Below are 54868 nucleotides of genomic sequence, written 5' to 3'. Positions count from 1 at the left end.
TATACACAACTGTCTGCATATACACTGTTTTTAAATGAACGCTGCGGGAGGTATTGTAAATGTATATATATGTGTGTGTGCGTATATATTGCGTGTGTGTCTGGTTAGCACTGGGTTCAGCTGAGATTCACATTAATCTAACTAATATAGTTTACAAGTAGCTCTACGAGAGTTCAGAGTGGTATTTGAATTCTATCTGATATGGTTGGCATTAAACTCTCATAGGAACTATACAAGAATGTCTAAATGCCATAATGTCATATAACTCCAAGACAGTCCCATTGCATGACCTACATTTTGAGCTCTAAATGTGTCCCTGAAGGGTTATTTATAAATGCAGAGCAAATTGCAGATTTCCTGCACGAATGGCATTTTTACCCACAATGCAGTGTTTTCCCAGAATTCCAGCATAAACGCTATTGAGCAGTAAGTTACGTCGGCTGCACTTGCACCAGATGGGTCAAAACCAACACAACTCTGTGGCATTTTGTTCCCACACAATTTGGGTTCAGGTTGCAGATACCAGTAGTTGTGTTTGTGTTCAGTGTTTGGTGTCAAAATGGCATTAGCTATTCTTTGAGTGCAAGTCAGCTGTGCCTGTTGGTAGAAGTCACTGTGGAGAACCTGCAATTACCACCTTTTCCATGCTGGCACTAGTGCTAGGGCTCCCTACTTGTGTGTGACTGTTTATGCTAATAAATATATGATAAATATGGTAATACATTCAGTCATAAAGTCATACAATATTTGTATAGTGAAGGTGGCAGATACTATCAAAATGCAAACAAATTAATTCACCAACACAAAATGATAAGTGTCATCTATAAGGAAGCGCCTCTCCTGGCCTGATGTGCTGGGAAATGCAAGGGGTCATTTGGGTTGTCTAGTTACATATACCATGCAAGGTGGCCAGTTGCTCATCTATGGCAAACATGATGACCACCCAGAGAATGACTGTAGAAAATGCATTGCTGCTTTGCTCAGTTCCAACGAATCCTTATAGCTGAATTTTCTATATATTGTATTAGCATTGCCTGTTCCTTGTTGTACTTTGCATTAACTTTAACATCTTTAACATCATTGCAGTCATGCATTTTAGCACTCCTCCAGAAGTAAATATTGTTGTAGCACCTTCTAGGAAAGTGATAGATCTAGCTAGTAAGAGCAGTATGTGCTCCAACAAGGATTGATAGCAGGGAGTAGCTCTCCCCTAGACTCCCCTAGTTCTTAGGCACAACTGTGCTGCAGCAATTGATGCTGGGCGCTGTGGGAACCATGGAACTACTGCTTGATTCAGAAATGGTGGTATTTCCAGGGAACTGCTGTGTCAATAGGAGAAGCTGGATGCAGCACAATTGCTTCAAAGTCAATGCCCTTTTCAACCAAAATAACAATGGAAATCTAGGGGAAAAAACATGGAGTTTGCATTTGAACTTTCACTTTGCTCACTGCACTTGCAGACCTTAATGAGTCCAATCATGTTCTAGGGACAGACCATGCTAAATAAATGAAATTTGTGACTAACAAGTCAAATATTCATGCATTTTGGAAGAGTACTGACCCAATTCCCCACATTTTTAAATACAGGATCTTTTACTGTGCATTGATTTCATTTTTTCCCCCCTGAAGGTGTTTAATGTGACTGACTGTGGCCCATGTAAAAAGCTAAAGGAGAGGCACCACTCCTGCCTGAAGCTTGTGGTGGTTTTTGTGGCTTTGCTGATGGACAGCATGTCTGCAACAGTTGCAGGTATGTTTCTGTTGTAAGTAGAATAATATAACAGCCTCTGTTGATTTGTATTTGACTTTTGCATTACTTTCTATAGAAAGGTGTATAAAAGTAATTAATGGTACGTAAGGGGTCCCACAGTTTGGGGACTGTTATTGTTTCTGTATTACATTGGCTGCAAATCTCCTGCACCTATTAACACAGCCTGCAGGGGGAACCCTGGAATTACCGCCAGTAGGAAAATGGTAGCTCCATAGTCCCCCTGCATCGATAAGGGCACTTGCTGGCAATTCAAAAGAGATGGGATGGACACACTGGTGGCCAATGCACATTGCAGCAGCAATTGTTACAAGACTACACAAAATGTTCCTCTGGGAACCTGCTTATACCTTTTGGTACTTTTACTTTTAGGTTGTGCCCATAGCAGAGCCTTTTGTGTGGCCCTGAAATAATTAATTTATTCCAATGGCTTTCAGTAATTTTAAAATAATAATGTGATTGTTTGTAAATAATATAATGAATTTTAAACAAGTTCTCCATACCAGTTTCACTTCTTCCGAATCTGCTTCATGAGGCCAAACTTCAAAGTAGATCGATTTCTTCCGTCCAGAAGAACTCTTTTTCCAGCCCACCGCCAGTCTCTGCTCAGCGGCTGAGCCTTGGGGTATCAGAGAACATCACCAGCTTTAATGGAAGCTCATATCAGGAGAAGATCCAGAATCAGACAGAAGGCTGCTACACAGATACAACCAGCTCACAAACAGAGAACCATGGGGGGGATTTACTCCTCTCAGTCAAAGCCCTTGTGCAGCTCTTGGTGAACCCTTTAGTGGGCCTGATGATTGACAAGTAAGGCTTTTTCAATGGATATGCTCCATCTATAGAAAGGGGGGAAATGAATAATGGTTTTTAGAGAAGCGGCAGATTGTTTGTTTTTGTGTTTGTGGGATCTCATGACTCCCTAAACACTCAGCCTGACCCATGTACACAGGCTGGGGGTAGGGGAACCATTCAGAACCCCTACATTTCTCATATTTAGGTGTAACAAGACCCTGCACTTACTGTACATACTGTAGGTGTAAAGCTGATTCATGATTATTACTTTGCTTTGTTACCTCCCAACCACAGAGTTCTGAGGTGCAGAAAGGGAAAAATTTTAAGCCCTCACATATATTACAGATGTAGGAAGCAGATAATTTTCCCACTGCATTGTGTGAGAGTTTGAATCCCCTGCCAAACCTGGATTTGATGAATCCACAAATGCAAGTTATTTTTGTTGCATTTTCTTTGTGTTTATAGCCATTGACCTTTTCTGATACCCTGAACAATACAGCTCTCTATAGAGATACATTGCAGAAAATGGTCCATATGTAAAACTCTGCTTCATCTAAATCAATTTTTATAAAAATATACTTTTCCAGTAGTGTGTGTCACTGGATAATCCAAAATAGAAACACTTTCATTTTATGGCCATTCCCCTGGCTTGTACAATTCACTGGGCTCACACACAAACCAAGGGCACACATACATATTAGGCCACATCAGCCACTAAATGGACAGAGCTGTGCCTTTTGCTCCCACACTACTTCCTGTTACAATTAAAGTTGTATTATTTCCTGTCAGCTGATCTCTGAAGAAGCACACAGCCCATCACTAAATGCTGGCTCAAGGTAATAGATGTAAAACTTACCAATATATATATATATATGGCAATTTGGTAAGATTCTTTAATAAGTTACTTACTGAGTTACTTACTATTACATTATCTGTTGGTATTTATTCCAAATATATAGATTTCTTTAGCTTTATCAATTTAACTTTATCAGTTAAATATATATTATTTATATTAATTTTATAGGTGTGTGTGTGTTGTTGCTAAACAGTGTCCCGTAACTTAATAAAAATGCAGTGTTTCTTTTCCCTAGGACTGGATATAATACCCCGGTGTTTTGTGGAGTTATCCTCTCTTTTCTGTCTACTCTCAGTGAGTGCAAAAGGGTTACTTTTTATTATGAGAGACATATAGTTTAAGAACTACATTTATAATCAATCAAGATTATTAAAGTATGTTCTTTCTAAAGCAAGTTCTTTCTAAAATAAGGACCTTAGTCAGCATGGGCATGGGGTCCTCATTCAAGTTAATTACTATTTACTATACCACATTGTCTTGTTTGACCTTGGGTTGGAAACAAATGTCTGGTAATCAATAGCTTGCCAGACACTGTCCTGCCTTCTGTTATCACCTAACAATAGAATATCTTGGGGGTATGGTTCCAAAGTAAAGGTGGAGTGAAGTGCAGGCAGGCCTATAGCACTAGGAACAAGGTGGCACTGGGGTGTAGAAGCTAGCGCAATGATCCCCAACCAGTGGCTTGCAAGCCACATGTTGCTCGCTAACCCTCTTATCTGTTGATCCCAGGGGCCTCAAAGTGGATGCTTATTTTTGAATTTGACTTGGAGGCATAAAGACCATGGGTACTGCCAAACAGAGGAGCCTCCTGTAGTGTGCCAATACACACTGAGCTACCAAATTAGCAACCAATCAAGCCTTAGGAACCTTTTTGATGCTTGCGTTGCTCCTCAGATTTGTTTATATTTAAAAATTGCTTGTGGGTAATAAAGGCTAGGGACCCCTGAGCTAGAGGCTTCTGCTGACTATATAAAAACCATAGCCCAAACCATTTTTTGCACCAGGGTCCCCAAAAGGCTTTTTCTATTGCTGATTAAAGAAAATGCTATTGCAGAGAACATGCATCTAGGATACAACTTCTTATCCCTCAAGGTTGCTCATACCTTGTACATGACTATGTCTGAAATGTGAAGTTACACAAAATAAATATAAGCACTTGTGTAAGATAAGTCTGTTCTCAGCAAGTAATGTGAAGCAAAACAAAGCCTGGTGCTCATTTTATTCCCTTATATGGCACACTGTGAGATAAACAACAATGGCCATACCACTGCAGAAGAACTGGCATTAACCTGGGATTAGAATGGTGAACAAGAAAACTAACCAAATCTGTCTTAAATGCCACTGCTAAAGCCCCCTCTACTGATTCCAATTATAAAATGATGAACTGTTTGGAGGTATCAAGCAATCATGCAGTGATAAATCATCTCTCTCTTCCTCTCTCTTTCAGCATTTGCTTTCACATGTTCTCAGCCATCCCTTGTTTTTGCCAGAGTAATGCAGGGCATGGGATCATCTTTCTCTTCTGTTGCAGGTACCAGCTACAATGGGAAACCCATGACAAAATGTTTTTGTCTTCAGATTTATATAAAGATATGGTTTGATCACAGGACACCATTATTATGGTATAGCGTGTTTCTAGTAGACATCATCCTTCAGTGTAAGGTTTTGGTACTCTTCTCCCGAGCAGTAATTTCTTTAAAGGAACAGTAACACCAAAAAATTAAAGTGTATAAAAGTAACTAAAATATAATGTGCTGCTGCCCTGCACTGGTAAAAGTTGTGTGTTTACTTCAGAAAGACTACTATAATTTATATAAATAAGCTGCTATGTAGCCATGGGGGCAGCCATTCAAAGGAGAAAAGGCACAGGCACATAGCAGCTAACAGATAAAACACTATTGTATTCTACAGAACTTATCTGTTATCTGCTATGTAACCTGTGCCTTTTCTCCTTTTTTCCAGCTTGAATGGCTGCCCCCGTGGCTACACAGCAGCTTATTATATAAATTATAGTAGTGTTACTGTAGCAAACACACCAGTTTTACCAGTGCAGGGCAACAGTGCATTATATTTTTATTACTTTAAAGCTCTTTCATTTTTTAGTGTTACTGTTCCTTTAACCCATTGATGTACCACTGAAGCCATTCATTTTTCACAATAGAGGGCTTGTGTGTGCCATTTTAGCTTCTCTCAGTATAGCTACATAGCACTGGCTGATATTTGTTTTCTTCTACTACTGAAAGCAGTTCCCTAACTGTTTCTTCTAAAAAGAGAACCCTGGATTTCAATAATATTGCCCTATAATAATTCTGTACTTACCCCCTCTTACTGTACTTTCTGTATGTTATTCAAAAGTATAAATGTCCCTTTCAGGTATGGGCTTAGTGGCAAATGAATATACAGATGACAGTAAAAGAGGACAAGTTATGGGAATAGCAATTGGAGGGGTTGCTATGGGGCAACTTGGTAAGTATAGTGCAATACTCTGTTAAATGTGTGTCTGATTATAGAATAAATTGTTATGTTTGATTATTATATTTGTGTCCTCTGAGAATATATAGTGAATAATGTATCCTCTATTGTAAATAATAAGGATATTATAATTCACTAAAGAGTTCCATAACCCTATAAAGGCTGAAGGCCAAGTCCACGAGATGGAACTCCAAGGTGACTTCTTATACCCTAATATTTTACAACAAATAATAATAAATAATATTTATTACCATGGGCGACAAAAGAATAGCCGCGTGCGACAATTTTTTTGAAAGATTCACAAATTTTTCGGCGAAGTGAAACGGGACAGATTCGCTCATCACTGCTGATGACATCACTAAGCACATAAGGATAGAATTTACCGGATTGGGGTTCAGAATGTGGACACAATGCCCTGATATAAATAACATTACCCAAAACCTGCAACAACACATGACAGATCTGCTGTTTTTGCAGAAGAAAAGGAGGGATAGTCACAAGTAATGGAAAATAAAACTGTGTGCCAAACCCCACCCCCCCCTTTTGAATATAGCGCAGGCCACATTAGATTCTCTCTTCAGTCCCAGAGCCCTGCAGCTATTTGCACAATGTCTTATGCTGTGGGCAAAGTGCAAAAAAATAGCCAATTGTGGCCTTTTTTGCAGTTTGCACACAATGTGGGGCATTGTGAATGTGCCCTAATTTGTTGCTTTTCTCAGACTGTAGCCAGTTGGACAAAATGACCAGCAAATGGCAATGTTGTTTCAAATTCATTATATTAGTAGTAAACTGCTAAAATATTGATTTGTATTAAGGGATAGTTACACTGAAAATTTCATACAAGTTCCACACATACAATTTTCCCTTTGCCTTTGGTCGGTATTTTTATGTGCATGACAACAGAGAGCATCAAAAATAAAATTAGGCGTACATACTCTATAACTAAACAATATTTGCCCCATGCTTGTTGCTAGGTTACAAAGGCATTATTTAAAAAAAATAATACAGTATTATATTTACCTACAATTTCATATTGTATGCAGTCTGTGTTTTACCCCACACATGCAAACACTTGCCAAATCCGGATGCTTTCATCTTTCTATTGTTTCCATTATAAAAGCACTCATTTGAAAGTTGGGTGATTTTCACTGAACCCTCCCCCTACCTTCCTTTACAGACAGGACATTTTTTATTTTCAGAACTGCCTATCTACCATTGAAGATATAAACCCCTCCCTTCTCTAAGCAGCAGACTTTGAGCAGCTCATTATCAAGGGCTTCCCAGTGGACTGATAATTAATTTTATCATCTCCCTAGAAGTTCTTTAAGATCAGTAACTGACAGGAAGTGCTAAAGTGAAACTGGCTTCATATTCTTGTTTAGTACTAGAAATAGTACAGGTATCGGACCCCTTATCCGGAAGAAATAAAACAGAACCTTGTAATTGATCCCAACTAAGATATAAATAATCCTTATTGGATGCAAAACAATCCTATTGGGTTTAATTAATGTTTTATTAATTTTTTAGTAAACTTAAGGTATGGAGATCCAAATTATGGAAAGACCCCTTATCCGGAATACCCTTGGTCCCGAGCATTCTGGATAATGGGTCCTATACCTGTACTAGAAATACTGTGTCTTTAAAAACCTACATTCTGCTGCTGACTTTTGCCTCTCTTCTCATCACTTCATCCCATTACCGACTGCAAGACTTCTCTCAAGCTTCTTCCTGTCTCTGAAACTTCCTGCCATGAGTTATCAGACCCTCCCCTTCTCCAAACCTTGATCACTAATGACCAGTAGTGATGAGCGAATCTGTCCTGTTTCGCTTTGCCATAAAATTCTTAAAACAGCAAGAAAATTTGCGAAACGGCAAAAAAATTGCGAAATACATTTGTCGTGCAATTTTTTTTGTCGCCCACGTCCCTTTTGTCGCCCGTGTCTATTTTTTGTCACCTGCGTCTATATTTTTGTCGCCTGTGGGTTTTTGCCAAGACTGCGCCCAATTTTGAAGCAAACACGCCTCTTTTGATGCGACTGCGCCCTTTTTTACCCATTTTTACACGACCGCGCCGATTTTGCCACGCCCGCAGAAAAAAATTCCGTGCAACAAATTTTTCCACGGTGAATTTTTCCGGAAGTTTTGCGAAACAATTCGCCAATGGCGAAATGCGGAAATTCGCTGCAAATCCATGCCTGCCAAAAGAATTTGCTCATCACTAATGATCAGTTTAGGGAAGCATATTCAATGCATTTTGATCAGATTACCAATAGTTTTCATCTGCCTAATCTTCCTTTCTATAGAGTGCAAGCTTTTGGGAGTAAAACTCTCTGATTCTATGATTTACCCTGTAGTCCTTGGTTGTTAAACTACTGTAAGGCCCCTGTTCATTATAAATAAATGTAAAGAGCTGCGTAACTCACTGGCACTACATAAATAAATGACGAGGAGTAGTTTTGTTATTATTTACTTTGGATGACATGGGATTTGTCTTTTCTTTCTGCAGTTGGACTTCCCCTTGGTTCTGCCATGTATGAGTCTGGGGGAAAAACCTCTCCCTTCCTACTGCTTGCATTTTTTATTGTTCTGGAGGGAGGTAAGAGGATTTGCTTCCTGCTCAATGTATAATTATAATATATGAGCAAACTAGTTGTGTTTTATCTCTGACGTTAAAAATTGTTTCTTGCAAGATTTCCAAATAGACTAAATTCAAAATATAGTTTTCAGAGCCCCACACAACACAGAAACCCCTAATATACTTATCACTGTTATCTGTTAATTCAAAAAGTATGAATAAATACCATTTTTATATGCTGAAATCCAGCTGCAAAACAGTTCTTCTCTTTCTGCATCATTTGAAATCCTGGCAGGGGAGGAGGGACTAAAACATTGATGTTGCAAATTGTAACAACTTCTCCACAGCTTACAGACAGCAGGCAGGAACTACATAACCCACAATGCATTGCACTGTTCCTTTTTTTTATGGAATTCACATGTGCAGGGAATGTTGGGATTGAGAGGATGCAGGCTGAGGACAGGCAACTACTATTATATATTATTTGAGTCTCAAAGCAGTCAGCCAGATCAGCAGGAGAACAGGGGGCTTGGCTTAGGGAACTGTTCCAAACCATAATATTACATTAAAATTCATGAAAAGGCTGCAGATATTTTAACTAATGAATATTGCAAAGTTGCTTGAAATTATGTTTACTTTTTAAAAAAGTTCAAGTTGTGTTTGGGTGGAGTTCCCCTTTAATTGTTTCCTGACTCCAAACAGTCAGACAAAAAGACCAGCAGGTGGTAGTGTTTAAAAACTGCTAATATCGTAAACACCAGAAAAAAAGGAATGTGAATTTCAAAACTGCATAAAAGAGCACTCTGAGCACTCTGAGCACTCTTGCACAGGCTCCATAAGAGGAGAATAAACTGAAATCTGATACCAGGTGATCAATGCCTGCATTGTGATTGGTTTGATATCAATAAGTTACTGATATTATATTTGTGTGTTTCATGTTTATCTGCATTCTGTGATGACATGAATATCCCCTTCTCTCCACTCTCAGCTCTCCAGATATATATTCTAAGGCCAGCACAATTTGCCCCACCGGTAAGTAGACATATGAATGTATAGTGTGCAAGGTGATACTAACAACTAAGTTTCTAATATTCTCTCCAATTTTCTTTTAGACAATCACCTCCACGTCTTATTTTACACTTCTGAAGGACCCTTATATATTAGTAGCGGCTGGTAAGATAAACATTGTCTTCAGGGCCATAGTGGGCTGTGAGATAACCATAGAACAGCCATATTGCAGCTGTAAGATAGAGAGGGAGATTATCCCTACTCTGTGAAAGTAGCAGGGGCTTAAGCAAAAGGTAAGACAGATGTGTCCCCAGTAGCAGCCATTTAGAAAACTGTTAGATATGTAGCCAATGCCATTCACTAGAAGTAACCTCTTATTGGCAAGCTCTCATTAATTTCTAAGGGTAAAGTTATATGAGATACAGACTGAAGCTGATGCATGATTGGTGGACCCAAAATCTCGATTGGAGTGTGTAGGGAAAGAGAAGCCTTGTAACTACTGAACCCATTAGTTACAGGCTGGGCAGCAACAGAGACTGTATGCACCACCAATAACCTTCATTGAATGTACGTTAAGCAGTTGTTTTATGGAGTTACTATCACTCAATGGAAATTAAAAACTGCTCATGGAGAACATGGCAACTGAACAACTGGGTTGCAGCAGTTTAAATCTCTTACTGGGATCAGTAGAGAAAAAACCATGCTAACTGGTGTTTTGCCTAGCCAATGGGTAGTCTATGGACTGGCAGAGCCCCATATGATATATATATGCGATGGGTTGACCACAAAATATTCCTTTAGACTAAACAACAGCAAACTAGCCGTGCAGTATAACCACCCAACAGAAGTGTGTGACTTTGGCCTAGATTTCTCTGCTTGTAACTGTTTCTATAGCCGAAGTTACCAAACAATTTTACTACCTAATACTTTCTCCCGGACTATTACATATTTGGAGATCCTCTTTCCTATCTGGCTTGAATTCAGATGGTTCAGAATTCAGAATGGTTTTCAAATTGGAACTGGGGCCAATAAATAAATAAAATATGTTTGGGGTTCATTCCTCTTTACATTTATCAATATCTATACAATTATATTTAAACAGCATTTGCTTTGCATTTCAGGTACTCTCTGTGTAACTAACTTGGTTATTGGTGTCCTGGAATCTTCTGTTCCCGCCTGGATGAGGAAAACAATGTGTTCTACTAACAGGCAAATTGGTATGTTCCTGCCAGAATAGCCTTATATCACTCAGTAGGAATACACTCCATCCTTATATATACCAGGCAACCTTCTATGCACCCTCAGGAATCCCTGCTGGCGTAACCCACGTTGCAAATGGAAGTTCCATATTATACTTTCAAGTTTGTGTGACATTGTCAACCTGCATCCTCCCAATCCCACAATTCCCTGCACACGTGATGTCATTAAGAAAAGGAACATCACAGTGCAATGCATTGTGGGTTATGTAGTTCCTGCATGCTGTCTGTAAACTGTGGAAAAGTTGTTACAATTTGTAAAATAAATGTTTAGTCCCTCCTCCCCTGCCAGGCTTTTAAATGATGCAGAAATAGAAAAACTGTTTTGCAGCTGGATTTCAGCATATAAAGATGGTATTTATTCATACTTTTTGAAGGAACGGATTACAGTGATAGGTATATTAGGGGTTCTGCATTGTGTGGGGCTCTTTAAATTATTTTGGTTCAGAAGCCGGAGTTCCCCGTTAAATCATTTCCTTTGTTTCAGGTTTGGCTTTCTTGCCGCAGAGTGTTGCTTACCTCCTATGCTCAATCCTCTGTGGATTCCTGGGACAAAAATTGGGGAGGTACTGTATGTAGTTATTCCATGGGGGCTTCTTGATACAAAGGGTTAATGGACTGGTTATTGTAAGTTGTTCACTTTTACACCAGTCTGCGTGTGACTCCAGTTGACTTTCTCTGCTCCAGGTGTCGCTGCAGCCTTCTAGGAATGGTCCTACTGGGAATCAGCCTGATGTGTGTGAGTATAAAGCAATACATACTCTGTCACTATCATTTAGAACGGGCTTGTCCCTGAGGCGCAGTTATAAAATACACAAGATTTTTTTCCCCCTGTACAGGTATGGGATCAATTATCCGGAAACCTGTTATCCAGAAAGCTCTGAATTATGAGAAAGATGGATAGACTCCATTTTAATCAAATAATTCAAGTTTTTAAAAATGATTCCCCTTTTCTCTGTAATAATAAAACAGTACCTGTACTTGATCCCAACTAAGATATAATTACCCCTTATTGGGGGCAGAACAGCCCTATTGGGTTTATTTAATGGTTAAATGATTCCCTTTTCTCTGTAATAATAAAACAGTACCTGTACTTGATCCCAACTAAGATATAATTACCCCTTATTGGGGGCAGAACAGCCCTATTGGGTTTATTTAATGGTTAAATGATTCCCTTTTCTCTGTAATAATAAAACAGTACCTGTACTTGATCCCAACTAAGATATAATTACCCCTTATTGGGGGCAGAACAGCCCTATTGGGTTTATTTAATGGTTAAATGATTCCCTTTTCTCTGTAATAATAAAACAGTACCTGTACTTGATCCCAACTAAGATATAATTACCCCTTATTGGGGGCAGAACAGCCCTATTGGGTTTATCTAATGTTTAAATGATTTTTAGTGGAGTTAAGGCATGGAAATTACAAATTACAAAAAGATCCCTTATCCGGAAAACCCCAGCTCCTGAGAATTCTGGACTATATGTCCTGTTCTAATATTGCAATAGTTTTGAGGAACCATTTTTATTGCTAAATATTAATCAATACCCTTTGAGTGGGATTTGATAGCTTCATTGAATTACCATGGGCAGTAGAACTATAGCCCCTGGCACATTACGGTATGCAGGCCAGATATGTACTTCAGCTCCCCTCCAATCAGATGCTGCTGGTACAGCCTAGACCACAGCTGATCCTCAGGCAAAAGGGCAAACTTGTGGGCAACAGACATATTTTATTCAACAGATGAAGGTGGTTGAAGACAGTCAAGACCTGTTTGCTGAATGTATAAGGGAAATGAATAATGTGTTGTTCCTTCTTTTATCCACTTTATTGTACTAGATGCCACTGGCTACTAACATTTATGGACTTATCGGGCCTGGTATTCTCTTAGGCATATCCCTTGGAATTTTGTTCTCGCCTTTAATGTCTATCATTGGACTCTTGGTTGACTCACGCCACACTCCTGCTTATGGTGCAGTGTATGCTATCTCCAATATGGCTGCCTCCCTGGGATACGCAATGAGTAAGCAAATCAACAGTGTGTCATTTTGTCTTTCAGATTACTACTATATAACTAGCAATTTTGCTAGGGTAGTTTTAATAAACTGTATTTTCCCTCTTGTTTAAAATCTCTTTCCTCAGGTCCCCCTATTGCTGGAGCTCTTGTTCAGAAGATTGGCTTTCGTTGGTTGATGGTCATCTTTGGTGTTCTAAGCCTACTCTTCTCCCCACTCTGCATATTACTGTGCAAGCCACCAACCAAGGAAGAAAAGAGGGTGAGCAACATCAGTTGTTCTAAGCTCAGATCATTAAACACGCCCCCCAGTCTAGCAGCCAGTGAAGAGATGGCATTGCTGGTTCCCATAGAAACTCAGCTCTAACTGTCTGCTTCAGTTGTTTTCTCCTGACCTTCTCTCCTGAGCTCAGCTCAAACAAAGCAGAACTTTTATCAGAGACAGTTGTGCCTGTGTGAGCCGGTATTCTTGATGCAATGTATGCTGAATAAGGGTCTGTGTGTGTATGCTGTTTGCAGATATAAATGTATCTGATTATGTATCAGAGGAAAAATGGCCACCGGGTGAAAGCTGCTATTTGCTTTAGGAAAATGTGATGGTGCTGGCAAACGGAGGGGATATATGCAGTACAAATGATGCCGTTTGGGTGAGGGAGATGAGCCCAACTGATATACATTGTAGGCAAATGTAGGCTTTACATGTCCTTTAACATAGACATAACATATAGCTGCACCCTGGGGTAAATGTTATACATGGCATTTCTACACTGGTGCAAAAATTCCACTACTACCAGTGACTGTGATTATTGCCTAATGCCATTGACTAAAGAGTTCACAAGGAGGGATATCAGCCCAAAAGTTCTGAAAGTGTGACGATAGCCAAATATTCACCAAATGAAGGGTATGCCATGTGTAAAGTCTGTATTAGTGATGCTCGGGTTGGTCTAAAACCCACAGGAACAATTGGTCAGGGGTGTTCACTCCAACCAATTGCCTCTAAAGACAGGTCATAGGAGGGTGGCAGCCTGGGCAGTCTTAAATTGTGTTAGGGTGGGTTAGGGACGGCGCATGTGTGTTCTATCAACTTTAAAGGGGTTGTTTTAATGTGATGTAGAGAGTAAACAATTTGAGACAATTTGCAATTGGTCTTCATGTTTTATTTAATTATTTCACTTGTTGTTCAGCAGCTCTCCAATTTGGAGTTTCAGCAGCTATCTGGTTGCTAGGGTCCAACTTACCTTAGTAACCAGGATGTGGTTTAAATAAGAGACATTTATGAATAGGAGAGGACCCAAATAGAAAAATAAGCTATCCAATAAAATTGTAGCCTCACAGAGCAATAGTTTTTTTGGCTGCCGGGGTCACTGACCCCTATTTGATAGCTGGGAAGAGTCAGAAAAAGAAGGCAAATCATTTCAAAACTATAGAAAATAAGTAATGAAGACCAATTGCAAAGTTGTTCAGAATTGGCTACTATATAGCATGCTAAAAGTTTACATAAAGTTGAACTTATCAAAAAACTTCTATATCTTTCAGGCTATCCTAAAACTAGAGTGCTCAGTACAGACCAGATCTTTCTTCTCTCTGAGCAAATTTGACTCCCAGACAACAGTTACCAGAATATTTTTGTTTCCCGCAAGAAAAAAAGACAAAGCCACTGACTCAGACACTGAGAAAGTCACTTCCAGCGCTCAGTAATCTCATGTCCAGTAACAACAATATCCCTATATGAGAACTGATACTACATCACTAACATACACTGCAAGAACTACCAAGTTACTGTCCCATTTATATGACTATAGTGATCCCCAACCAGTGGCTCAGGGGCAACATGTTGCTCACCACCCCCTTGGATGTTGCTCTCAGTGCCCCCAAACCAGGGAGTTATTTTTGAATTCCTGACTTGGGGCAAGTTTCGGTTGAATAAAAACAAGATTTCCTACCAAATAAAGCCCCCTGTAAGCTGATAGTGTGCATAGAGGCTGCCTAATAGCCAATCTTAGCCCTTATTTGGCACCTCCATGTGGCACCTCCTGTGGCTCACGAGTAAGAAAGGTTGGGGATCCCTGGTATAGATATATAGCAACATATGGTTTGGATGAAGTCATTACCCAAAGATGGACGGTATTAGAATTTGTGGAATCCCCTACAAATGGTAATATAGTGCATTGTAATAAAAATCTGTAAAAAAAGGAACTTCAGAAGATGGGAGGGTCATAGAGAGCATTTAACGTATAGTTTGGGAAATAAAGGGAGAAGGATTTTGTAATTGAACACACAGACCCTGGTTAGAGCTTCCCCTTTAACAACATAGCAGTAGCAATGAGTGAATCTGTCCCATTTCACTTTGCCGTCAAATTTGCAAAACTGTGAAAAAGTGAGTGAAAAAAAAATCGCATAACGGCAAAAAATTTGCGAAACACGAAAAATGACACGTCGTGCGGAGGCACGCAGCAAAATATTCCCACACATCATTTTTGCGCCCATTTTGTCAATGGCGAAACACAGAAATCCAGTATGAATCCATGCCTGGTGAAAAACTTCGCTCATCACTACATACCAGCACAATATGGGGTTTCTAGTTCTGCAAAAAGTATGGCAAAACAATACAACCATGGTGGTCTTTCCTCAAATGCCAAGGCTAATAAGTACCCCCTCTTAACCAAGCACTTTGAGTGGCAGCTAGGAGACAAATTTAACAAATTACTGATTGGCTATGATTAAGATATGGCCCTTACCTCATGCCTTCTGGGTTCCTCCAGTATGGTTTCCCCCCTTTCTTTGCTAGGATAAGAGACCAATGCAGTGCACTATCCCAAGTGAATGACCCACGGTGTCCCTGTGTACAAGCCAATAAATATATATATTTATGCACACTTCCCTGGTTAGACCAGGTCTACAAGCTGAAAGAAGGTGACACCAGGGGGGAGGGAGTCTGACTTAAGATTGCTATGGCTGCTGTCCTTAGGCAGGAGGCACAAAAGCCTTACTGTATGTCTTTATACAAATCAGGTAGCAATAACATGTAATGGGTATTATGTTCAAACACCCTAACTTCAGTAGTGCAGTAGTGACTGCAAATAAAGTAATCGTACAGCAAAGTGAAAATTAAATACGGCTGGTACTATTCATACTTCATGTATTGCAATACTAAAATCTACAATTAGTATAGATATTGGTATATAGTTTATATATGTGAGTGTATAGATAGGTCTGTATAAGTATGTGTATATATGTGCACTGGGGTTCAATTGTAGGGGTTGAACTTGATGAACTTTTGTCTTTTTTCAGCCCAACCTAAAGGGGAACTCCACCCAAACACAAATTAAACTTTAAATATAATTACAAGCAACTTTGCAATATACATAAATTAAAAATATGCAGCTGTTTAATTATTTAAATGTAATAATATGGTTTTGAGCAGTTCCCTAAGCCACGTCCCCTGTTCCCCTGCTGATCTGGCTGGCTACTTTGAGACTCAAATAACATGTAACAGTAGTCCTCAGCCTGCATCCTACCAATCCCACAATTCCCAGAAACTGTTTATACTGAATTCATAAATGACTTCTCATAATAAGCTATTGAAAAACGACATCTAGGGGCATATTTACTAAAACGCCATAACTTCTCTTTTATTTTTAAATCCGACTAAATTTGTTTTCCCAACTGTCTGATATATACTAAAAAAAGTTGCAAGTAAAAGTTGCAAAAATTTGACTTTTTCAAATTGTCGATGTGAAAATTCGTGATTTTTGGACCTAACCCTGCGAAATCTTCAAAGTTTCAAGACAAAAGAGAGAACTTCAAGGAAAGGGAAGGGACCTTTGCCATTGACTTCTACATGAACTCTAGTAAATGAGCCCCAAAGTGTATGGTCTTCATTCTCCTAGTGCCATGTATAAGCAGGTTTTGCCCCTGGTCTAAATTCATATGTTTGTCAGAGTGTATTTGTACAACGAGTGTCAAGTAACAGAAATACCCACAAACACCTCCTGCTGCATGTTTGCATGCCTTAATACCCAATGATCTGTTCTTGGGCAGCAATGTTGCATTTCTCAAGAATAATTGCAGCCATTGGGGATTGTATATTGTAGAATATGTCCAATGTGGCTGAAGAGTAGTAATGAGTAAATTTTTTCGCCGGTCATGATTCGCTGCGAATTTCCACATTTCGTCATTGGCGAATTGATTTGCGAAACTTCCATAAAAATTTGCTGCACAAAAATTAGTTGCACGTTAAACAAAAGTCACAGTCAAATTGGTCGCGGTTGTGTCAAAATAGGAGCAGACAGGGCCGCCCATCAGGGGGCCACAGGGGGTACAGTTGTCCCGGGCCCGGGCGTTTAAAGGGGGCCCGGCCGGACTCTGTTACCGTTATCACTGGTGTCCGCTGTTATGTCCCGAACTCCCCGCTGCATGTGTGCTTTTATAAGGTTGCACGCTGTGCGTACTGACGTCACACGCACGGGGCGCAACCCTATAAAAGCGCATAACATAACAGCGGGACATAACAGCGGACACCAGCGATAACAGTGACACAGCCCGGCCGGGCCCCCTTTAAACACCTGGGCCCGGGACAACTGACAGACTTAACGCAGGGGAAGAGGAGCCGGAGGATGCAGAAAAATTCTGGCGGCGGCGGGGGGAGAGGACTGGAGGATGCTTGGGGGGGCCCTGGGGGATGCTTGGGGGGGGCCTGGGGCGGGCCTGGGGCAAGGTGGAGGATGCTTGGGGGGGGCCCTGGGGCAAGGTGGGGGATGCTTGGGGGGGCCTGGGGCAAGGTGGGGGATGCTTGGGGGGGCCTGGGGCAAGGTGGAGGATGCTTGGGGGGGCCCTGGGGGAAGGTGGGGGATGCTTGTGGGGGGGCCCTGAAGGAAGCAGCAGGATGCTGGGGGGAGTTGAAGAATGCTTGGGGTGCCCTGGAAGAAGCAGCAGGATGCTGGGGGGAGCTGAAGAATGCTTGGGGGGCCCTGGGGGAAGGAGGAGGATGCTTGGGGGGGGCTGAAGGAAGCAGCAGGATGCTGGGGGGAGCCCTGGAAGAAGCAGGAGGATGCTGGGGGGAGCTGAAGAATGCTTGGGGGGCCCTGGAAGAAGCAGGAGGATGCTGGGTGGGGGGAGCGGGAAGAAGCCGTAAGGAATCTGCGGAGAGCGGGCCATTGTATGGGGACACTGGGGGAGGACCACCAATGTTTTAGGGGGCCCTGCGCTGGCTAGCAATGTTTTAGTGGGTCCTTGCCCTGGCACCAATGCAAAACGTAACCCTTGGCCACAAATGTTTTAGGGGGGCCCTGGCTACCAATGTTTTAGGGGGCCCTCGGTACCAATGCCTGTGTGTCCCTTGTATTGATGGGAGGGGCCATTGGGGGTGTGGGAGGGTGGGGCCCAGAAAATTTTGTTGTGAGGGGCCCCGCGATTTCTGATGGCGGCCCTGGGCGCAGACAACAAAATAAAGATGCGGGCACCAAAAAAAAACAGAAAAAAGAACAGATACGACCTATATATTTAGAAGACACTGCCCAGTCCCTGCAGGCATTAATGGCTCTTTTAATTAAATTTCAGGAAACTGAAGTTAAAAAAGCCACACATTTTTTTTTTCAAATGTAAGTTTTTATAATTTCAAGATTTATTAATTAAAAAAATCTAAAAAAAAAATCCAAAGATAAAGGTCAGCCGATGAAACAGGCAAGCTTCTATGGAAGTCAATGGAAGGTATACTGTAAATTCACTATTTTTTTGTGATAATGGCTAAATTGGCCTATTTATTAAAATTCAAGCTCATGAAATTGTCTCATGTTCAAATATTCTGAAATTTCATTTAATTATTAATCCAGAAGTCCAAAAACCAATGGGAGATGTAATTTTAATATACAAGTTATTTTGTTTTTTGAGTTTCTTAAATAGTCGAATTTGTAAAAATAAATTGACCTGTGATTTCCGGTTGCTATGACACTTTTGTTATTTCAGTTTTTTCCTATATGCTGTATGCTAACACTTGAGAAAAAAATTGTGATTGGGAAAAAGTCAATTGAGTTTCATTGCGATTTTTTTTTTTACTACTATTCGAAAACTGATAAATCACCTTCCTATATGGCTGGTTAAGCACTTTGTATTTATTTATTTAGTCATACCCCCATCTCTGGATAATGCAGAGAAGATCCTTACTGCCTATAAGTTGGGGTCCTGGGAAGCCCTGTGTTTCTTGGTGGCCCCCAGACCCTTCTTATACTTCAAAAAAATGCGGTCTCCAATGTATAAGACTGTTCTTTAGTTCCAAATGTATATTTTATTTGATTTTTTGGGTGGTTTTAATGTTGGAATTGCCGTTATCAATATAAAATTGGTCAAAATAGAAACTAGAAATAGAAAGTAGTAAAAATATTTGTTTACCCCCTTTTATGGTAAACTATTTCTTCTCCTTTGTGTCTCAGTGAACTCCCTGACTTTTACTCACTGAGTACGCCCTCCTTTTCATTTGAGTTTGACATGACTATTTTACAGGTACCTTCATCTAAGGCACACTATAAATACCCAAATAAGAATGTCACAATAGATATTCAACTATTGGATTGGACTGTATGGTTGTATCAAAAGGGACAACCTTCACAGATCGTGTAAGGATACTTACTGTTCCTGGTGTGCCCTTGCTCCAAGGGGGTGGCATGTTTGCGTCTCACCAGCCTCTCTCCATTTTTCTGGCCTCCTGTTCTCAACTTTGGGGGTGCTTTGTGTTAGTGTGAGGTGTTTGTGGGTCTCCTTCAACCGGATCACTTCCTGTGTCTGGGCTGATTGTACACTAAGCATACACAATACATTCCAGTGATAGAATGGGATAACTAGGATGACATGACGTACTCATACCTACCTGCAGTGACTAGTGCGAATGATGTAGTAGATATTATTAATTATATACATAATCTCTCATATGAGAAGAAGCTACCCTGCAAAAATTCTCTGTGGGCCCTGGAGTAAGAATAGTTCTACCAATGAATCTGTTAGTCAACCCTTCATAATCCTGTATTCTTTGGGTCAATGTGCTGGTATTCTCTTGCCTTGCCAGCTTTTCCACTTCTTCTCAGCTAATGCTCAAATAGTTTGTATTGTTGAAATTGTTATACAGGTATCGGACCCCTTATCCAGAAACCCATTATTCACAAAGTTCCGAATTATGGAAAGCCCGTCTTCCATAGACACTATTTAATCAAATAATTCACATGTTTTAAAATGATTTCCTTTTTCTCTGTAGTAATAAAACCATACTTTGTACTTGTTTCCAACTAAGATATAATTACCCCTTATTGGGGGCAGAACAGCCCTATTGGGTTTATTTCATGGTTAAATGATTTCCTTTTCTCTGTAATAATAAAACAGTACCTGTACTTGATCCCAACTAAGATATAATAAATCCTTATTGGGGGCAGAACAGCCCTATTGGGTTTATTTAATGTTTAAATGATTCCCTTTTCTCTGTAATAATAAAACAGTACCTGTACTTGATCCCAACTAAGATATAATTACCCCTTATTGGGGGCAGAACAGCCCTATTGGGTTTATTTAATGTTTAAATGATTCCCTTTTCTCTGTAATAATAAAACAGTACCTGTACTTGTTTCCAACTAAGATATAATTACCCCTTATTGGGGCAGAACAGCCCTATTGGGTTTATTTAATGTTTAAATGATTCCCTTTTCTCTGTAATAATAAAACAGTACCTGTACTTGATCCCAACTAAGATATAATTACCCCTTATTGGGGGCAGAACAGCCCTATTGGGTTTATTTAATGTTTAAATGATTCCCTTTTCTCTGTAATAATAAAACAGTACCTTGTACTTGATCCCAACTAAGATATAATTACCCCTTATTGGGGGCAAAACAATCCTATTGGGTTTATTTAATGTTTAAATGATTTTTTTAGTAGACTTAAGGCAGGAGATCTGAATTACGGAAAGATCCCTTATCTGAAAAACCCCAGGTCCCGAGAATTCTGGATAATGGGTCCCATATCTGTAAATAAATCCATAAAACAAAAGATAGTAGGGCCTGACCAGCCATGGCGCTCCCAACCTCTTGGCCTGTTGAACACACCTTGCAAAGTGTAAACCAAAAAAAACAGCCTTATAAATATACAGGTATAGGACCCATTATCCAGAATGCTCGGGACCAAGGGTTTTCTGCATAAGGGGTCTTTCCATAATTTAGATCTCTATACCTTAATTCTACTAAAAAATCAATAAAACATTAATTAAACCCAATAGGACTGTTTTGCCACCAATAAGGATTAATTATATCTTATTTGGGATCAAGTACAGGTACTGTTTTATTATTACAGAGAAAAGGGAATCATTTAACCATTAAATAAACCCAATAGGGCTGTTCTGCCCCCAATAAGGGGTAATTATATCTTAGTTGGGATCAAGTACAGGTACTGTTTTATTATTACAGAGAAAAGGGAATCATTTAACCATTAAATAAACCCAATAGGGCTGTTCTGCCCCCAATAAGGGGTAATTATATCTTAGTTGGGAATCAAGTACAGGTACTGTTTTATTATTACAGAGAAAAGGGAATCATTTAACCATGAAATAAACCCAATAAGGCTGTTCTGCCCCCAATAAGGGGTAATTATATCTTAGTTGGGATCAAGTACAGGTACTGTTTTATTATTACAGAGAAAAGGGAATCATTTAACCATTAAATAAACCCAATAGGGCTGTTCTGTCCCCAATAGGGTTAATTATATCTTAGTTGGGATCAAGTACAGGTACTGTTTTATTAGTACAGAGAAAAGGGAATCATTTAACCATGAAATAAACCCAATAGGGCTGTTCTGCCCCCAATAAGGGGTAATTATATCTTAGTTGGGATCAAGTACAAGGTACTGTTTTATTATTACAGAGAAAAGGGGAATCATTTAACCATTAAATAAACCCAATAGGGCTGTTCTGCCCCAATAAGGGGTAATTATATCTTAGTTGGGATCAAGTACAGGTACTGTTTTATTATTACAGAGAAAAGGGAATCATTTAACCATTAAATAAACCCAATAGGGCTGTTCTGTCCCCAATAAGGGTTAATTATATCTTAGTTGGGATCAAGTACAGGTACTGTTTTATTAGTACAGAGAAAAGGGAATCATTTAACCATGAAATAAACCCAATAGGGCTGTTCTGCCCCAATAAGGGGTAATTATATCTTAGTTGGGATCAAGTGCAAGGTACTGTTTTATTATTACAGAGAAAAGGGGAATCATTTAACCATTAAATAAACCCAATAGGGCTGTTCTGCCCCAATAAGGGGTAATTATATCTTAGTTGGGATCAAGTACAGGTACTGTTTTATTATTACAGAGAAAAGGAAATCATTTAACCATTAAATAAACCCAATAGGGCTGTTCTGTCCCCAATAAGGGTTAATTATATCTTAGTTGGGATCAAGTACAGGTACTGTTTTATTAGTACAGAGAAAAGGAAATCATTTAACCATTAAATAAACCCAATAGGACTGTTCTGCCCCCAATAAGGGGTAATTATATCTTAGTTGGGATCAAGTACAAGGTACTGTTTTATTATTACAGAGAAAAGGGAATCATTTAACCATGAAATAAACCCAATAGGGCTGTTCTGCCCCCAATAAGGGGTAATTATATCTTAGTTGGGATCAAGTACAGGTACTGTTTTATTATTACAGAGAAAAGGGGAATCATTTAACCATTAAATAAACCCAATAGGGCTGTTCTGCCCCACTGTTTTATTATTACAGAGAAATCATTTTTAAAAATTAGAATTATTTGCTTATAATGGAGTCTATGGGAGATGACCTTTCTGTAATTCGGAACTTTCTGGATAACGGGTTTCGGAATAAGGGATCCTTTACCTGTATAAATAAATCTAAAGCATATCTAGTATAAATAAATCTAAAGCAACTGGACTTGTCAAGTAACAAGTCCAGTTGCTTTAGATTTATTTATACTAGATATGTACAGAAAGATAAAGAATAAATTGGGTCCTAGTAATACTTTTCTACTTCCCAATATGGATCGGCACATTTTGGTGACCATTGGTAATGCCAATTAAAGTGTGATATTTAGAAAGAGAGACATTCCTGAAACCATCTTAGCATTCTGTGTGGCATGAATGTGTCTGTACATCTGCAGAGTATTAGGGCGCAGCGAGGGTGGAAACCTTAAATTGAAGGGGACCCAGACAAGGTGGGGAGGAACAGCTCTTCATTTGTGTTGACCAGTAAATACAGTAAATAAGTATTCAGGATTTATAGGAGAAGAGTAGGGGATTAAGAAGGGGCGTCTGAGAAGTTTGTTTTTTTTGTTAAGTGAGAATTTAAAGGCCTGAAGAGTCTTTGAATGTCTTATTGCAAGAGGAGAGGAGGTCCAAAAGTAGTGCAATTTGGGTGGAAAGAATTGACATGAATACAGTGTAGGAGGCTCTGTGCAGACTTGATGCCTCCTGCTGACTGGCCCTGCACATTGCTTTAACTACCGTATATACTCGAGTATAAGCCGATCCGAGTATAAGCCGAGGTACCTAATTTTACCTAAGAAAACTGGAAAAACTTATTGACTCGAGTATAAGCCTAGGGTGGGAAATGCAGCCGCTACTGCTAAGTATCAATAATCAAATAAATAACTGATAAATAAATAATAGATAACTGATCACTGCCATTGTACTGGGGGTCAATGTCTGGGGTTACTGTGTCATATATTGCTGGGCTACTGGATCATATATTGCCATATACCATGTCATATGTCACTGAGGGCCACTGTATAAGTAAATACTTCAGTATCTGTTTGATACCTTGTTTGGGTCACTATCTTGAAAAGCTGGGGAAATTGTGTCATAGTTTGCTGGTGCCATTATATCACATAATTCTGGGGTCAATGTGATGTGTTTCTGGGCCACTGAGTAAAGGAGAGTTACATTGCTGGTCTGTGCAGTGAGTGACAGTGCTTTCCAATGTGGGGCATGCTTAACTAAAAGTTAACTAAAAGGTGGCCTTTATCTTTAAGGGCATGATCATGTAAGATACAATGCCTGTAGGAAATGTATTCATTCCCCTAAAGCACAGTCAATAACACTTTAAATTGTGATTACCTCTGCTGCACTGATATTGTCACACTGTGCAGACCACACTGTGTAGCATGCATCCGTCTGGCAATCTCCAAGCCCGAGGTAATACACGCAAGTGCGTGCGCACGCAAACACGAGCGCATGCGTACAGCTACACATGGACACGGGAGGGGTGCGAGCAAAGAGCAGCCGGTGAGGACAAACAGGTACCGTATTTACTAGAATAGCGCGCGCGCAGTTATACACGGACACGCGTCCGTCCAAGGGTCGGGGGAGGGTGTGCGAGCAAGGAGCAGCGGCTCGGGACAAATACTTAAGTATACTCGAGTATAAGACGAGGGTTACTTTTTGAGCACATTTTTTGTGCTGAAAAACTCGGCTTATACTCGAGTATATACGGTATTTACATTAATAAAATACATTCTTTAGTTCACCTCTTTACACCCTAGCTGGTGATTTACTGGCCGAGCCACTCAAATACCGGCCCGGTGGCTACCCTACCTACTGACCTTCTACCTGGTTGCTCTTTAGAACAAATAGACATTCTCCTCATACCTCCCCCTGATGATTAGAAGCATATGGCACAAATTTGCTTTGGAATGAAGTGACTCCAGTGGCGCCACTGAGCACAATATTACAACGTGTCACACATTTCAGTGGAAGAAAGCTGTGATAGTGATCTACAAATTACATTAACATTTATTTATAAAGCGCCAACATATTCCGCAGCGCTGTACAATAAGTGGGTTACATACAATGGACATACAGAGTAACATATAAAGCAATCAATAGCAGATAGAAGAGGTGAAGAGAGCCCTGCCCAAAAGAGCTTACAATCTACAAATGCAGGACATTATGAGCACTCTAAACCCAAATGCCCCCTTTTAAATTTGCTTTATGTGTAAATAATTACAAGGCTAACCTTTCTTCTCTGCCCCAGCTCCTTTACCTGGAACCATAACTGAACCCATTGGACCTGCCATTTTGCTAGGAATCGGTGCTGCCTTGGTGGAGTCATCAGTAATGCCACTAATGGCGTATCTTATTGATCTCACATCAGTCTATGGTGGGGTATATGCCAACTGATGTAGCTTTGTGCTAATGGTGAAACACGGAAATTTGCTGTGAATCCATGCCTGGCGAATAATTTTGCACATCACTACTACTGCTAACTGATACAGAGGCTGCTACAAAATCTCTTGCAAACTGATATTGAACTGAACCCCTGGATCTTCTGGGGAAACCTGTTTTCACATTCATAAAACATCAACGGCTCATGAACCATATCCTCTCAGCAGCCCGGAGACTCAAGTCTCAAACAGATACCACAAGGGACACCCTCTGAAGCCGAACTATAGGACAAAACTGAGGATATCAAACGAATGGAGTACCTATCGGCCATACACAATAACTCTATTCCTAAATTCAACAATGTCTGGAATAATTGGACACACACCTTTCCCACAACTCCTTAGACCTTTAGAAACTGACTACATGTTGACCATTAAGCTTCTGCCCACTTTTATTATTCTTATTCTTGTTCTTTTCTGGTTTATGTTAAGCAATCTATTTAAAGGAACACACATCGATTGCCTTGCTGGAATCGGAGCTTTAGGGTAAGGACCCATGGAATCATTCAGTTGCATGTGATAGATCTCTGCTATTGCAGGCAACTAACCTCTTTGAAATGGCTTTCCACTGGCAACAATAGGAGTAGTCGGTGGAAAGCCCTTCATATCACTTCGGTTTTCCGAGGTTGCACAAAGTTGCTGCAGGAGGAAACTTTGTGTGACTTAGGAATACTGAACGATGTGAAGGGCTTTCCAGGGGCAACACATATTGTTGTCAGTGGAAAGCCATTTTGGAGCAGTTAGTTACCCACAATAGCAGAGATTACCTTACCTTTACCTGGTAAATACTATGCAGATGGTTATAGCATTTCTAATCTGTTTTGGTGCTTTAGTTGCTGTTTAAAGATAAAATGATGTATTGGGACATATAAATTTATACCAAGGTTTTGCAGTAGCGCCATATTGCAAGCGCAATTGTTTTGTGGAAATGTTCTGTTATTGGACAACTTCATGTCAACACTAAGTGGTTTATCATCTCCGACATCTAATCAGAAGAAACTTATCCAAACCCATCACTTTCACACAATCTTTTGGACTGTCTTCCACTACATGCATTGATTTTCTTTCTAGCCTACAGGAATCATTAGGTCAGTTAACCAAACAGTCTAGAAACTGAGCTTTGGGCCCATGAGGTCTTTTCTCCCCTTACTTGTTCTAACATCAGGCAAGTGGTGGCCATGTTGTATATAGCCCCTACACCCATCTTTATATTTACAGAGAGGTGAGGGAGGTGTCACTTAGCATAGGAACGATCAGTTAAGAATTTAACTAATACCTTAACTTTTTGGCCTCCTTTCACTTTTTCCCTCAGTGCTGGGGAAATGCTGTAAATGAAGCATCAGAGCCAACTGCCTCCCAGACAAATTGTTTAAAAGGTTCCAACTATTTTTTCTTTTGTTGCAGCCTAATACTAGAAGGCTCTTAAACAGTTATTGAACTTGCCTCTGAGCACTTTCAGTTGTAATTCCTGTTTGCGTGCATACTAATGGATGGTAATCAGGTGATTCTTCACTCGGAGCCTTTAGCTGTGTGCAATAGGAAGGTTCCTGTCCCACTCCGTGCCTCAGCAGCCCAGCATAGAGTTCCAGGAGCTTCCGGCAAGGTAACACTATTGATTTTATCTTTATATTCAATAAGCCAGAATACAGGGCTGTTATTATCATACTGCATTTTACTTGTTAATGCTTCTCCTAGTTGAAGTCTATTTTAGCTTTAAGTTGCATGGAACTAGTCTCTCGCAATATGCTCATGTTACACTTTCTGGGTCTGATTATATGCTGGTTTAGTAAGCAACAGCCATTCTCTGTGTATTTTGTAATGATCTGTATTGGTCCTGGGCCTGGGGTATTGACTTGCCTGAGACCAATAGCTAAATCAGTTGGCTCTGAAGAGCAATAAGCTATACGGGCATTATTCCTACTTAAAGAAGCTGCCAAACTGAAAACATGAATTACACACTGCTATGATCCTGGGTCTGGGGTCATTGAGTGTTTCTATGCAATTAATCACTGACCTCCCCCCTGAATGCATCAACAGGATCCAGGTGAATACTATTCAAGTCAATAAAGGAGAAATTAGAGTTTTGCCACTGGTCCACCAAGGTGCATAATTGCGAGCGACAGCAAAACTCTGGGAAATGAGGTTGATATTAATCTGCTTTGGATATTTTTGAGGCCTTATTAAATGCACCATTATGGCTGATGTTTTTATTCCTGGCCGGGCAAAGCAGCACTTATCTCATTTCCTTATATGTGTCTTTGTTCGTCCTTGACTCGTGGTCATTTCCCACCTACAAGGAAGGGTACTAAGTGCAAAAAAATCAGCAGGTTTAGTATTCAGAGATCCTTGAGGTAGAATTGTTGTCAGATATAATCGAGGCAGAGCTTAGCAATGTGACACCAATGTCGGGAAGCTTGGTAGGCTTAAGATATACCTTTCAGTTACCAGCTAATGGTCCAGATTCCCTCCAGTTGAATAGTACAGGGAGTGATATACTAAGCTTGAATCCCTTCAGCACTGTGGTCCCTTCATTTTAGGCCAGTTATGCTTTAGGAGATTTGCCTCCAGCTATTAGTCCTTAGGTGCAGCACATGTCTCTGTGTCTTACCTTCCTAAAATGTACTCTGACAAAGCTTGTCCTACATCTGGCTAAATCTTGTTTTAGGGTCCCTGTTTCACAGACTTTCTCTAGAAGTATCACCCCTCTAGGGCAGGACTCTTTACTGGTCCTTATTGACACCAGACTCCCAAGACACATCCACCTGGGTCAGAAGATGGAGGCCAAAGAGGAAGAACTGGGGACTCCCAATCACAATATTAAAGAGAGACATGAAGTGGTCACTGGCTCAGTAAGCTAATAGCAAAGATATCCCATTTAGGTAACTTAGATATTAACCTATATATCTTCCTAGCAGCTAGGGACATAGCAATATGTAGGGGATTTCCATCCATAGGGACTGTTAACCCACATCATTATTCTATGAAAAAAGTGTCACTTGAGTTACAAGTTGACTCATGATCTGTCCATTATACTGGACTGGAATGCTGTTCTGGTGATCGTATCATGCCTTCTCCAGAGCTTTCTGCACTTAACCCCCTCCCTGCCACTGGCATTCTTACAAACAAACTAACCTGTCCTAACAGAAAATGATCATGAAGTGTGGTGAGATCTGTGGAGGAGAATTAAACCATCCCTACAACCGTAAACCCCCTCCATTGGCCCAAACTGTCAAAAGGGTCCCTATCTTGGAATGTCCTATATAAACGCAGCCATCTTGCACCACTTTGGATACAATTCTGTTAGATTTCCGGACCTGAGCACGCACAGGTGAAGCTGATCCTGCCTGAAGGATTATGGGTTATAGTCGTCCCTTAATAACTTTAGACTTAGTACCATTTTCACGGTCTGGCCAGGTGGCAACTCTAATATGGAACTATGTTTTTCATATGTAGATGCTATTAGGTAGCCTGTTCTGGAACGATAACAACAGTTTAATACTGTTTGTAGATTTGTAAAAAAATACAAGAGTTTTACCTCCAAGTACCGTATATACTCGAGTATAAGCCGATCCGAATATAAGCCGAGGTACCTAATTTTACCTAAGAAAACTGGAAAAATGTACTGACTCGAGTATAAGCCCCTCAATGGTGCAGCATGAAAAGCATCCATATACCGGTATACAAAATCTTTAATCCCATAACTAAATATGGCACATATTAGTGTTAAATAGACTGGTAACAGTGATGTAGATCTGTAGATCGGTAGCATACACAATGAAATAGCAGACATGGATACATACAATACTATAGGGGTAATTTACCAAAAAGTATAAAAAGACAGGCATAAGCCCTTTGCACACTGAGCACATACAAATGCAGGTCTGATACACAGTAGCCATGTTTCCCAAGTGTAGGAGTCAGCTCACATAAATTATAATTTCACAGTATTAATCTTTAGTTTATATTTTTTCTCGCTCCTTTTCATGAATTTACATATGCTGTAAATGTGTTTGGTTCCATTTGGGAAGATTTTGTCACATACCACTCTGCAAACATATTGTTCAGTTGAAGCATTACAGTCCTCATTTCCCAGGGGCTGCCTCCATATGCCATGTAATTCAAGCACATCGTATTGTACAAGACTTCTGTTTATGTACATCGTATTGCACATATACAGAAGTACATGTAACATTCAGCAATTACTCACTGTGTCCCATAATGTCAGCAGGCTGCTGTAGGCTGACGAACGTTGGTGCTCCTAATGGCCGTGCCGCACGCTGTGTCTGTATGTGCAGCCGTGTGCTGCACATTATGTGTATAAGGCCGGCGAACGGCGCGATGCTCATAATGTCTATGAGGACGCCGAGCGACGCAATGCTCATAATTTCCTGCGCACGCCGCGTATACGTGCCGCTTAAGGCGCGCAACAACCGTATTGCCTGTAGTTTAAGTGCAATTACCGTATATACCCGAGTATAAGCCGATGTTTAATTTTTAAGCACATTTTTAGGGTTGAAAATCTCGGCTTATACTCGAGTATATACGGTACTATTGGGACCAGCTGTCTAAGTGAATTTAATAGTTTCATGGATAGATTATGGATTCTTGTTAGGTTCTGTCAAGTCAGCTTTGACTCCAGAAAACCATATGGATAGAATTGTTGTGATCTGTCCATCTTGTTTCTTGTTCTAATTCTTCCTTCTTCAAGAGCTTACCTGAGTTGCTTTTCTTTGTTATTAATAATTGTCTTTGCCATCATTTTTTCAGTCTTCCTTCACTCTTTAACTTGCCTTGTAATGGTCTTTAAGTCTTCTTCATAGGGTATCACCATATTATCAAAGCTTGCTCATGTTACTTCCACCAAATCCTTAATTATTACCTTTGTGTGTGCACCCCAGGCTTCTTTCTTAGGTATTTACCCGGTCCAGTCCGAAATTCCTCATATCTCTGCTAAATGTAATAATTGGGATTATGTTACAGTAAGTGTTAGTACAGGTTAAATGAAGGCTATATGTATGGTACATGCTTTTATGCAGCATCTACCGCATCTAACCAATATGTATAATATAAGAAAAAGCACTAAACCTGCCATGATTCATTATATGAAACCTATGACTAACCTAGCTTAACCTTTACCCACAAACCCAGGTGCATTCCAGGAAGCTCCTCCTCCTCCTCCTCGTGCTTGTATAAATTATCAGTAATCGACGTATAACATTTCTAGTCCCACCTGTCGGTGCGCCCATAGTAAAGGTTAACTGGCACCAGCTGGTAGCCAATCAAAAGCCTATTACTAAAATAATAACTGATCATGAGCGAATCTTTCCCGTTTTGCGTCAACGAAAAATGCACAAAACTACCAAATAAATTTGCACAACGGCGAAAAAATTTGCGAAATGCAGGTGTCACGTGACACTACTTTTCTGACGTGACCGTGCCTATTTTGACGTGACCACGCCCATTTTGACGTGCGACTAATTTTTTCACTGTCAATTTTTGTCAAGTTTTGCAAAACTATTTGCCAATGGTGAAATTCGGAAATTCGCAGCGAATCCATGTCTGGCGAAAAAATGTGCGCATTGCTAATAATAACACATATAAAATATAATTCTTATTGATAGACAGTTTCTCTAAATATGAGACTAAATGAATCTATTCTATATCTAAGTTAACATTTAGTATGTTATAGAATGGCCAATTCTTGTCAACTTTTCATTTCTTCATTTTTTATTGTTTGAATTATTTGCTTTCCTATTCCGACAACCAGATAGCTACTAAAATTCCAAACCGGAGAGCAGCTGAAAAAAAAAATCCTAAATAATTCAAAAACCATAGATAATAAAAAATTAGCGCCCGTTAACATCACAAGTCATGAAATACTCATGTAAAATGATTGCCACGCCATTGGAAAACCCATGCCAACTTGCAGGCAGAAATCCAAAACAAACATATAGCCACACAGTCTCAAAGTCTTTATTTCTGTTGCTCTGCATAGTAATCAGGGCTCTCCAGTCCTTTATCTGGCTTGGAGCCTATTAGTATAGCCCAAGTAAGCATGATAATCCTAGTAGTCATCACCCAATGGGGACCTACTGCCATAACACTGAATCCCAAGGTCCCTGGGACTTGGGTGGCACAAGGAAAGGGGAGTTATTATGTCTACACTTACCCTAAACCCCCAAAGCAAATGGTAGTTCTTGAAGTGAAATAATAAAACCTTCAACTTTCACAGCAGTCTTGGTGATCAGCAGCACTTGGTACATCCAAGCATGGCTGGAGGGGCTCAGTGACATGTCATTTGATGAGGACCCAGTCTGGGTTGAAGGGCATATGTCCCTGGGGTGACTGCTGGATCCGTCACAGAAAAGGACATTTGAGAATGTAGTTCGGCCAGCAGAAATATTCCGAAATGACACACATATAGTATCCATCAATATCCATCTGTCAGTTGTAGACACTTCAACCCAATTGGGCAGCAACAAGGCAGGCCAGTTATTTATGGATAAAGATATCACCACAGATACTTCCATTTCTACATCTGAAAGATAAAGGATCAAGGAAATGTAATTAGGTACGCCAGTTTGCAATACAAAGACAAAACATAAACCACATGCACTTATATAACATATGTTATAAACAAATCCAGCAAAAACATTGTATTTTTTTCAGTTTTGCATAAAAAAGTATAAAACAAACATGCCTTCGGAGCTGCAAACAAGACAGGGTAATAGATCTGCAAATAAAACATAATAAAACTCCTTTCATATGCGAAACACTTGTTTTCTCTGCTTAAACTTATGTCAACATTCATTTTGTCATGACTTCAAAAGTCCCATACAGAAGTTTTCAGGAAAAAACCTGAGAAAAGAAACCCCCGTTGATTCCAATTCTGATCATCTGAACAGGAGAAATATGGGGAGACTTAAGGGCACTATTGAGAGAACTGAAGGTATGCCTGCAGCTTGGGATTAACTCTTTCCTTCTCCTTTAAGTATGAGTACAGTAAAAATGTGTTAATATGGCTAGGATGTAGTACAGGTATACGACCCGTTATCCAGAATGCTCGGGACCAAGGGTATTCCGTAATTTGGATCTCCATACCTTAAGTCTACTAAAAAATCAATAAAATATTAATTAATTAATTAACCCAATAGGATTGTTTTGCATCAAATAAGGGGTAATTTCTTTTTTTTCTAAATATCTTAGTTGGGATCAAGTACAGGTACTGTTTTATTATTACAGAGAAAAGGGAATCATTTAACCATTAAATAAACCCAATAGGGCTGTTCTGCCCCCAATAAGGGGTAATTATATCTTAGTTGGGATCAAGTACAGGTACTGTTTTATTATTACAGAGAAAAGGGAATCATTTAACCATTAAATAAACCCAATAGGGCTGTTCTGCCCCCAATAAGGGGTAATTATATCTTAGTTGGGATCAAGTACAGGTACTGTTTTATTATTACAGAGAAAAGGGGATCATTTAACCATTAAATAAACCCAATAGGGCTGTTCTGCCCCAATAAGGGGTAATTATATCTTAGTTGGGATCAAGTACAGGTACTGTTTTATTATTACAGAGAAAAGGGAATCATTTAACCATTAAATAAACCCAATAGGGCTGTTCTGCCCCAATAAGGGGTAATTATATCTTAGTTGGGATCAAGTACAGGTACTGTTTTATTATTACAGAGAAAAAGGAAATCAGTTTTTAAATTCTGAATTATTTGATTAAAATGGAGTCTATGGGAGATGGCCTTTCCGTAATTCAGAGCTTTCTGGATAACGGGTTTCCGGATAAGGGATCCCATACCTGTACTTCTTTCTTGAATAGTCCTGATTCTAATTTCTGTTTGGGATAAGATACATTTGGAAAAGAATGAGGTGAGAAATGAATGATAGAAGATCAGAGAATCTTCTAGTTTTATTTTATGAAACCAATGGTTGAGTTGAAGATAAAATAATTTCTCCTTGTTAGAGATTTTCCATTTGGCACTAAATTCTTCTCATTGTAGAATATTTTCTTTTGTAGGAGAAGAAATATTTTGCAAATAGTGAATACCTTTTTTTTTCTTCCAGGAAGTGGACATTGGAGGAAAGGCTAAACATGGGAGGCTCAAGTTTCTTATAGCTGGTAAGGGGTTGTTTAAAAGTTACATTTATAGAGTTTGTGTAGTATTCTCCATACCGCAAAGGTGTCCCTGTCTATTGGGTTTTCTTTAGTTTCAAGGGGGCTGGTTTTTGAATGGTTTATATATTAGTTCCAGAATATTTTCATGAGAGTCTGTAGTTAATTCCAAAGAGTATATTGCTATATTTACTATATTCAGAGATCCACTCTATTATAAAGTGGTTAAGGCTGATAAATTGAATAATCTATAATCTGGAATATAGAGGGGAAAACGGGTATGTAACCGGCCTCCTCAACCGCCACTATATATATATATCCGAATAAAGATGGAGCAACAATACCTGTATAAGGACTGCAGGGCGTTTCCAGTATTTTATTGCAGTGCTTCACACACACACACACACACAGCAGGATCAAACATTTCGGGACAATAATATGCCCTTCCCCAAGTGATAACCCACTATAGAGATCCAGATCCCTTAAATACCCACCCGTGTAGTGACACCTAGGGGCTGATTTACTAACCCACGAATCCGACCCGAATTGGAAAAGTTCCGACTTGAAAACGAACATTTTGCGACTTTTTCGTATGTTTTGCGATTTTTTCGGATTCTTTTACGAATTTTTCGTTACCAATACGATTTTTGCGTAAAAACGCGAGTTTTTCGTATCCATTACGAAAGTTGCGTAAAAAGTTGCGCATTTTTCGTAGCGTTAAAACTTACGCGAAAAGTTGCGCATTTTTCGTAGCATTAAAACTTAAAAGGTGCAAAGTTTCTCGTAAGTTTTAACGATACAAAAAAAGCGCAACTTTTTGCGCAAGTTTTAACGCTACGAAAAATCGCCAGATTTTACACAACTTTCGTAATGGCTACGAAAAACTCGCGTTTTTACGCAAAAATCGTATTGGTAACGAAAAATTCGTAAAGAATCCGAAAAAAATCGCAAAACATACGAAAAAATCGCAAAATACCGATCATTACGAAAAAAACGCAATCGGACTCATTTCGACCCGTTCGTGGGTAAGTAAATCAGCCCCCTAGTGGAACATTTGAAAACAGGAATATTCCTGCCACATATAATATATTATTACATGTATCCAAAACCTTAGTTCACAACCCGTGGAGTAGTCCCAATTTATAGTCCAGTGTGTATTTTGAATGATTTTATGGTTGGGGGTCACCACAACATGAGGAACTGTATTAAAGGGTCGCGGCATTAGGGAGGTTGAGAACCACTGCCCTACATTAAGCAGGAATAGTTTCTGGCAGACTCTTGAAAAGTTTTGTCTTTGTTTGGAAACAAATATCAGGATAATTTTGCAAAATGTTGATTTTATCAGCACAGTCTAGGAATCTCACAAGGACAGTTCTGGGTTTCTGAATATTATTCTCAGGGATGGAACCAACTCTATGAGCTCTTTCAGTTTTTAGTATGGGAATGTCATGTTGTAACCCTAAAGCCTTAGGTAGCCATTGAGGGAGTAGCTGAGAGAGTGAGTGTTGCTGGTATAGTTCAGGAATACCTATAACACGTAAATGATTTCTTCTGGACCTGTTTTCCAAGTCCTCATTTTTTGCTTCCAACTCTTTAACTTTCTTTTCCAGAAGTTGAAGTTTATTGGAAAAGGAAGAAGAATTATCTTCTAAAGAAGAAATCCTCTATTTCTGTAATTTGGTCAGACTGTGAGGTAGGTTGGTCTGTCCGTGTATTAATGTCCATTTGTAGTGTAAGTATGGCAGTTGCAGGGTTAATTAGATTAGCTGCTTCAGTAGCTATTTGCTTGTTATTTGAGACATTTGAGGAAAATATTGTGAGAATGAGGAGTAAATGAGACTTGTGTGAGATCTCCAGAGTAAGTGATGGCCATCTTGGATCTGTTTGGACTTCGGAGAGTTATTATTTTAGTCATGTGTAGTGATAAAATAATAATGATAAAAAATTTGCCGCGGAAAAATCCGCCGTGCGTCCAAAAATTGTCGTGGGCGTCAAAATAATAGCCACGGGCAACAAAATAATAACCGCGCGACAAAATAATAGCTGCGCAATGAAATAATAGCCGCGGGCAACAAAATAATAGCCACGCGACGAAAGAATAGCAACTGCCGATGAAATAATAGCCGCGGGCGACGAAATAATAGCCGCACGACAAAAGAATAGCTGCGGGCGACCATTTTTTTTGACGAGCAACATTTCCACCGTTTCGCAAATTTTTTGCTATTTCGCGAATCTTTTGAAAGATTTGCAAATTTTTCGGGCGAAGCGAAACGGGACAGATTCGCTCATCACTAGTCATGTGTATTTAGTTGAGTAGAGGATTAGCAGTGTAGTGCCCCTTATGTGCCACAGGTTAGTGAATTTTGCAGCCAAGCAAAAAGGCAACAACACACAGAAATCCCCCCTCACCATTTTGCTTTGTTGTGCAAAATTCCACTAAAATTTATATTTTGCTAAAGGCATTGGAGTCAGTGGGTGTTTTTTTCTTGTGCCAAATGCATTGGAGTCAGGGTTTTTTTTTTCTCAAGTGAATTGGCATTTTTCCTGCTATTTTTAATTCCTGGGAAAAAAAACCCTCAATTTTTTTCCCCCTGGAGAAACAAAATACATGGAGAAATTCTAGCACAATTTCGCAAAAATATTCGCCACTTGCAAAACCACCCTACACAGTAGTATTTAATATTAACATTGTCCAAATTCAAACACAATTTGATTCAGTTCTGGCTATGTGTACAAATGGCTACACAAAGGAGCAATGCTTTTGACTACACTTGGCTTTTATTGATGAACAGAAGAGCTCTGCTCCCCAGGGAATGTACAGTTACTGGGAGAGAGCAACTTGGGTGCTAGTGGTTCTTTAATAATAATAATAATAATAATAATAAAACTCTTTTCTGGACAGATGATATACAATTTGGAATGGTGGGTGCTGACTTTGATAGTACAATATCAAATCATTCACAACACCCAGAGGTACTAACTGCCTTGGTGAAACAATCCCCAGTGCTAGGCAAAGCTCACAAAGGTATATTACACCAGGAATCTATCTATTCCTAAATCTGTCAGTCTGGGCCCTTTTCTGGTAGCATTGACACCGCAGGATAGTTACCCTTAATAGCCTCCTTGTTGGAGCCTCTGACTGCTTTACTAACTACCCAGATCTTACATAGTTACATAGTTACATAGGGTTGAAAAAAGACCAGTGTCCATCAAGTTCAACCCATCCAAGTAAACCCAGCACACCTAACCCACACCTACCAATCTATACACTCACATACATAAACTATAAATACAACCACTAGTACTAACTGTAGATATTAGTATCACAATAGCCTTGGATATTCTGATTGATCAAGAACTCATCCAGGCCCCTCTTAAAGGCATTAACAGAATCTGCCATTACCACATCACTAGGAAGGGCATTCCATAACCTCACTGCCCTCACCGTGAAAAACCCCCTACGCTGCTTCAAATGGAAGCTCCTTTCCTCTAATCTAAAGGGGTGACCTCTGGTGTGTTGATTGTTTTTATGGGAAAAAAGAACATCCCCCAACTGCCTATAATCCCCTCTAATGTACTTGTACAGAGTAATCATGTCCCCTCTCAAGCGCCTCTTTTCCAGAGAAAACAACCCCAACCTCGACAGTCTCACCTCATAGCTTAAATCCTCCATCCCCTTAACCAGTTTAGTTGCAGTCTCTGCACTTTCTCCAGCTCATTAATATCCTTCTTAAGGACTGGAGCCCAAAACTGCACTGCATACTCAGGGTGAGGCCTTACCAGGGACCTATAAAGGGGCAAAATTATGTTCTCATCCCTTGAGTCAATGCCCTTTTTTATACAAGACAGCACTTTATTTGCTGTAGTAGCCACAGAATGACACTGCCTGGAATTAGACAACTTGTGATCTACAAAAACCCCTAGATCCTTCTCCATTAAGGATGCCCCCAACACACTACCATTCAGTAGATAGTTTGCGTTTATATTATTCCTACCAAAGTGCATAACTTTGCACTTATCAACATTGAACCTCATTTTCCAGTTTGCTGCCCAGTTATCTAATTTTGTCAAATCGCTCTGCAAAGCGGCAGCATCCTGCATGGAACTTATAGTTTTGCACAATTTAGTGTCATCAGCAAAAATAGACACAGTACTGTCTATGCCCACCTCCAGGTCATTAATAAACAAGTTAAAAAGCAAAGGCCCAAGGACTGACCCCTGCGGTACTCCACTAACCACACTGGTCCAATTCGAAAATGTTCCATTTACAACCACTCTTTGTACTCTATCCTTCAGCCAGTTCTCTATCCAATTACAAATATTATGTTCTAGGCCAATATTCCTTAATTTGATCATTAACCTTCTGTGAGGTACTGTATCAAACGCTTTAGCAAAGTCCAAGTAGATGACAGATCTTGCCTCTCACTCCTCAAGTAAACTAATGCAGATCTTTCCAGGCACTCAAGAAATTAAAAGTTAGCAAAACCTTTACACTCCTATAGAAGGGTTGGGTATATTATGGCTGTTAGAGTCTTTGTGCTAAAATATTACCAATTCATGTTCATTTTCACATTTCATTTGACCTTCTAATGCCTCTCCAGAGCCAGTAGTACATGACGCAACACCATGGCACAATTCTCCTTTCGTCAGTGGCTACAGAAGACGCGTGAATCCCGGATACTGGTTCTTATTGTGGTGACCGTGGCTCTGTTTGTGGACTGCATACTTAACACCGTTATTGGTAGGTCTGCATGTTTTTGGTTGACTTTTTGAATATACATTTTACTGTTTGCTGTTTCTCAAATGTAAGCTTTTGTCCTGCTCCCCCCTTTAGGGGGTAAAAATGTTGATAAAAGTAAACAGAAAACCTTTTATTGTCTGTCAGCTGTTAAATATGTTATTGTAAATAATAGATTTTGCAACCTATGGCCCTCTAGCAACACAATTGCAACCAAACACAGGTCGTTGACTAATGCTTCTTTCTCTGGCAGCCCCAATCCTTCCAACTTTACTTATTGGAAAAAACACATCCAACTCCTCTGTTGTATCGAACTACACCTTCACTTTGCTCCCTGATAACTCAAGTAAAGGGATTTACCAATTACAGAATGCCAATGGGACACAGGATGGTGAATGCTACACTAAGGGGAAAGAAAATTCAGATGGACAGGACTTTCGGATAGGTCTACTCCTTGCATTTAAGGGCATGCTGCAAATTGTGGCAAACCCCATAGTGGGAGTACTGACCAACAGGTAGGTTCATCTAGCCCTAGATTAATAAAAGGCACCAGGATATGAGATGCATTATAACTATCAGACAACACTGCCTTAACTGCTATTCTGGATAGATTGTATGATTTATCTGAATGTATATACCCATGTTTAGAGGGAGTAATACATAAGGAATTCTGTAAATGTTGTTACCTCTGTGTTGTGCCCGTTCAAGGGGTTGTAAATTTACTGCCAATGTATTATGCAGTAAATTTGAAATCACACCAATTCCTGCTCGCAGTTTGGCCCTGTCCTCTCTGATACCTCTCTATCTCTTTGCTGCGCGCGGCAAAAACATTTTTTGCCATGCCCATGGAAAGAATGCAATTTGCCCTGCAGTGTAATCCCATTCCCTGACTCAACACTAGCACTGACCAGCTTTCATGTAGCCATCATATGGAGCAAACTTAGGGGACTGTTCCTGCTCAATTGTGCTTAGTACCGGGGAATCCCTATGCTGTCATAGTTTTATGGTATCTCTCTGTACAGACACACTTGTTAAAGCCCACACTTGTCGCTGCTATACTCACTGCAATAGTGGTGCAAACCTTCCGCAGGACTGGCAGGTCCTTATCCTCAATCGAACTGTTTCTGTAACAGAGCCGCACGCACAAACATATGCAGTCGGGGAACTTACCCCATTCCCCGTCAGGATGAATGGGGTCCTCCAGCTCCCCCAACTCTCCCTCCAACATCCTCCAGCTTTCCCCCAGGTGTCCTCCAGCTCCCCCAACTCTCCCCCCAGCATCCTCCAGCTCTCTCAACTCTCACCCCAGCATCCTCCAGCTCTCCCCCAGGTGTCCTCCAGCTCCCCCAACTCTCCCTCCAGCTCTCTCAAATGTCCCCCCAGCGTCCTCCAGCTCTCCCTCAGGCATCCTCCAGCTCCCCCAACTCCCCCCCCAGCATCCTCCAGCTCTCCCCCAGGCATCCTCCAGCTCCCCCAACTCTCCCCCCAGCATCCTCCAGCTCCTTCAACTCTCCCCCAGGCGTCCTCCAGCTCCCCCAACTCTCCCCCTAGCACCCCCAACTCTCCCCCTAGCATCCTCCAGCTCCCCCAACTCTCCCCCAGGCGTCCTCCAGCTCCCCCAACTCTCCCCCCCCCGCATCCCCTAACTCTCCCCCCCAGCATCCCCCAACTCTCCCCCTAGCATCCTCCAGCTCCCCCAACTCTCCCCCCAGCATCCTCCAGCTCCTTCAACTCTCCCCCAGGCATCCTTCAGCACCCCAACTCTCCCCCCAGCATCCTCCAGCTCCCTCAACTCTCCCCCAAGCGTCCTCCAGCTCCCCTAACTCTCCCCCCCAGCATCCCCCAACTCTCCCCCTAGCATCCTCCAGCTCACCCAACTCTCCCCCAGCATTCTACAGCTCATCCAACTCTCCCCCCAGCATCCTCTAGCTCCCTCAACTCTCCCCCAGGCGTCCTCCAGCTCCCTCAACTCTCCTCCAGGCCTTCTCCAGCTCTCCCCCAGGCATCCTCCAGCTCCCCCCAGAGCATCCTCCCCAGCATCCACCTGCTTCAACCTGCTCCTCCTCCGGCTCCCCACTGTGTCCGCTGCTTGCATCCTCCGGCTCACGTCCTCACTTTTAAAGGTTGCGCCCCGTGCATACTGACGTCACATGTACGCACGGGGCGCGACCAATCAAATTACCCGCTGACCACCAATAAAAGGGCCCGTCATTTTTAAAAACGTTATCACAGCCAGGCCCCCTTTAAAGAGAGAAGTGTATCACGGCGGGGCCCCCATTGGCGCGGGCCCGATTGGGCACAATTGGTCCAATTGGCCTAGGACCGGCCCTGGTAATACTACTCCTGGCCCCTACGAGTTCCCTTAACTTGCTTGCCTCCCAGAAACACAAATTTGCGAGCAGCAAAAGACACAGGCTGCAATGAGGTCCTGTACTTTCTGCCTGCCAGAGGGACTAAAACATTGATGTTACAAATTGTAACAACTTCTCTGCAGCTTACAGACAGCAGGAACCACATAACCCACAATGCATTGCACAGCAATGTTCCTTTGCTTATTGACATCATGTGTGCAGGGAATTGTGGGATTGGGAGGATGCAGGCTGAAGACAGGCGACTACTGTTACCTTTTATTTGAGTCTCAAAGTAGTCAGCCAGATCAGATTAATGTATGTATATTGCAAAGTTGCTTGAAATTATGTTTACTTTTCAAAAAGTCTAAGTTGTGTTTGGGTGGAGTTCCCCTTTAACTCACAGAGGCATTTCCTTATGATTGCTCTATGTAGAATTATTAAATTCTCTAACAGACTTAAATAAGTTATAATAAATATTCTCCAGAGCTTTCTTATGTGGAGATTTGATTGAAAAGTTCCCTATAAGACTGTACTAAACTGAATGGAGTTGGGCTTTAGTTAGCCCAGGAGGAAAGGTGCTGCTATTTATTCCATTTTAAAAATAACTGATCTATTTTCTTTAGGTTTGGATACGATGCGCCATTGCTGGTTGGATTTGCGGTTGTGTTCTTCTCGACTTTGAGTTAGTATAATGTGTCCCTATAACAAATGCACGCAAACCTCTCCTGCGGCCATAACCTCACTCTCTATCTCCTTGCAACTTCTCTTTTGGGCTTCACCTGCCTCAGTATGGCTGAAACATTCTATATTACTAGAACATTAAGACCCCTGCACGTGTAATTCCACAACAGCTGAAGTTCCACAGGTCAAACCCCATAGATTTTACTGTAACCATTTATACAATTGCAGTATTTTCATCCTGTGGTGGAACCAACGTTTTCATCATCCTCCATATTGAGCCTTGAGGCTGGGAGTTCTCTCTCTTCACCTTCACCAATGGCCTCTTTTTCTTGTTCTCGCCCTAATTCTCCAAACAGGTGGTACGGCATACTGTAGGTGAAAGTAGTAACCAGAATTGTGGTGTTGTCAGTCAGGTACTTACAGTACTTGACAGGGAACACTATAGCTTTAAGTGATGGTCAGTCTGTAGCCATAGAGGCAGCTCCTGTTATGAGGCCATACATCTGATGAAGAAGCGTCTTAGTAATTCAGTATTACCCTACCCCAAGTAGCCGTCTATTTGATCAGTGGCATATTTACTAACCCTTTATCTCTGTTTCGCTCTCTCTCTGTATAAAAGCACTTAGCCTTTGGCCTTGCTGTGCCTTGATATGGTCATGAAATTCCCTAGTGACTTATAATATCCTTATATTTTACAATAGGGGGTACGGTATTTACTATATATACTGTATATACTAGGGATGTTATGATTTATTTTGCAGTGTATGCTTTTGGCGAACAGTACGTTTTTCTTTGTGTGGCCAGGGGCTTGCAGGGTATTGGATCATCCTTAACGACTGTACCAGGTAATATATATATTATTTTTTTGTAATATACCTGATACATATTGTACCTGATACAATATATCTGATACAACTTAGCACAAAGAACAAAAAGCAAGGCCATATTGTTACTTTTAGGCCAGTTCAACAGGTGTCGATTTGCATAGTGCTACCCACAATAGTAGCAATTACTCTCATAAACTGCAATACTTCTTTGTAAAATGTATGATTTCTATACAATTAGTTCTGTCATAACTGTAAGTATATTTCTGTCAGGTTTGGCTTTGTTGGCAAATACTTTCCCGGATGATGAAGAAAGAGCAAAAGCCATGGCAATTTCTACCAGTGGATTGGCAGTTGGGGCCCTAGGTAAGTACATTGGACATACAGAGTAACATATAAAGCAATCAATAACCGATACAAGAGGTGAAGAGGGCCCTGCCCAAAATGTCTTTTTCTTATCACTGTTATTGTACAATCAACATTGTTAAAACTCAATAAAAATATAAGGGTTAAGGGTTAAGCTCCCTATGGCTTTACTTCCCTACTTTTCCTTATCTGTACTGTTATAGGGCAGAGCCCTCTATACTCAGGTTACAGTTTCTTAAGCTATCCCTTACAGGTTTAGCTCATTTAACCACTCCCCTTGGCAGACTATATAGTGTCTTGCACAAGGAAGAGTTTTTTTCTTTGGCTGCCGGTCTGCTACCTGAAGCAGAGCTCCATCGAGCCTGGGTACAGATCCGGCCCAGTAAGCCACATTTCCATCCAAATTAAGTCGGGGACAGGGCCCCGTGAATGAGGAGAAGACAGTATAGCAGCAGATTTAATAGCACCCTCTAGTAGTGGTGAGTTCAGACAGAATTATATAGAAAGAGCAGCCATTTGCTCCATCCAGGATAATAGCAAAGGAGTAGTCTTCCTAACAGGCATTACTGGCCTTAGATTAGGGACACAGAAGTGCTAGGGAAATAGGTTAGCAAATATGCCTTGCCCTAACCTCCAAAAGAGCATGGGACTATGCCGGTGAGCTTTCCTACCTATCACTCTGTTGGTGTTCTACCTGCCCAATCTTCTTGATGAGAAGGGATATCCAGGGGAGCATCATATTTCTGCTATTGATCCATTTTACATCCATTGTATAACTGCATACTGTTCTGCATTTATTAAGTGAGTATTGAAATACCCTGATTACCTTTGTCTTGGACAAATAAAGTATTACCCAGTTCATCCATAAGAATCCTCTGGCGTCCATTTCTACCTATTACACCACACTACCTCAGCTATTTGTAGTTTAACTACACCCTCAGCTCCATTAATACCTCCCATATAGCGGAGGCCCACTCCTGTGCATTAAGGTCGCATGTAACACATGCTCTACAGCACGCTACTAGCCTGGGTTGGCCATATTATAGCCAAATAGGTGTTACATAAGTTACAAAAGGAACTTCTGAAATCATGGGTGCAAACGATGCACCACTTTGGGTTACTGCTTGTGGGGTACCTGGCCACCAACTTCTTTCTTCTCCCAGGCATTCTCTATAGAAAGCATGCACAGTATAGAAATCTTTGGAAAAATTCTGTACTCCACATTTGCCCTCCCCAAGTAAAGAGGATGAGAGGAGGAAGACTGTGGCGCAGTACCCCTTAAATAATACCCTAGACGGGTGCATTTTTTTAAAGATACCAGCCTCGGGTAACAGGCAAGCCCAACAACTTGGCACCCCCTAGTGATTTTAACTTTACTTGGCCTACAGGCACTGTGCTCAAGGTTAATAAGATGGGGACATTTCTTACAGACAATAAAAGCAAGAAAAATGAAAATCAAAAGGCAAATATGCAATATACGCTTATTTCTTGTTCAGTGGCAGCAATGAATAAACTCTGCATAAGGATTGCACATATAATTACACATTTAATAGATTTGGACTTTGCACTGCCCTGCTAAAAAAGAGTGCACTTTGTGACTGGGATAATGGCTGGGGAAACTTGCTCCAACCATGTAAGGCATCCCATTAGCATGCCAGCTTTTACATATTTTTATTTATATATGTACAGGGTATACAAATAACTTTCATTCTCCTGTTGTCTCACCTCTGCAGTTGGTGCTCCCTTTGGATCTCTTATGAATGGGTTTTTTGGGAAGTCCTCTCCATTCTATGTTTTAGCCGCTGTGACTCTGCTGGATGGAGGTACATGTGACATACATTTTTTTTTATTGTTATAATAAGGATTGTACCATCAAATCATTAGGATTAATATTCTTCTCTGTCAGTGGTATAAGCCCATTTAAAGTGAGATTAGCAAAGGATAACTTTTAGCTAGACTTTAAAGCCAAGCCTGGCCTGAGGGTCACGTAGAGTGAATTTTGGATGAACACTTACTTGTATATGTGCTTATCTGATCGTTTTTTTGGGTTATGGAGTATTGCATGCATACCATCAGGGCCAGGAGAGGCACCTGCCTAGGGTGCAACAGTGAAGTTGCGCCAGGCAGGTACCTCTGTTGCCAACCCCTAGTCTGGGATTTCTTACCGCCACCGATGATTTCCCAGCGCTCCCTCACTGCACGGTGTCTGCGCGTCCCCCTCTGCGGCGTCCCCACGTGTGTAGACTCCTGGAAGTACTTGTTATGAAAGATAAGCATTAAGGCTAAAAGGCCGTTGGGACCTGTAGGTTGGGAGGGCACTTTTGGAAACTGGGGAACCTGTAGAATAAACAGAAGTCGTATCAGAATAGATAAGCATAGAGTCCAAGAGTCAGGCACAAACCAAGGCTGTCAGCAATCAGAATAGTCAGGGACAGAGAAGAAGTTGCTAAACCAATGAAATAGCGCACACTGAAACTTTACAGTGAAACAAAAAATACGATTGGGCATTAAACCCATGCTTCTGGAATCCTTTTATTTTGAGTTTGGCATAGTGATTAGTGATGAGCTAAATTTTTCGCCAGGCACAGATCATTTTACACCATGTGCAAATTTTTCGCCATTTTGAAATGTTTTCAGCGAATCGAAACAGGACAGATTTGCTCATCACTAATAGTGATGTCACAATGTGGTGTTTGTTTGGGCATGATGACAAGACATCTACGCATGTGCATAAGCATCACTAGGTCCACCAATAGGTCTGACAATTTTTCTATCAACAGTAAACTGCCTGCACCTGATAATTGCAGCACTTTGAGTCAATAACGTATTCCTTTTCTGCTTTGTCTTTAGCCCTCCGGCTGTGTATACTTAGGCCAAAGTTTTCCCCAGGAGTAAGTACTGTACATGCATACTCAGGTTCAGAAAGACAAAGAAAAGATTGGGTCTTTCTAATACTTTTTCTTCTTTACCATAGAGTATTCCTGCAACACCATATCTGACTCTACTTGCGGATCCTTATATTTTGGTGCCCGTTGGTAATGCCATTTAAACTGGGATATTTAGAGAATGTCTGCTTTTGGGTTATATGTTGGTTGCAAATTAATCAGCGTTAATCTGAATTAATAAATAGTCACACGTCATGTCTGTTTTATGTGACTAGGTTAAAAGGCATGATCAGGCAGTTATTCCAGTTTGAGTTGACCCACACCTGTAAGGGATAGGGTAAAGCCTTTCAAATACTTTCCGGAAGTCGTCTTATCATTCTGATGGTGCACATATAATATTTTAATCTCAAAGAAATCAATAAATCCAAAAATATATAACATAAATAAGCATAATGGTGTGTGGTATAGCAAAGGGCCAGCAGTCTTACAAAGTATTCATAGAATTAGTAAAGGATTAGTCACAGGAGCTTTCAGTTACACCTTGGATTCCCTCAAGCAGAAGTCTCCCAAGTGGAGGTTCTTGGTCCTTACCAAGTGTTGCTTTTGAGCACACAACACTACCACTTTTCAGTGAAGCCAAATGCTGTGAGACCTGTCTAACTCACAACTCCCATGAGTGTGTTAAGACAGAAGCTGCTATCCACTGCCATTATCTTGTTTATGGGGTCCCTGTTCCCCTGACTTCTCTAAGGGGTGCTGGTCTCATAAGGGTTCACAGCTTGATATTGGGGCCTTACACTCCAGGTTCCCAGTGTGGAAACCAAAAGGAAAAATCCATGTGTTTCATTCCCTTATAGAACCAATGGACAGAAACTGGACACAAGATCCATGGGCCAGTTAGGGAAACCTCCTCTCCCATGTCTGTTTAGAAAGACACCAGTATGAACAAAGCCATACCATGATCTTATATAAGATGTTCTTCTTTTTGTCCTTAGTGGGTTACTTCCTCAATAAATTAAATTCTAGTATACTGCAAGCGATTGTACCTGTAAGAATGATGGAACACATGTGTGCCCCCAGCTATCAGCTTGGTAAGTTGTGGACAGTCTACTAATGGCAGGTTTTAAAAATAATACATTTTGTATAGGATATTTAGAGATGGTAATTATAGACAGCAAATACAAATAATGGTTTCAGACAAGTATACTAGGTATTCAGTCATAAAATCTGACCAAGTACTGACTGACTAATGACCAACTAATACTGGCAGAAAAGGTAAATTAACTTCTTACATTCCAACTGACCATGGTAAATGGTAGAGTTTCAAGACTCTCAAACCTGATGGAATACATTCCTCTTACTTGCCCTCCTTAGTTCCAGTATAAGATGCAGATTACTCTGTACTTTCCCTTTAATGTTCATACTTTGTAAATATTCTCTCTTTAGGTCTGGCGTTCGTTCCAGCTATGCTCACAACCATTTTGACTCTCAATGGTTTTGCGATTCTGTCCTTAAAATGGGGGAGGTGAGTGAAAAGGAAAACAATAAGAGGCGCCCTTCTGCGATAGATGAAGGAGAGCAAATAGAAAGGCTGGTGGATATTAAAGATCCTATAACTGACCTGTTTGTTTCACACCGCAGGTGGCTATGCCTTATGCTTGGATTTATTATTCAAGGAATCGGGATTATATGTGTGAGTACTGGTGCTCCTTATTGTGCATATTCTGTGATGAGGAATATACTTGCCTTGTGCTGCCTATGGCATGATTTTGTTTGACTATTGTAGGGACCCATAGGGTTAACAGTGCCTATGGTTTTATCCCCTATTACGTCCTAGTTTGCTGTTACTATGCAGAATTATATGTTACCACTTTTGCTATTTACATATGTGCATTTATTGGCCCTTAGATAGGATGACCACATCCTGCACATTGTATATAGTGTCAGGCCAAGGGTGGGCACTTCCTCTCTGAGGTTGTGTTCCAGGGAGCCTGGACCAACTGGGCCCAGAAGCATCAAACCCTAGAGGAAAGCCATAGCTCTAAAAATAAAAGTCCAGGAGCAGGGACCCTGTGAATGAGGGTAAGTCAGTGTGCAGGGTATATATTTGTGAGAGCACGTTCTAGGAACGTGAAATAGTTCAGGATTACATAGAAAGAGCAGTTGTGTGCTCCAACAAGGAGAAATTAGTGGGAGTAGTACTCCCAAGGCTCTGTTGCCTTAGTAAAGGGGCAACTGGGAATTCAGGTATAGCTCCCTGATTCAAGTCGGATGTACTGATCCTAAGGTGGAAACCCTTGGGACTTCTATCTACTTTCCCACATTGGTCTCCACAGTGGTGCTACAACACTCTGCCTTAGTATTGACTGCACCTGATGTTCTGCTGTAATACCTCATTGCTATGAGTACTTACCCTGCATATTTGTTTTGCCTTGGACAATAAATCAAGTTCCAGTTATCTGCAAAGAACCTCTGGCATTTTATTACTTATTATTCTTATTACTACTACCTTTGACAGTGGTGAGGTGTAGTTCTGCAACATCTCTCAAGTACACTCTCCTCTAGCGAAGGCCCATCCTGCATGTGTCATGTGTGTACCATCTACCTTGATATTGGCCTCATACCAGCCAAAATACGGTTACACTATTATCCTTTGGGAGGGGGTTGTAATGAAACTCTAAAATACCAACAATCACAAAAACCTTTATGAAATGGCAGGATTGCATGGCAATAATATATATTGTATATAGAGAACGTGTAATCAATTCCCATTGGTCTAATTCCTACTTACATAAAGGGTCAATTTCTACTCCAAGTGCAGTGTGCAAACTGTAATTTTGGGCAAATTCGTTGTTATCAGACATTCAGCCAAAGATCCAATAATATACTGGACAGCAAATAATGTTCTTTTTAGATCTCAATTAACTGATGTTCAAGTTGGAATTTCAGCCAGTTGGACGACCATTTGGCTATTATTCTGGGTCCCCCTTGGGGTGGCAGCCGCACAGTTTGGGAAGCACTGGCACCAACACAAGATAACGTGCCATACTGTATTCATTGTAATGGAAAAAGGTCATTACCCATCTAATACAAATGTATAGTTCCAGTTTGCAATAGGTGTAAATGCTAACCTTTCTTTTCTGTCCTAGTTACCTTTAGCTGCCAATATCTTTGGACTCATTGGACCTTCCATTGTGCTTGGAATCGGTACTGCCTTAGTGGGAGCATCAATAATGCCACTGATGGCGTATCTGATTGATCTACGTCACACATCAGTCTATGGTGGGGTATATGCCATAACGGATGCAGCTTTGTGTCTTGGATTTGCTATAGGTAAGGAATAAAAAATAAATTCTACAACTTATAGTTTATTCTTATCATTATTTATAAGTAGCACCAACATATTCTGTTGGGTTATCACGAGTCCCTGCTTCAATGGTGTTTACTATGTAAGCTCCCTATCACAAACTCTATGGTCACATTTGTTTCAGATGCCAATTAACCTGCCTGTATGTTTTTGTTGTGACTCCTTAGGCCCATTATTTGGCGGAGCCATTGCAAGTGCCATCGGATTCACCTGGGTAATGGTCATATTATGCGTGTTACTAATTATTTATGCCCCTCTCTTCATCCTGCTGCGTAATGTCAGTGGAAAAGATGAGAAAAAGGTGAGTACTCTGCTGTCTGTATTTAAATGTACTTGAAGTAGCTAAACTATAGCCAATGACATTCTCAGCCCACTCCTACTCACCAACCCCTTGGATGTTGCTCCCAGTTGCCTCAAAGCAGGAGCTTATTTCTGAATTCCTGACTTGGAGGCAAGTTTTGGAAGCACCGAGACACAGTGCCGTTCACATAGGGGCTACCAAATAACCAATCACAGCCCATATTTGGCATCCCATGAGCATTTTTAATGCTTACTTTGCTCCCCAGCTCTTTTTACCATTGAATGTGGCTCACGAGTACAAAAGGTTGGAGATCCCTGTCTTAGGCCTAAACCTTACAGCCTTTGCCTTTTTCCCCAAAAAATAACCTGGGGCTTATTTTTTGCCTCTGGGGTCTGGCTATGATATGAGCTGAAGAAAGTGTTTATTTAATGCTATTTTCTGTGTTTACCTGTGGAGGTTTCATTCTTGTTGGCGTTTTCTGCAACATTGTCAGGTGTATTACCCTCCCATTTTAGGAATACAAGCTTGCTGTGTCCCGCTTAGTGCTGACCTAGAGTTGTTGAGAAAAATGGGAAAACTGAATCATAATTACAATGGTTTTCCTTACCTGGTCAACTACATGCCAGCGGATCATCCCATTCCTTCTCTCATTCTCTTTTCTAGAAGCTTGCCAGTAACATGAGGATGAAAGGGTTGGGTTGGTCTTTTAAAGCTTTGGTATGGTCCTTCTGCTGGGAGCAGGGGCTTGCTAATATGCTGTTAAGGAAATGAAAATCAGATTATGTTCGATACAGTTGTAAGCAGAGCACTGTGCACCTTCACTTATCTAACTTGAATACTACTGTTTCTTTAAGCCTATTTTAAACCAGGAAAACACGCCTGAGGAAGCCAAGTCTGATGACCAATAGACTCACAACTTATTGAACGTGGTTCACACTCTACCTCTGAATGGCACATCACTCTGGCCAGCAACACCCACCGAGCATTTGCATTTGGTTACCTACAGTATTATCCATGAATACATAACCATAAAACTATTGTACGTGTATTTGGTACAACATAGGGATAACCATCCTAAAGGCTATTCTCTGTTTTTAAAGAGGAACTATAGGCAAATAAATAAAAATGTTATATTAAGTTTGTATTAATTTTTGAATAGAAAATGTTGATTTATGAGTTAAGTTTTGAATGCTAATGTGTTCCTATGTGCAGTGCTGGATAACGTTTGAATAATGTTGGAGGGCAGTTGTCACTATTGTGATATTTCAGACTACAACATAAAGGTTTATAAGAGTTTCCTTAAACGGGAACTCCAGCTTCCGAACCAAAATTTGTTAAAGAGCCACAGACAACACAGAAACCCCTAATATACCCATCTCTGTAATCTTCAAAAACCCAGCTGCAAAGGAGTTCTTCTCTTTCTGCATCATTTGAAATTCTGGCAGGGGAGGAGGGACTAAAACATTGCTTACAGACAGTAGGCAGGAACTACATAACCCACAATTCATTGCACTGCAATGTACTTTCCTTAATGACATCACGTGTGCAGGGAATTGTGGGATTGGGAGGATGCAGGCTGAAGGCAGTCTGAGGACAGTTCACTACTGTTACATTTTATTAAATTCTCAAAGTAGGCAGCCAGATCAGCAGGGGAACAGGGGGTGGGGCATACGGAACTGTTCCAAACCTTATTATTACATTAAAATCATGAAAAGGCTGCATATTTGTAATTAATGTATATTGCAAAACTATGTTTACTTTTCAAAAAGCTTAAGTTGTGTTTGGGTGGAGTTCCACTTTAAAAGCAAAAAAGTAGACAATTCCGAGCTCTCTGAATATCGGAAGAAGATCTGTTTTCACATTGGTTTCATGAAACTACTAACGTCTTGTTAAGTGTTTTTGTTTTTTTCCAACTTGCCGTACTTATCATTTACTGTAATTCCCTATCTATATAATGGAGCCTGTTGCTGGATACTGTGTTGTTTATACAAATGACCTGAAGATGCCACTGGGTACAAGACTTATACTGTATGTACATAGTACTTTAGTGCTGTAAGTGCTAGAATAGACTAAACAGCTGCACCATTCTCATACTTCAGGGTTAAAAACAATATCGTAATATCTAAACATTTATAAAAAAAGAAAAAACAAAACAAAACATACATGATAATAACAGAAAACAACTGTATGAGCTTTGCGGCTAGTTAAAACAAATGTGATAAATGTCTCCATGTAAAGTAATTATTTCTCAGAAAAGCTTCAGAGTTGTGTTTCTGCTACAAACATTTCAAAGCTCTCTGTAAGAGAAAATTGCTCATTCCTGAGTTATGTTGTTTTTTTTAAATAAATATAACAGGTTACCAACTAAAACCTGGTGAGAGTTTTTCAAAAAAGCAACTGAGGAATCATTTATATTAGAATTGCAGGGGGATAAGGGTTTTGTTTCCCAAGGAGTATTGGCTTGGCCAGCTATGTGTGAGCTGTATTATGGTTTGGAGGGGGACTAAAGGTGGCCATACACTGTAACATACGCTCGCTTGGCCAGGTCCCCAAGAGAGGGGATCTTCTCCTAATATGCCCACCTCCGGATGGGTGATATCGGGCCAAATGATCGAATTAAAAAGGAGGGTATAGGCACAGTCAGTTCGGGGGCCACATCAACAAGCCGCTGCGGTCCCCGATTCGATGGCAAAATCAAACCTGCCTGATAGATCTGGGCAATTTCAGTCGAGGAGACCCGTTGTTGGTGCCTATACATAATATAGCTGCCGAATCGGTCTAAAACTTGGCCCGTGTCTGACTCCAACTGCTGTGATAATGGCTGAGTTTCCCCTGAGACCTCTCTCCCTGGGCCTGTATGGAGCTGGGCACAACCACTGTGGGCAATCTTTGCCAGATAGCGGAACTCAAATGTGGAATCCACAAAGGTTCTTTATTTGGAGCAGATGTATAAATGCTGGAGTGGATATACAAATGTTGGAGTGGATAAACAAATGCCAGAGGTCAATAACCCCTGGAGTAGCTCCTCACATGTGGAACAGGACTGGCATGATGGTAGGAACTGACATCACATATAAGGAAGGGGAATGGGTTGGTCTACAGACTTAGAAATAAACATCTTGCAATATGACCTTGGTCACTAGGTGGCAGTATAACAATGTATATGCATATAAACCATGATATTTAAACCTAATACACAACTATTAACTGCTGGGGCAGCACAGCTCCCATGTGCTTGGCCCAAGTAAAGTCACCATACCGAAGCTTGAATGAAACTTTCGTACTCCTTGCGACAAATACGATTTTGTTGCGCAAATTGTCGCGAAGTACAAAAAGTTGCGCAAATCAACGAAAATATTGCAGAAACTACGCAATAGTAGTAAACCTTAAAAAAACATACGAATATTTTGTATTCAGACCTGTCGTACTTCAATAAATGTGCCCCTATATGTTGATTTTTTTTTAGTAGACTTATTGTATGGAGATCCAAATTACAGAAAGATCCCTTATCCAGAAAATGGCATGTCCCCTCATTCTGGATAACAGGTCCCATGCCTGTATTAGAATTGTTTTATCCTATTTAAATGATTGCCTCCTATTCACCACAAACACATACCCCAATAACCCAACACCACTTTTTTACATCACGTGGGCTTATTCCTTCTAATTGTAAAAAATTTGAAAAATCGATCCGAAAGTTCTGAAATTTTCGTATCTGAACAATCGTAAATGGTGGAAAACCTTTCCAACTTTGAACCTTCAGTTCATGATTTTGGAAGCCTCCCATAGGGCTCAATGGCACTCTGCAGCTCCAACCCGGCCCAAGGAAAGTCTCCCATAGGGCTCAATGGCACTCTGCAGCTCCAACCCGGCCCAAGGAAAGTCTCCCATAGGGCTCAATGGCACTCTGCAGCTCCAACCCGGCCCAAGGAAAGTCTCCCATAGGGCTCAATGGCACTCTGCAGCTCCAGCCCGGCCCAAGGAAAGTCTCCCATAGGGCTCAATGGCACTCTGCAGCTCCAACCCGGCCCAAGGAAAGTCTCCCATAGGGCTCAATGGCACTCTGCAGCTCCAACCCGGCCCAAGGAAAGTCTCCCATAGGGCTCAATGGCACTCTGTAGCTCCAACCTGGCCCAAGGAAAGTCTCCCATAGGGCTCAATGGCACTCTGCAGCTTTAACCCGGCCCAAGGAAAGTCTCCCATAGGGCTCAATGGCACTCTGCAGCTCCAACCCGGCCCAAGGAAAGTCTCCCATAGGGCTCAATGGCACTCTGCAGCTCCAGCCTGGCCCAAGGAAAGTCTCCCATAGGGCTCAATGGCACTCTGCAGCTCCAACCCGGCCCAAGGAAAGTCTCCCATAGGGCTCAATGGCACTCTGCAGCTCCAACCTGGCCCAAGGAAAGTCTCCCATAGGGCTCAATGGCACTCTGCAGCTCCAACCCGGCCCAAGGAAAGTCTCCCATAGGTCTCAATGGCACTCTGCAGCTCCAACCTGGCCCAAGGAAAGTCTCCCATAGGGCTCAATGGCACTCTGCAGCTCCAACCCGGCCCAAGGAAAGCCTCCCATAGGACTCAATGGCACTCTGCAGCTCCAACCTGGCCCAAGGAAAGTCTCCCATAGGGCTCAATGGCACTCTGCAGCTCCAACCCGGCCCAAGGAAAGCCTCCCATAGGGCTCAATGGCACTCTGCAGCTCCAACCCGGCCCAAGGAAAGTCTCCCATAGGGCTCAATGGCAAAAAAAAATCTTTTGAACCTAAAAGATATGAGGGCTAATTTATGCAAACCCCAGACAGAAGAACAATAAGGGGTGCAAGAGCATGTCCCTTAGTGCTCACCCAGAGAACACCTCTGACCAGGGCCGTGCTGAGAGGATAACCAGACTCAATGCACACTCCCTGCTTGCAAGACACTAGGAAACCCTGGATTTAACACTAGCATGGATGTGGTGGAAGTTCTGTGGTGTAACCTATCTTGGCTAACACAGGCCTTCCCAAGCTACCTCCAAATATCTAATGTACTATAACAAATTCTATCCTGGAACTGACTAATCCTCATATCCCAACTTTCCCTAGAAAGGTTGTACCTCTAGGGTAAAACTGAGACACATCCTAACAGTCAAAGACCAAAGAGGAAGTGCCACCCTTTCCCAAACACTATATTAAAGTGTGACAGGAAGTGGTCACAAACCTATGGGCCAATGAATCAGTTATGGAAATCTGAGAAACTAGATACAGTGGCTTCTGCCTAGAAACTAAGGAATAGAAAGTGTAGGGACTATAGGAGGGGCCTGAAAATCTAGGGGAAAACGCAGCATTGAGGGAAAAAAACATGGAGTTTGCATTTGAACTTTCACTTTGCTCCCTGCACTTGCAGACCTTAATAAGTCCCCATCATGTTCTAGTGACAGACCATGCTAAATAAATGAAATTTGTGACTAACAAGTCAAATATTCATGCATTTTGGAAGAGTATTGACCCAATCCCCACATTTTCAAATACAGGATCTTTTACTGTGCATTCATTTCATTTTTTCCCCCCTGAAGGTGTTTAATGTGAGTGACTGTGGCCCATGTAAAAAGCTAAAGGAGAGGCACCACTCCTGCCTGAAGCTTGTGGTGGTTATTGTGGCTCTGCTGATGGACAGAATGTCTGCAACAGTTGCAGGTATGTTTCTGTTGTAAGTAGAATAATATAACAGCCTCTGTTGATTTGTATTTGACTTTTGCATTATTTTCTATAGAAAGGTGTATAAAAGTAATTAATGGAGTCCCACAGTTCGGGTACTATTATTGTTTCGGTATTACATTGGCTGCAAATCTCCTGCACCTATAAACACAGCCTGCAGGGGGAACCCTGGAATTACCACCAGTAGGAAAATGGTAGCTCCATAGTCCCCCTGCATCGATAAGGGCACTTGCTGGCAATTCAAAAGAGATGGGATGGACACACTGGTGGCCAATGCACATTGCAGCAGCAATTGTTACAAGACTGCACAAAATGTTCCTCTGGGAATCTACTTATACCTCCTGATACTTTTACTTTTAGGTTTTGCCCAGAGCAGAGCCTGATTTTATTTATTCCAATGGCTTTCAGTAATTGTAAAATAATAATGTGATTGTTTGTAAATAATATCATGAATTTTAAACAAGTTCTCCATACCAGTTTCACTTCTTCCGAATCTGCTTCATGAGGCCAAACTTCAAACTACATCGATTTCTTCCGTCCAGATGAACTCTTTTTCCAGCCCACCGCCAGTCTCTGCTCAGCGG

General features: G+C 40.9%; 1 protein-coding gene and 1 long non-coding RNA gene across 6 annotated transcripts; one reads left to right on the top strand and one right to left on the bottom strand.

Annotated features, from left to right (window-relative positions):
- The first annotated feature begins 26273 nt into the window (after positions 1–26273).
- LOC100495897 (chromaffin granule amine transporter) lies at positions 26274–50937 on the top strand. 5 transcript variants are annotated; one of them, XM_012959421.3, is made up of 18 exons: positions 26274–26560; positions 31788–31906; positions 33037–33091; positions 34696–34778; positions 37687–37826; positions 38077–38338; positions 40798–40856; positions 41617–41700; positions 41953–42045; positions 43779–43868; positions 44896–44936; positions 45020–45080; positions 45926–46021; positions 46377–46455; positions 46572–46623; positions 48080–48263; positions 48465–48598; positions 49453–49734. In XM_012959421.3, the coding sequence occupies exons 5-18, from the start codon at positions 37712–37714 to the stop codon at positions 49504–49506; spliced, it is 1404 nt and encodes a 467-aa protein (XP_012814875.1). In that variant the 5' UTR covers positions 26274–26560; positions 31788–31906; positions 33037–33091; positions 34696–34778; positions 37687–37711; the 3' UTR covers positions 49507–49734. The 5 variants fall into 5 exon arrangements, with proteins under 5 accessions (XP_012814875.1, XP_002932791.2, XP_031755162.1 ...); XM_002932745.5 differs by lacking the exon at positions 31788–31906 and having other exon boundaries at positions 49453–50937; XM_031899302.1 differs by lacking the exon at positions 34696–34778.
- LOC105946751 lies at positions 30751–45927 on the bottom strand. The gene is made up of 3 exons (XR_001170187.3): positions 44211–45927; positions 43771–43858; positions 30751–31495 (listed from the first exon to the last, which is right to left on the bottom strand). It is a non-coding gene; the product is annotated as an uncharacterized LOC105946751 (long non-coding RNA).
- Positions 50938–54868: the final 3931 nt, after the last annotated feature.

The sequence above is a fragment of the Xenopus tropicalis genome, chromosome 3 (assembly GCF_000004195.4).
Source record: "Xenopus tropicalis strain Nigerian chromosome 3, UCB_Xtro_10.0, whole genome shotgun sequence".
Taxonomy (NCBI): Eukaryota; Metazoa; Chordata; class Amphibia; order Anura; family Pipidae; genus Xenopus; species Xenopus tropicalis.
This window is presented reverse-complemented; position numbering and strand designations above follow the sequence as displayed.

Excerpts from the sequence above, each read along its gene's own strand:
- LOC100495897 (XM_002932745.5), top strand. The coding sequence starts at position 37,712 with ATGGCACAATTCTCCTTTCGTCAGTGGCTACAGAAGACGCGTGAATCC. Across the intron at positions 42,046-43,778 it reads ATTGGCAGTTGGGGCCCTAG|TTGGTGCTCCCTTTGGATCT; the intron begins GTAAGTACATTG and ends TCACCTCTGCAG. Across the intron at positions 46,456-46,571 it reads CTGTCCTTAAAATGGGGGAG|GTGGCTATGCCTTATGCTTG; the intron begins GTGAGTGAAAAG and ends TTCACACCGCAG.